The sequence below is a fragment of the Scyliorhinus torazame genome, unplaced genomic scaffold (genome assembly GCF_047496885.1).
Source record: "Scyliorhinus torazame isolate Kashiwa2021f unplaced genomic scaffold, sScyTor2.1 scaffold_927, whole genome shotgun sequence".
NCBI lineage: Eukaryota > Metazoa > Chordata > Chondrichthyes > Carcharhiniformes > Scyliorhinidae > Scyliorhinus > Scyliorhinus torazame.
In genome coordinates this window covers 6,502-78,590 of record NW_027308654.1, presented here as the reverse complement: position 1 = coordinate 78,590, position 72,089 = coordinate 6,502, and the positions used below count along the sequence as shown (strand labels likewise).

At 46.4% G+C, this 72,089-nt stretch overlaps 1 long non-coding RNA gene across 1 annotated transcript; it reads left to right on the top strand.

The window, feature by feature from the left end:
* Window positions 1-43,031: 43,031 nt before the first annotated feature.
* LOC140406847 (uncharacterized) lies at window positions 43,032-65,276 on the top strand. The gene is made up of 3 exons (XR_011939341.1): window positions 43,032-43,122; window positions 43,845-43,931; window positions 65,168-65,276. It is a non-coding gene; the product is annotated as an uncharacterized lncRNA (long non-coding RNA).
* The last annotated feature ends 6,813 nt before the right edge of the window (window positions 65,277-72,089 follow it).

Genomic DNA, 72,089 nt, shown 5'->3' with positions numbered 1-72,089 from the left:
TCCTCAGCCCTCCTGTACTCGCCAGAATGGGTGTCTTGATTGGGGTGGGCTCACTGCAGTATTCTCCAGTATTTGGTGCCATCATGAGGGCATAACATTTGCCACCAGGGATACAGAGGGAAACTTTGAAGCAGGAGGAGGAAAATATGTAGAAGGTAGAGGAGGAGCATGAGGAAGAGGAAAATATGGAGAGACAAGAGGACCAGGATGAAAGGAGGCAATCCTTATGATCATCTTTCCGGACAGACTGTTTGCGATTGCTTCATTCAACTTTGGTTCCTCTGACCACAGCCCAGAGTTATACAGCAGTCAACTTTACCAGCTCTCTATTACAGATCATCACAGTGTCTTCTTGGTCAAAATGCTGCAATAAAAACCGCTACATAGCAGCCATTGGAAACCAGGGGCTGGATTCTCCGATCGCCGACGTCAAAATTGTGTTCAGCGATTGGACGGAGAATCAACGTTCTCGACCAAATCGGGGGCGGCGCCGCCTTCGTGATGGTCCGCCCCCTCCAAAGCGGCGTACAGCTCCATGTATCGACCGTCCCTCCGATGCTCCGCCCCCGGCCAGCCGAGTTCCCGACGGCGCGGGACATGGTGTGTGGTCTCATCCGTCGGGAACTTGGCGTGGCGGCTGCGGACTCAGTCCAGCGCTGTCACAGTCAATGGAGGACTGATCCGCGGGCAGGGGAGGACTTCATCAGGGGCTGGGAGCACTGTGGGGGGGTGGTCCGGGGCATGCGAGCAGGGCGAAGGGGGGGACTATTTCACGGGCTGGTTCCGCGAGCGGCCGCCGCCGTGTGCATGCGTGGCCACGGACCTGACAATTCTCTGGGCTGTATCGGCAGCTCGAGCCGGCTGCTCTATACTGCGTTCCTGCTAGCCCCCAGCAAAACGGGAAATCGGTGGCTGTTTTACGCCAGTTTTTCTGGCGTGAAACGCCACCGTTCCCATGCCGGCGTGGGGACATAGCTCCAGAATCGGAGGATCCAGCCCGATATCAGTTTTTAGAAAAGTCAGCTAATCAGCTTTGAGCATTCCTTTAATGCCTGCCTTGCATGTGCCTTTGTCTGGCCTTTTGCTCCTGTGTGGTGCAACACAGTGTCTGCGGCATGGCTGATGGAAGGCTGTTGGCTTTCAGTGGGGGACACAGGTTTTTCTTATTGGAAGACCATGAGCAGCTCTGGATCTAGAAGACAAATCTTGAAACTGCGCCACCCTGACTTGACGACAACAGCCTGTCCTGTTTGGTTGACTCAGAGCATTGACAGCGTTGCAGTGGCGAGAGACAAATGTTATCATCCTGAGAGAACACCCACAATTTGTGCTCCTCGGAGCCACTGTCATTGCCCTAGGGTTGTGCCTCAGCAATCCTTGTAACCTGCTCAGACACAGATTGCTGGACTGTCTTGAGAGCCTGAAAGGCTCCTTGACCACTGGTATTCACAGCCATGGTCATCCTCCTCTATCTCTCCAGCTCCACCACTAGCCATGGTCCCTTTCACGGCTGTTGCCATGATGGCCAGCACTATCTTCTCCATAGAGGTGGGGACATGCAGTCATGCTGGCCATCATGGCAACAAATTCTCTGCTGCCTCAAATTCTGGACCACCTTGTCCTGCAAGAGAAAGGTATGTGAGTAGGTGAGTGTGATGTTGTGAGCTTGGGTGATATGCCTGTCGTAGCTGAATACTGGAAGTGTGTGTAAGGTGTGACTTGTAATTGTGAGGCTATTGGACTTGAACTCCGAATCATGTCGAACTGACACTGTTCATAGGTAAGTGAATAGAATGTGGTCGAGTGAGCAGTATGTGAGGCTGTGATTTTTTGGAAGGTATGGAGTTTGAAGATGCATTCACTCGCTGACCTTGACAACCCCTACAAGATCATTGAACATTTTACCCCACTGCAGCTAGGTTCTCAGGACTAGAATGCCAAAATTGCCAGTGGCGATCTGTTCCCACTGCCTTTGTGATGCCTACCTGGAGGCCTCCTGTGGGGAGAGGACTCCCCTCCTCCTATCTACCTCCTGCACTACACCAGTGATCGTTAGAGCCTGCAATCTGGTCAGTTGCACCATTTACACCCATCTTTCTGCTTAGAAACTTTTTCATAACCAGTCTGAGCTCCTTTTGAGGCGAGAATGTACTTTATAGAAATCATAGAATCCCTGCAGTGCAGAAGGAGGCTATTTGGCCCATCGAGTCTGCTCCGCCTTATCCCCATAACCCCGCACCCCACCTAACATTTTGGACACTAAGGTGCACATTTAGCATGCGCCAATCCACCTAACCTGCACCTCTGTGGAAACCAGACCACCCAGAGGAAACCCAAGGAGACACCGGGAGAACATACAAACTACACACAGACAGTCACCCAAAGTCGGAATCGAACCCGGATCCCTGGCACTGTGAGGCAGCAGTGCTATCCAGTGCACCTATGAGTGGGCCTGGGTGAGTAACGTATCAGGATCCCTGAGCCCTTATTACCCTTTGTCGCCTGACATTCAATTAATGTTGTAAATCTACTCTGCTTCTTCTTTAAACTTACCTCACTTTTATCTAGGTAGTGTTTAGAAAGATCCATAAAATGTTGACAGTTTTTAACAATACAACAAGTCAATAAGATCTGTTGAGCAGAAGCGAACAAAGCTAAAATTAGAAATCAGACATTAGCTTCAGTGCAGAGCTGATAATGTTGATAAACTAGTGTAGCCACTTAAAATGGCTAACTCCCGATTTAAAATGGCGAACGGCAAAGGCTGATGGGAAAGTCAGCCAACAGGACACAAACGAGCAGCTGCAAGTTGACTGTGTACTTACCTCTGGAAAGGCCAGACAAGATCGATACCAGCAACCATCAGCATAACAAAACACCAGCCATCTGCATACTAATGAGCAATCCCTGGGAACAATGAGCAACATTTAGACGTACAAAGCAAAACCAGACTCTTCGGCGCCAGCAGAAGCCTACACAAAAGGAGGTGAACGACCACCTCAGGACCGCCCATCGATCAGGGAACCGCTCCAGCATTGGAGAAAATCGAACCAAATGATTGGGGACAAAGTCCAATCACTTGGAACCAGGTACAGGGTCCGCCCCGAAAGGCAGGAAGCCCCTGGGGACTATAAGAATTAAGCTCCAAGTTCAAATTGTTCTTCTTGACCGGGTCACTCAGCAACGCAAACCAACCCTTGACAGTGACCGGTTCAGCCGCCGCCGATATCCAGTAAGTCTTACTTCAACGCTCGCTACGAGATAGGCGCTCCTAGCTACCAATCTGTACCAACTTCGAATCCCGCAGACTCAGAACCCGAACGAAAGGCCATTTGTTCCCCTGACCTGGTGGGCCAGTTCCAAGTTAAGTATAGGCCTGTTAGCTGTAGAAGTAGCTGAGATGTTGAATTTTTACATGAGTAGTGATTACTGTGTATAATAAATGTGCTATGATTTAAATCTTACTAAGCGGTGTATTGGATTATTGATCATTACTGGGACTTGAACCACGTGGCGGTATCATAAAGATACCTGGCGACTCGAGAGCAAAGGTGATAAAACAGAGCAATTAAACTAAGGCAAAAGTTAGCAACACTAGCTTTAACAGAAACGCTGCTTATGGTCACATCCAGTAATTCCAAAAACCTGAAGAGTACAGATATAGTATTCCATACATCTTTCTTCCCCTCATTTTCACAGGCACATTGCAATGTATTATTTCCTGTATGCTGCGAGAAGAGATGTATGAGTGCAAAGTTTGTTGACAGAAATGCTTGCAGTTCTTAACTGCAGCTAGCTTCAGGAACCTGTGAGTTGATTAATGATAAAAGATTTATGCATTGTACAATAACCAAGATCAACAAGACAAGAATGAAGAAATGTCTCTCCTGTATTAATTAGACTTCATTTACAAATACATTATGGACTTTCGACTATTATTCAAGACTGGCAAGTTTTAATTTCATGGACGGTAAAGGGCATTAAGCTACCAAGAATAAATATTCAAAGATTATGTTAATTCAGTTCAATTTCTGCATGGATATCACATCAATCATTAATTAGTCATTCAAAAGTGCAGTCGCCTACCTTTACGCAGCTTAGAAGATGCATCTGATGCACACTTCAGAATAATATACTATTCTAATTTACCCCTCCAGAATATAGGTTCCTCTCCTTTAGCCAGCAGCACAATTAGTTTTGTCAAAATGAAACAATCCTATTTGAATATGTACTCGAAATGCAAAGAGCCACGATAGTCCTGAAATTGTAGCAAGTAATCCACCTGGTTATCTCCCATATTATAAAAAAGAAAACCCGTGCTCAGGGAAAATGGGGAGACAATGGGCTGTGTCGAGCCCATTTCTCAGATGGTACACGGCTTCCCCATGCATGAAAATGGAGGCTGAGAGGCTTGCACATGGTGCTGATGCTCAGTGCACCAGATGCTCAGTGCACCAAGCATGCACTTAAAATCCACCAGCGGAATACAGCATATTCACTTTTGGAGATGTTGACAGGGATGTGACCATTGAAGAGGATGATGGAAAAACTCTCTCCATTTCTTGAATATTGACTAACTTTTGCACGCTCAAGAACAGGAAGGCAGGCTCAGTTCATTGCCATACTGGAAAGACAGAAGCCTAGAAATCTTTGGAGCTGCACCCATTTTTCAGGTGTAAACATCCAATATGGCGGCAAGGGCATTGGAAGTGTTGTGTCAGCCATGTCAGGGCCTGAACCGCAAACAGTTGTTAGATCTTCCTGTCCGTAGATCTTTCTGTATGTTTGCTGATGACATGAACTTACTGGGTCAGATCTCAACAACAATGAGTCAGATTACAGTCGGGAGATAGAAAACCTCATGACGGGGTGTAACAAAACAATCTCTTGTGGGCAGCATGGTAGCACAAGTGGATAGCACTGTGGCTTCACAGCGCCAGGGTCCCAGGTTCGATTCCCCCGCTGGGTCACTGTCTGTGCGGAGTCTGCATGTTCTCCCCATGTCTGCGTGGGTTTCCTCCAGGTGCTCCGGTTTCCTCCCACAGTCCAAAGACGTGCAGGTTAGGTGGATTGGCCATGATAAATTGCCCTTCGTGAGCAAAAAGGTTAGGAGGGGTTATTGGGTTACGGGGATAGGGTGAAAGCGAGGGCTTGGGTGGGTTGGTGCAGACTCGATGGGCCGAATGGCCTTCTTCTGCACTGTATGTTCTATGTTCTTCCTCAATGTCAACAAAACTAAGGAGCTGGTCATTGACTTCAGAAAGCAAAGCATCGTACACATCCCTGTCTGCATCAATGGTGCTGAGGTGGCGATGGGTTGACAGCTTCAAATTCCTAGGCGTGCACATTACCAACAATCTGTCCTGGTCCACCTACGTTGACACTACGACCAAGAAAGCACAACAGCTCCTTAGGAAACTAAGGAAATTCGGCATGTCCACATTTACTCTTCGCAATTTTTACAGGTGCACCATAGAAAGCATTCCTTTCAGCTTGGTATGTTAACTGCTTGACCCAGACTGTAAGAAACTACAGAGAGCTGTGAACACAACCCAGTCTATCAAGCGAACCCATCGCCCATCCATTGACACTGTCTACAACTCCCGCTGCCTTGGGAAAGCAGGCAGCATAATCAAAGACTCCTCCCACCTGGGTTAATCTCTCTGCCAACCCCTACCAGCGGACAGGAGATACAAAAGTTTGAGAACACGCACTAACAGATTCAAAAACAGCTTCTTCCCAGCTGTTACCAGACTCCTGAACGACCCTCTTATGGACCAAACTGATCTCTCCACACATCTCTACTGAGTGGTGCCACACTCCGTATGCTTCACTCGATGTATGTGTATATGTTTTTATATTGTAAACTTATCGTTTGTCCTATGGTTTTTTTCATGTATGGAACGATCTGTCTGGACTGGACGCAGAACAATATTTTTCACCGCAGCTCGGTGACAATAAATCAACTCAAATCAAATCCAAATTGAAGGCACAGTGCTTTCTTGAAGCTCCCTTTGTAATATTGCACTACCTTGACTACAGCTGGCTAAGGATCAAACGTTGGGTGAAATAATGTCAGGAACAGTCATATTTGTTTCAATGAAATGCTTTTCCTGTGTTTGAGATGGGCATGGAAAGGCACTCCCCAAACTCATGCAAGGAGAGTAACAGATATCCACACTAGTTCCAATGCTCTGTCCTTGGGAAACATGCTTCCTGGGTGCAAACTGCAAGAAAATTGACCCCACTATATCTGACGTAAGACCTGCAATACAGCACAAACATGTAGTACCTAGGTGGACCTCCACTACTGTAATGATCAAAATCAAAATACTTGAGTTTTTTCTCAATTACTTCCTATCCTTTTTCCGTATCTCCACTTGCGTATTACAAATATTATAATGTTCCAACAGCCAAGGATGAGCAGCTCTAAATTTTAACCTTGATAGCATCCAACATCCACTGGGAACACTTTACTGCCTGGCCTGTCACCTAACCTCGCACACTGTGAATCAACAAAGGTTTAATTATTTTGTTAGGAATGCTGCTGTGATGTCAGCATCAACTTCATTACTGAAACACGCTCCAATATTAGCAGCTATTTTGATATCTGTAACATGCTGGAGACATCCTGCATTCAGTAAGTACTTTGTGCTGCATTTTCAGCACATTTAGATGTGAGGCTTCAGCAGATCTGAATCATCATAATGTACACCACAGAAGGTGTTATTTCTTATTGTAAGTCTTGCATCTCGTGGGCGCATATGTCACACCTCAATTGTCGCACTGGTTATGCAAAGAAAACATCACACTGATACCCAATTGACTCAAATTTGCAAGTTGCAAGATGATTGAAATTTACAACTGAATTCTTCAGAAGTGCACCAATGATGAAGAAGCAACCAGCTTTCACAAAATACCAATTGTTAAGTTCAAAGACTATCAAACAAAAAGGTCAAAGTTCAGGCAGTGAAGAAAGACAAGGAGCAGAGGTCAACCAGTGAAAATGCTACAAATAATATTTTTGAAAATCCGGTCAACCACATTCTTGATTTTTAATTAGGCAAAGAACTTCCAATTGCAACTAAGGTTATTTAATGTAACAGAGCTAACTAAAATGCCCCGTGTGTGTTGATTGGGTTTAATAACACAGTACAATTGACAGTGATCTGCATTTTAAGAGTCGGAAACTGGTGGGTTGAGATTGCGTCGGTTGTTAAAGTTTTGACTTCAACTGATGTCTAACCCGTTCACCTTTTGGTTTAATGGGGGTGAGACAAGCAGGAGAAAGCCTATCCACTCTCGAACCGGCATCTAACGGAGGGGGTGGGATTCATGCCCACTGGCAGAGGAGCAGACGAAAGCCCTGCGTCATCTCCTTTGGAAGGGCCCGCCAGTATTAAGCACCTCTCAGGTAATTAAATGACCGGCAGAGGGCCTTCCTCTTGATTAAGGACCGTTGTCACTGGGTTACACCCCTTTAACTTTGAAAATATGGTTTTCAACCTTTCAACTCATTGGAAATTTTGCAATTTAAATGAAACTACTTAAAAATGTACGGTCACCTTTCAAAGTGAAGGTGAAAAACAAATAAACTTGAGATCTATTGAAACTTATCACTGACGGAGGAAGATAAATTAAAATGCAAAGTGTTGGATATTGAAACAATGGCTGCCACAGGCAGAGCCACCCAAAACCCCTTGGAAATACACAATGGGCCAAGTATAAAAGCCCAAGCTGCAGTCACTGAGGAGATGAGGCATGTTTTCAGACATTCAAAGATTGAAAAACGTCTTGTCCATGCATTTGGTCACCAAATTTAAATTTTCCACACCTCTTTAAATTTCCCTGAGACACAATTTTCTGCTCCGAGTCCTTATGGCCAAGATTTTCCAGTCCCGTCCATGGTGGCCGCGTAGCGAGCAGGATGGAGCATTCGGAGAGGCAGCCAGAAGTTTGTCGGCTTTAGGTGTGGCGGGACCATTGGTATCTGGATCAATGAATAATTGGACCAGTTCAATCCACGTGGTTTGATTGTGATTCCCACATTATTGCTCGAACGAAATGTGTACGGTGATGATTTTGTCATATTACTTGTGCCTCTGTATGCAAACCTGAGGCCTTAAGCTTGTGGAGATCAACAGAGAAATCAATTCACCGTTTGAATCACGACAGATAATTGCGTAACATTAAACAGTGGGTAGGTTGTCCAGTCCCGCACCCCCCCAGATCCAGACATTTTCGCCCGAGGTCAACAGACCTTTGGCTTGTCCGTCATATTTACCTTTGATTCCCGTAGTAGGAGGGACTGGATGTCAACACTGTGGGGGAGAAATTTAATAAACGTTCATGCCCAATCTGCACAGGGATTAAGGCCTCGACCTAATTTATCAGGGTTTTGGTCAGGGCCCTGGCAGCAGCCTAATACAATTGATGGCTTCGAATAATTTTCCAACATTTAAAGATGCTCAGCCAGCAGTGCTTCACTGGATTGGAGCAGGCTGTGGACGAAACTGTCAGCTAAGTTCGTTACACTGCTCTCAGTGTGGAGCCACAGGAGAAGCAGTGGTATTTATCTATGGTTCTCGATATTTACCGATGGACCTCCACCGGTGAAGAAGTGGGCTTTAATTGGAGCAAAGCAGCGAGTTGTCTCTGGAGGAATGAGGTATTTGGGTTTTGAAATGCAATCATTACTATATATTCCATCAGTTGTATATGGCACTTGCAGAGTAAAAGAATGGAAATGGTGAAGCATGTGGGCTGAACGCAATAATCAACAGAGGTATATTAGATGGTTGTGAGCTGTACAAAGGCTTCATCTATGTGCATTCAAAGCCTGCGAAGTAGCCAATGATGTCACGGATTATCACGTGTCTAAACTCTTAAAAGTGACCATGCAACAGCACAACAATAACAACTCATGTGTATAACATCCCTCCCCCTTTGCTTCTAGGGTCGAACACAACAAATAACTACAGTATTTTTACATAGCCATTAAAACATATATACAAGGACAGACATTAAATCATTATATAGCGGTAATACAGTCAATGGGAAAGTGACGATCTGGTGGGTGTCTATTCCACAGTGGTTGCCTTTGCGCTTCAGGTATTTGGTTGTAGTTGGCCTTAGAGATTATCAGTTTCTTCTATGGATGTCTTTACCCAGGAAGGCGTTACAGCCTTTTTTGCAGAGGGACGACTAGTAGCAGCAGAGGATTCTTCGGCATTCGGCAATCTCTGCTTCAGCTTGAGACAATTCACACCTCTTTAACCTGGGGTTACCCCATCTCTGGATCTGTAAAGATTTAATCACCTGCTAATGCTCGCATTCCTAGCATTGTTTGGCATCTTTGAATTTGTCTATATATGTGTTTCTGGAACAGACCTCTTCATTCACCTGAGGAAGGAGCAGCGCTCCGAAAGCTAGTGACATCGAAACAAACCTGTTGGACTCTAACCTGGTGTTGTAAGACTTCGTACTGTGCTCACCCCAGTCCAACGCCGGCATCTCCACATCATCTGCTTCAGCGGATTGATCAGAAGCCACAGTCACGCAATCTGGTTGTATAGATGGTGTTTTCACGAGGTATTTCTGGCATACATGGGGGCCAGTTAAGATCAGTTGGCTGGACAGCTATTTCGTAATGCAGAGCAAGGCCAACGGCGTGGGTTCAATTCCCGTACGGGCTGAGATTATTGATGAAGGCCCTGCCTCTCAACCTGCCTCCTTGCCTGAGATATGGTGATCCTCAGGTTTAATCACCACCAGCCAGCTCTCCCCTTCAACGGGAAAGCAGCCTACGGTTATCTGGGACTATGGCGACTTACTTACTCTGGAATACATCATGGCACTGACACATCGATACGTGTAGATAATGACTGATCTTTGTGTCGTCTCTACACTATCTGTACTGTATAGGAGTTTGAGCCAATACAGTTGCAGGAACCCACGTCTCGATAGCGGTATAGCTGTGCACCAACACTTGCCCTCCTTCTTTAAACAAGCGTCTTCTCGAATTATCTCTCTTCTCATGATCTTGGAAGTCTCCTGTGGTAAGAGTGAATCAAATGTAGCACTCAGCTTCCTCTTTATTAGTAGTAAAGCTGGGGAACTCTGTGTAGTCGCATGTGTGGTTTTGTGATACGTCACCAAGAAACTTTTAAAGCGACGAGGTGATGAACCTTGGTCCTTGGAGACTTTCAGTTCATCCTTCAAGGACTGGACAAACCTTTTGGATAAACCATTTGTGGAAGGGTGGTAAGGTGCTGATTTTTTATGTGTTGGATACCACTCATCTTTGAATAGCCCTCAAACCCCTGAGCTGTAAACTGCGGACTGTTGTCACTCACAATTTGTTCTGAATGCCCAAATCTGGCAGAAATCTCATTGAGTTTTTCGATAGTTTGTTCTGCAGCTGTTGACTTCACTAGGACCACCTCAGGCTACTTGGAGTGTGCCGTTACTATGATTTGAACATGTGCGTCTTGTTTGTAGCAGCAAAGTCAATATGTAGATGTTGTTAAGGAATTTTAGGCCACTACCATGGATGCAATGGGGACATTGGCGGTGTTTTTCATATCTGTGTACATGACTGGTACAGTCCTGCTTTTTACTCCATCTGACATCAATTCCGGGCCACCAAAAGTAGCTTTGTGCGGGTCCCTTCATTCGCACGATACCTGGATGTCCTTCATGTACTGATTTCAGTACTCTTTTTCACAAATTTGGAGAAATTATTACTCTCAACCCCCTCAACACACATCCGCCCTGCACTGTCAATCCGGGTTTCCTGAAAATTTGTGGCTTTAATTCTGGATGCGTTTCCTTTAATACCATTTGCAATACCTTTCCCATCTTCTCTGGTAGGTCGTTAGACCTGAGCGACATTTACTGGAACGTGTTCTCTCTCATTGTTGACAGATCACTGGCCCTTAACAGCTTATTTTTGGGCCAGCGTATTTCTTCATTGGCAGTAAGTGGACTCCAACAATGGTCTTTAATGTCATCCGTACAGTCATACGAGATCCAATACGGTCAATCAGAAAGCCATGCCAAATGCTGATGCATTGTCAATTTCCCTTTACCTGTTGGTCAGACGACACTCGGTAATGAAAATATCTTCTATTGTTTGGCGATAAACCTAGCCAAAAGTGAATTTGAAAAAGCCTAAGTCACTTCCCTTGGCCATACAATCGGACATACAATCATACATGGTCCCACGGGATGTGAAAACAAAGGTTATTGGGGAGTTTCCGATACCCTCGAGACAAAGGGAAATAATACAATTTCTTGGCATGAGTGGATTTGATCAAACATTTGTGCAGACATTTTGTAGCGTGATTGCTCCACTGATGGACTTGCTAAAGAAACGTCGAAAATTTCAATGGATAGCGGACTTTCAACTGAAAGCTGTGATAACCAATGCCCCTGTGTTGGAGAATTGCAAGGGACTCTGTGATCGGATTGAACTAAAGTATCTGACATTAAAGAGAAATGCCGAGGTGTAGAGAAATAGATGGATTGTGCAGAGACCTTCTTGTTCAAAGAGACTGTCAATCGAGAAGGATTTCAGTTGGAGGAAGAAAAACAAAAAAAAAATGGACTACATTATTATAGCTGTTTGGGTGTGTTGGTTTTTGAAACAAAAAAGTATATTTACTGTGTGCATTTCTTAAAGGATAGTGTCCAGGTGAAAAATGAAATCATGTTTTTTTCTTGGGGGGAGGTGTCATGTGAGAGTGCCTTTAAGAAATAGGTGTTTATAAATGGGTTCCTTTATAAATATCTGCAGTGAGAATACCTTTAAGAAATGGGTGTTTATTACTGCAGTGATATCAGAGAGTGGGTGGAGCTGGGCTGTTTGTCAGCTTTTTACTTTCATTTTAGGCTGCAGGGTGTGTTTTAGTTACGTTTTCAGTGTTGGAGCTGAAGCCAGACCAAGCAGGTGTACTGCTGTTCTCGCTGCCATCAAAATACTATCTCTTGATAATTTAGTGAATTCAGAATTCTAAATGTTTTCAGTATTGACTTTAACCTGATGTGCTTCTGGTAAAAGGTGTTTTAAGTCTGATGGATGTTAAAAGGAAAGCTCAAATGCTTACTTAATATTGTATTCTTTGGGGGTTCTATTTGAATTAATGATTGCTAAGATGTTCACTGTATGTTTTAAAAAGGTTAACTTGAGTTCATAGAATAAACATTGTTTTGCTTTTAAAAAATACTTTTCCATTTCTGCTGTACCACACCTGTAGAGTGGGCAGTGTGCCCCCCATACCACAGTCTATTAAAAGTTGTGGGTCAGGTGAACTCCATGATACACGTTGGGGTTCTCTAAACCCTGGTCCGTAACAGTGTGAATCATTACGTGTGCTCTCTGTCAAGAATGTGCAGTGGTATAAGGGACAGAACAAGAAGCAGCATTCACTTATATCAAACAACTAGAGATGGCAACGCCCATCCCGCTGCCGGGGAACCCACCGTGGGGGGATCGTCTTCGGTGGGACCAGAGATCCCGCCAGCGGGTAGGGCCGAAAAATCTGCCCTTTGTTTTCTGTTTTATTTTTCTACATTTATTTTTGCATCTATCATATTTTAACGGTCTTTCTTCTAATACACGTAAATAAACTGGTTAATTGTTGGTCACATCCGAGGCTCTACTTCCAACTCATTATTGTCTCCCTCCCCCATGTGTCATTGCCGCTAACAACAAATCCCTTGCCCAGTAAATTATCCATGACGTGGAGATGCTGGCGTTGGGCTGGAGTGGGCACAGTAAGAAGTCAAGTGAAGGACCTATGCTCAGAAATCTAGTGATTCCAAACAAACATGTTTGACTTTAACCTGGTGCAGTAAATTATCATCAAACCACTTTAACAGCTTTGATCTTAAAGATGGCAAATAGACTGAGTTAACCATGGGAAAATACTCTCAGTCACGATTTTAACACACTCCTCTCTCAAAATATTCAGAACCCAGCCTTCCTTTAATGTGTTGACCATCATGATTATGGTTAGTCTTGTGGTTCAGTTGGTAGCACTTCCGCCCCTGGGTGGGGGAAGACCTCGGTTCAATACCCACTCCTGGACTTGATGGCCATTGACTGGTTGTTCACGACAGATTGTTATTTAGCCTGCTAATCCTTCCAACACTCCGCACCATTCTACGAGGGAAGAAAAGAGTGTGACTATTTGCAAAGCCCAAACAAACCACCAGCTCTCCATTACCAACAGTACTAGGCCATAGTGTTCTATGGAGATGCTTATCAGAGAAGCTTTCTCCCAATTCACTAAACTCTCAATGGCCATAACCTTGGAATCCTGCATTCCTAGATCAGCAGAATCCTGCCCCACTATTCCCAGATCCGAGAAGGTATTATTTTTGAACATTGTAAACAAAATTTGTCCAATGGAAAAAGCCGTCAAGATTTTGTTATAACAAAAATCTGTGATGTGTTTCATCATCCATGAGATGATCTATTCAAAATAAAGAATGATGATTTTGTAATTAATTAGTAGAATACTGATGCTTCAATCCTATTATTAATCCTTTTCAGCAACGATTCATTAAAACATCTAAATGCACAGCTGTATAAAATTAAAAGCCATTGGTTTAATGTTGATAAACACCTTCACCAAAATGACAGAGAAGAATTTCAGAAAAATGCTTTAGATTTGGTGGAATCACATACAATTTACAGAGCAAAAACAAGCCTTTCACCTCTATTAATTAGTTGTTGGAGTTCATCCTTTTTAAAAGCAGTTTACCAAATCCTGCTCCTATTTCCATACCCTAGCAGTTCAACCATCCAGTCTATTCTTTAAAGTTGATGCATCCATACGTTATTAACCTGGGCAGTAATTTCAGGCACAAAGATTCCAGAAGACATAAATTCCTACCCAAAGGACCTTCGTTGAAAATACATAGAGAAGGGACAGATGAGGAATGTTTTAAAATTAGACTCCAAAGATTATTCCCTGCTGACAAAAATACAACAAAGGTATTTAACTAAAATGAAGCTAAAAATGATTCATTTGGAATCATATTTTACTCTGATCAGGCAGTGATTTACCTGTGGTTGTGGCTGCTGGTCCTCTCAGGCAGGATATCCAGTGGTTTCTGCGACAGCAGCCATCGAGGAGACTCCGAGCGCAGCCTGTCGAGACTCACCAGGGCCAATCAGCCTGACAAAGGGGAAGAGTGTGCAGGTAGGGATGGTCAATCTGGAGGGTAGAGGATCTTGCAGAGGGGGCTGCACTTGAAACTGGGCCATGGTGTGCCCAATAACGAGGATCTGCAGGGACGTCACCAGGTTTTACTCGGCATGGTACTTAACTATTGCTGAATGCTGGTAAAATGCCAGCAGCAGCTGAAAGAGGCCATTACGCGACCACTGATTGGCCATCTAGCGGACGGTGAGGAGAATGGCATGCCGGCCAGCCCATCTGATTTTATACCATCCCCTACATCCCCATCCCCTATTTTATACCATCCCCTAAACCCCCGCTTTACCAAGTTTTAAAAAATAAATTTAGTGTACCCAATTCATTAGTGGTAGCGGGGGTGGAGGGGGACATAATGTACAAACCATTGAATTGATTTTTGCACATGGCTAGCCTCCAAAAATGCAATGTCATCACAAGCTTTTAATTGTACAAAAAAGTAAAAGCAAATGCAGTGGATGCTGGAAATCTGAAATAAGAATAGAAAATGCTGAAAAAACATGGCAGCATCTGTGAAGGGAGGCGTTAACAATTTTGAGTGCATATGGCTCTTCTTCAGGGCTCTTCAAAATAAAGTACTTCAGCACCTATCAATAAGTCACTCCCTGTCGACGATTTAAACTTTTGGCAAAGTCGAGGAAAGTTCCAAGAGTACATAAAATTTCACCAGCAGCCAGAAGAAAAGACCCAGCATCTAATCCATCAGTAGTTCATGGTCCTTTCAAGTAGAATTGGCGGGGGGCGCCCTACATTTCATTTAAGTATTGTGTTCTGCCATGCAAGGTTCAGACAGGACGCTCGCTGGATTGTAACATTTGAAGATGGCTGTGCTGGTTTCAAATCAGGTTTGCACGCAAATTAATGCCACAATCTAACTGCTCCGCATGCTGCTGTCACTCATCTTGGGCGAAATTCTCCTACCCGCCCCGCCACATTTCTGCGCCGACCGGCCGGCGGGAGTCTCCGTAACACCGGCCGGTCAATGGGGTTTCCCATTGTGGGGCACCCCCACGCCGTCGGGAAACCCCCGAGCGCCGGCAGAACGGAGACTCCCGCCGGCGGAGAATGACGCCCCAGATGTGTATCCTAAACCCGCTTTACCAAGTTTTGTTTTACAAATTTAGTGTACCCAATTTATTTTTTCCAATTAAGGGGCAATTTAGCGTGGCCAATCCACCTACCCTGCACATCTTTAGGTTGTGGGGGCGAAACCCACGCAAACATGGGGAGAATGTGCAAACTTCACAAGGACAGTGACCCAGAGCCGGGATCGAACCTGGGACCTCGGCGCCATGAGGCAGCAATGATAACCACTGCGCCACCACACTGCCCCGCCTCTTTACCAAGTTGGCATTTGGCACATCCCTCATCAGAACTATGTGTGCGAATCTTGGATGCCATTTTTTTTTTCAAACCAGGAAGCAGCATAGTACCGAAAAGGATTACTGCTAAAGAGTCTGATGCACGATCAATGACTACTAAAGCGAGGTTGTAGTCCAACTGAAGGCTTTAATAAGCTAGATGTTTCCCCCAGCGGCTCAGGTACAGAATGAAGGCTGCTGGGGCGGTACAGGCTCTTATACCCCGCCTTACAGGGCTGAGCTACCATACAGCTTGACCAATAGGAAACATACAATATCTACCAATGGTGTTCCGGCATTACCAGGTACCTTAATACCTCTACACAGACTACCACAGAGTCCAATTTATCTCTCTGCTGCCATTGTGATTCTCTTTTCCCGCTGGTAGTGCGCCCCCGCCTGTGGGTTTCCCGGCAGCTTGGGGTGGCTTCGATGGAAAATCCCATTGATAAGTGACGGGAATAGAGAATCCTGTTGCCAGCGAATGGCTCGCTGCCGTGAAACACACGTCTTGGGCATTGGAGAATCCCACCCATTGTGTGCCAGGAAGTATCTTTAGATTCCTTGTTTGAAGTGATTGCTTGCTCTGCTCACACAGGCTCCAGATCCCCTGCAGAGGACCCCACATTGAAATGGCTCCTTAATTAATGAGAGAGTAATTTGACACTCAAGAGCTCACTAAAAGCTCATTACTGACCTCAGAAACCAGGCCAGCATGAAGCACTCCCACAGCCATTAGGGCTTTTGGTAATTGTCCATTTTGTTTTTTATGAATTCAGAACATTGCCGATAAAGTCAATTTTAAACCAGAGGCAATAAGACTCTTTAAAAATGTGATCACATTCATGTGAAATACTGTGTAGTCTTTATTGTATGTTCGCTGTTAGAGCTTCAATTACATTTTTGGATACAGTAAGCCTCCATCTGAAAGCCAAGCTCTGGGCGGAGTCAAAATGATCAACGATGTGCCAATCACTCAGAAGGAAACAAATAACTTGCTGCAATATTTATTTTCACGTTCGTAAACTGTACAATAAAGTTGCACCAAATTAGGCTCACAATTAATTTGGATCAGAATTTGCTGAAGTGGGTTATCTCTCAGCATGAACCATTTGTCCTCATCTCTCAGCTTGAATGTTTATTTCCCCAGCGAATTCTGGGTCACTCGCGCTCTCTACGTTTGGAAGATTCAATCTCATGTTGAAGGTCCAAGCAAATGTAGTGCGAAATGTTTGCTCTTCGTATCACATTCCTCACCAAAATCAACATCTAGTTCAAACATGCTTCCTTGCAACAGATATCAGTGCAAACCCAGACATGGGAAACCCATTCCAGCCTGAGTGTACTCAATGAGCGATGACACAAACTCAGGGCGCAATTGGGACTGTATTATTGATTCATGGAAGGTTCTGAACGAGTTTATTCGACAGTAGGGGATCATGACTAGAATCATAGAATCAGAGAATTTACAGTGGAGAAGGAGGCCATTAGGCCCATCGAGTCTGCACCGGCCTTTAAGCGCACCCTACTTAAGCCCACACCTCCACCCTATCGCCATAACCCAGAAACCCCACCGAACCTTTTTGGACACTAAGGGCAATTTAGCATGGCCAATCCACCTAACCTGTACATCTTTGGACTGTTTGCAAGTTAGGGTTGACAGACGGTGCTAAATCCCCACACTGCTAATTGTACCGATATACTTTACGTTACGGCTGGAATTCTCTGATCATTGCGATTCAATTTTCCCGCTGGCTTTGCAGCCCCAACAGTGGGTTTTGTGGTGGCGTGGGGTGTTGCAATGGGAAGTCCCATTGACAATCGGCGGGAAGATAGAATCTCACCGCCAGCGAAGGGCGCGCGGTCGAGAAATACGCAGCTGGCGGACCGGAGAATCCTAACCAACATATGGAGAAAAGCCAATGGAACATGAATCATGAGCTGAATTCTCTGGTGGGGCGGCACGGTGGCACAGTGGCTAGCTCTGCCACCTCACAGCGCCAGGGACTTGGGTTCAATTCGGCCTTGGGTGACTGTGTGGTGTTTGCACTTCCTCCTCTTGTCTGTGTGGGTTTCCTCCGGGTGCTCCGGTTTCCTCCCAGTCCAAAGATGTGCAGGTTAGGTGGATTGGCCATGATCAATTGCCCCTTAGTGTCCATAAAGCTGCGTAGGTTAGATTAAGGGGTTTATGGGATAAGGCAGGGGAGTGTGTTTGGGTGAAGTACTCTTTCAGAGGGCTGGTACAGACTCGATGGGCTGAATGGCCCCTTTGTGCACTGGAGGAATTCTGTGATAAACTGCTTCAAATGCTCAACAGCCACCATACACATCAATAAAATAAAAGTAAATCATGAATTAATACAGGGACAAATAATATTATATCGCTAATCAACAAATTAAATCAATAATTTAAAAGCCCAAAATTAATATTTTGGGGGCTTATCTGGTGGATTTATGGGTAATTACGCCACTCAAAAAAGCCAGTTGCGAGAGGTGCTGCGACCTGGGGAGAACAACGGCATCAGCCTTCAGGAAGTGGAGGAACAGGGAAAGAACCTTGGAAGGAAAAATGTCTTCTGGTGAAAGAAAATCGGTACTTTTATGTGGAACGCAATTCATTTACTTCCCCTGCCTATAAATTTTGCTCACCCTGGTTGACTGGCTACTGCACACTGACACACAAATCCATCTTGCAGATCTCTTCTTTCTCTTATTTTTAAACTCGCCTTGATTTATTTTTTTAAGGAACATTTGTGTTTCCTTTCTTCGTGCTTCAAATGAATTTTGAAAACCCGATAGTACGCCACAGAAAATCACCCTTTCAGAGTTATGTCACCTTAGGCCAAATTCAGTCATCGTATTCTTTGTGATCTTGCTGGGGTTTTTTTTCATAAAACATGGCATTTTTACTCTTTTTCTTTTTCCTCACTGTTGCTGATTTATCCAAAATGAACAAAGCAAATCACAAGTTAAATACAGATGCAGGTACGGGCCTTTATAAATTAAAGGCAAATTATGCTCTGACATATTAAATTATACCTCATTCAGATCCAAGATTTGACAACTTCTGGCTATAGTGGCGAGAAAACGTTCCTGCGTTTCCCTTGCTCTCATCATGGATTGTGCATCGTTGGAGATGAGAATGGAGATGTTCATGGAGTGTCCTCTTCTCATGTGTTGCTTGGTTGTCCACCACCAGTCTAGACTGGGCAGGAGCTGCAGCACGTTCCTTTAATCCATTGGAAGTGGGATAGTATAGGTGGGCTTCTCCGTTCAGCGACGCCGGAAGCGTGAAAGGCAATTGGGCGGAGAATTGTGTGTGAGACGAAAATCATAGCAGGCGCCAGGCGCCCGTCAGAATGCGATGCTCCAATCCCTCAACAGTGGCGTCAATGCGTTCCTTTCCACACGTACAGTAAACGCCGTTGGCATATATTTAACAGGCCTGACCTGGTATTCTCCAGGGCTCCCGCAATGCTCCTCCTCCGCCAGGAGGAACCACCAATGCTGAGTTTCACTTGTGGTTTTAAAAACCAGGAAACAGGCACCGTGGCCGCTGAGGAAGAGAGAGGAGTACAATAAGTGTCCAACACTATTTCATGTGTTGGCAGTTGTGCCCCAGGCTGGGGGCCTCTGCCAGATCTGGGAGGAGTAGCGGGGCGGCAGGAGATGGGCCGTGGGGTCTGCGTTGACAGGCACGTAACACCATTGTTGCAGCCTGCAAGGCAGCCATGTGGCTGGACGCACCACCAACTGCCCACTATGAACTTACTGCCACGGGTCATGTGGATATCTCCCCTGGCCACCCTCCTAGGTACCCTTTGGCCTCAGCCGACCTATCTACAGGATGGGCTCAATCAGTGCCACCTTTTTGGCTGGGATGAGTGTGTGTGGGGAGTGGAATGCTAATATGCGGCTGCAGCTTGTCAACCTCTCCAGTGCCAAACCCGACGCCGGAGAATCCGACACCGTTTTTCATTGGAATCAATCGTGTTCTACGTGGCGCCGATGCTAGCCCATTAACGATTGATGAATTGCTCCGGGACCAGCACCAATTTTGTTGCCGTGGAAGTCCACCAATTCAGTCCCGGCGTCAACACTTTGAGCTGGATTCTCCGATTTTAAGGCTATGTCCGGAAGAAGTGTCTGGTTTTACGACGAAAAAAATCGATGAAGCCGCAGCACCAATCCTCCGACCGATGGGGGGGCAGCAGCCGCGCCACATAGAACCACTCGAAGCGGTCGTACCGTACAACATGGCGCCGGCCGCACGCGGACCCAACCTGCCAGATGGTGCGCCCCGGACACCAACTCGCAACTCCCCACCAGTCCCCCTAGACCTCGCCGAATCACCCCCCCCGGCCAGCAGCATAGCTCTCCTTCCCCCGACTGTGGTGGTGCTGGACACAGTCTGCAGTAGCCACGCCGGGTTCACGCAAACTGAGAACGCATATGTCCCGCGCCATCGGGAACTCCGCCCATCGGGGGCGGAGCATCGGGGGAAGGCCTTCAGGTAACATCCTGAGGCTTTCCCAATGGCGTGCGGCATACCCCTCGGTGACGCCGTTTTGGAGGGGGCGGGGCATCCGAAAACCCGATCGCCGATTACGATATCGGCGTCGGCAACGGGGATTCCCGCCCTCAGTGTCTGAATCAAAGAATCCCACCCAATGCATTGACAGGATTTGGGCATCACTGGCTCAGCCAGCATTTATTACCCATCCCTGTCTAAAGATGATGATGATCAAGCTTTTTTTCTTAATCTGTTGCACAGACGTCGTGTCAGAACTACTCAAATGCACTCCCACTCGTCATTAAAAAAAGCGGTAACCCATCATTTTTGACCAACTTCAAAGCCAAATCCCAACTGTAAAATTCTGATGCTTTAAACCATGAGGCTATAAGTGCCCCAGATGAAATAATTTTCTAAATACAAAGTCATCTTTTTTGTTCAACAAGCGTATTCAGGGTTACAGAAGCAGAGTCAATAGATAAGACATAAGATATAGATCTGACTGGTGGAACATGCTTCAGGGGCTAAGTGGCCTGCTTCTATATTCCGATGCTGTCACATCGAGAAGGGCAGCAGAGTCCCAAACCAACATGTTTTGAACTTAAGCCTGCTGAAAATGCCAGGAGTGATCTCACAGTGCATTTTATTCCATTGGAGGTTCCTCGAGTGTTTTGGACTTTAACATTTAAGTATAATAATCAGATTAAAGCCTTATGAGGGAATATTGCTATTTGGTTTTAGATGCTGTTAGTAGATTTCCCTGGCATGCTGGCATTTAGCATTAAGTACAACAGCCAGATTAAATTTTAACCTTTTGAGCGGAGTTGTCTGTGCTTCTTAGCCACTGTGAAACATTTCCCATTAGCAGTTGAATCTGATTATGAGACTCAATATGTTCCAAGTGACAAAACTCTGTGGGACTGCATCAACTCCACATGCACACTAAACAGAGCCTACAACACTTAACATTCCTTCTTGCAAGATAATCCTCGCTGATGTTCCTGTTCTATCTTCTTGAGGGATTGGATCAGCTAGCTTGTGATGCACCCTTGTGCAGCAAGCAATCTGGTAGCAAACTTCTGTTTATTTAACCAGCGTAAATGAACCAGATAAGAAATTATAACACTCTATGACGCTATTTATTTCTCATCATCAATGCATTGAGTGCTAAAAGTTTATGTGTTACATTTTTGACGAAGGGGTAACATCAAGTGTTACATTGTTACATGCAGCAAAGCTGTTCTCATACACAGGCCACTTCCACTTTCCAGCTGCATGTTGAGTGGTGTATTTTCCCCAGCCGAGGCACATTTTATGTTTGTTCTCCCAGTGAGCCAGAGAAGACACAGCCAGAGTGAAACACAACCAAGAGTGAGTTTGGGAATTTGAATCTAGGTGGGAATTGAATCCAATCCAATCGGTAAGACTGTTCCTTTTAAATTTCAGGAGTTTAAATTCATTTAAATTAATCTAGAATTGTGCAGTATAGATTAACAAGGGCTGCCCCACCCACTCACATAACTGGTTGGCAGTTAAGTGTCAGTCACTTTAATCTACCTTGATCTAAAAGCAGGTGGGGGAGGGGAGTCAGCACAGGCCAATTTAAAAAGAGCAACTTGTAACTCACTCCCAGTGAGTTCTCCTAGTGAGCCAGAGAAGACATAGCCAGAGTGAGACACAACCAAGAGTGAGTTTGGGAATTTGAATCTCGGTGAGAATTCGAAGCTTGGGGGGGTGCTTTCTATCCCTGGTAAGTGACTGGTAAGTAGTTTTTCCTTTCATTGTCTAATTTATTTATTTTTTCTTTCGTTTTTTGGAATTGTAGTTGTATAAGTTTACCTAAGGTTTAAGACATGGCAGGAGATCCCATACCCATGTCATGCTCCTCGTGTGCAATGTGGGAGCTCAGGGACACGTCCACTGTCCCTGGCACCTTCACGTGCAAGAAGTGTGTCTAGTTGCAGCTCCTGTTAGACCACTTGACGGCTCTGGAGCTGTGGGTGGACTCACTTTGAAGCATCCGCGATGCTGAGGACATTGTGGATAGCACGTTTAGCGAGTTGGTCACACCGCAGGTGAAAATTACTGAGGGAGCTAGAAAATGGGTGACCAAAAGACAGAGCAAGAGTAGGAAGGCAGTGCAGGTGACCCCTGCGGTCATCTCCCTGCAAAACAGATATACCGCTTTGGATACTGTTGAGGGAGATGGCTCACCAGGGGAAAGCAACAGCAGCCAGGTTCATGGCACCGTGGCTGGCTCTGCTGTGCAGCTGGGCAGGAAGAAGAATGGCAGGGCTATAGTGATAGGGGACTCAATCGTAAGGGGAAGAGACAGGCGGTTCTGCGGACGCAATCGAGACTCCAGGATGGTATGTTGCCTCCCTGGTGCAAGGGTCAAGGATGTCTCGGAGCGGCTGCAGGACATTTTGGTGGGGAAGGGTGAACAGCCAGCTGTTGTGGTGCACATAGGCACCAACGATATAGGTAAAAAGCGGGACGAGGTCCAACAAGCTGAATTCAGGGAGTTAGGAGTTAAACTAAAAGTAGGACCTCAAAGGTGGTAATCTCATGATTGCTACCAGTGCCATGAGCTAGTCAGAATAGGAATGTCAGGATAGATAGGATGAATGCGTGGCTCGAGAGATGGTGCAAGAGGGAGGAATTCAAATTCCTGGGGCATTGGAACCGGTTCTGGGGGAGGTGGGACCAGTACAAACCGGATGGTCTGCACCTGGGCAAGACTGGAACAGATGTCCTAGGGGAGGTGTTTGCTAGAGCTGTTGGGGAGGGTTTAAACTAGTGCGGCAGGGGGATGGGAACTGATGCATGAAGTTGGAAGAAGATATGGGTTTAACGTCAAAGAAAATTAGGAGAAAAGTTAAGAGGAAATATAACTTAGGAGAGGTTACTGATCGAGGTGTTAAGATTCAGAACAGAGTAAAAAAGCCAACATAAATGTACTTTACCAGAATGCTCGTAGTTTTCGGAATAAGGTAAATGAGTTGATGGTGCAAATCATCGTGAATGACTATGATTTAGTGGCCTTAACTGAAACATGGTTAAAGGATGGTCACGACTGGGAGTTAAATATCTGAGGGTATCAAACTATTCGGAAGGACAGAGAGGATGGTAAGGGAGGTGGTGTAGCTCTGTTATTTAAGGATGACATCCGGGCAATAGTAAGCGATGACATCGGTGCTATGGAGGATAAGGTTGAATCCATTTGGGTGGAAATCAGGAATAGTAAGGCAAAAAAGTTACTGATAGGAGTAGTCTATAAGCCACCAAATAGTAACATTATGGTGGGGCAGGCAATAAACAAAGAAATCATGGATGCATGTAGAAATGGCACAGCAGTTATCATGGGGGATTTTAATCTACATGTCGGTTGGTTGAACCAGGTCGGTCAAGGCAGCCTTGAGGAGGAGTTTATAGAATGTATCCGTGATAGTTCCCTAGAACAATATGTATTGGAACCTATGAGGGAACAAGCGGTCCTAGATCTGGTCATGTGTAATGAGGCAGGATTGATTCATGATCTCATAGTTAGGGATCCTCTTGGAAGGAGCGATCACAATATGGTGGAATTTAAAATACAGATGGAGGGTGAGAAGGTAAAATCAAACACTAGTGTTTTGTGCTTAAATAAAGGTTATTACAATGAGATGAGAGAAGAACTAGCTAAGGTAGACTGGGAGCAAAGACATTATGGTGAAACAGTTGAGAAACAGTGGAGAACATTCCAAGCAATTTTTCACAGTGCTCAGCAAAGGTTTATACCAACAAAAAGGAAGGACAGTAGAAAGAGGGAAAATCGATCGTGGATATCTAAGGAAATAAGAGTATCAGATTGAATGAAAAAGCATACAAAGTGCCAAGGATTAGTGGGAGACCAGAGGACTGGGAAATCTTTCGGCGGCAACAGAAAGCTACCAAAAAAACTGCAAGGAAGAGTAAGATAGATTATGAGAGTAAACTTGCTCAGAATATAAAAACAGATAGTAAAAGTTTCTACAAATATATAAAATGAAATGAAAATCGCTTATTGTCACAAAAAAGAGTGGCTAAGGTAAATATTGGTCCTTTAGAGGATGAGAAGGGGGATTTAATAATGGGAGATGAGGAACTGGCTGAGGAACTGAACAGGTTTTTTGGGTCGGTCTTCACAATGGAAGACACAAATAACATGCCAGTGACTGATAGAAATGAGGCTATGACAGGTGAGGACCTTGAGAGGATTGTTATCACTAAGGAGGTAGTGATGGACAAGCTAATGGGGGTAAAGGTAGACAAGTCTCATGGCCCTGATGGCATGCATCCCAGAGTGCTAAAAGAGATGGATAGGGAAATTGCAAATGCACTAGTGATAATTTACCAAAATTCGCTAGACTCTGGGGTGGTCCCGGCAGATTGGAAATTAGCAAACGTGACACCACTGTTCAAAAAAGAAGGTAGGCAGAAAGCGGGTAATTATAGGCCAGTGAGCTTAACTTCGGTAGTAGGGAAGATGCTGGAATCTATCATCAAGGAAGAAATAGCGAGGCATCTGGATGGAAATTGTCCCATTGGGCAGACGCAGCATGGGTTCATAAAGGGCAGGTCGTGCCTAACTAATTTAGTGGAATTTTGTGAGGACATTACCTGTGCGGTAGATAATGGGGAGCCAATGGATGTGCTATATCTGGATTTCCAGAAAGCCTTTGACAAGGTGCCACACAAAAGGCTGCTGCATAAGATAAAGATGCATGGCATTAAGGGGACAGTAGTAGCATGGATAGAGGATTGGTTAATTAATAGAAAGCAAAGAGTGGGGATTAATGGGTGTTTCTCTGGTTGGCAAACAGTAGCTAGTGTTGGGCCCACAATTGTGCACAATTTACGGAGATGATTTGGAGTGTCCAAGTTTGCAGACGACACGAAGATGAGTGGTCAAGCAAAAAGTGCAGAGGATACTGGAAGTCTGCAGCGGGATTTGGATAGGCTAAGTGAATGGGCTAGGGTCTGGCAGATGGAATACAATGTTGACAAATGTGAGGTTATCCATTTCGGTAGGAATAACAGCAAAAGGGATTATTATTTAAATTATAAAATATTAAAACATGCTGCTGTGCAGAGAGTCCTGGGTGTGCTAGTGCATGAGTCACAAAAAGTTGGGTTACAGGTGCAACAGGTGATTAAGAAAGCGAATGGAATTTTGTCCTTCATTGCTAGAGGGATGGCGTTTAAGACTAGGGAGGTTATGCTGAAATTGTATAAGGTGTTAGTGAGGCCACACCTGGAGTATTGTGTTCAGTTTTGCTCTCCTTACTTGAGAAAGGACGTACTGGCACTGGACGTTGTGCAGAGGAGATTCACTAGGTTAATCCCAGAGCTGAAGGGGTTGGATTACGAGGAGAGGTTGAGCAGACTGGGACTGTACTCGTTGGAATTTAGAAGGATGAGGGGGGATCTTATAGAAACATATAAAATTATGAAGGGAATAGATAGGATAGATGCGGGCAGGTTGTTTCCACTGGCGGGTGAAAGCAGAACTAGGGGACATAGCCTCAAAATAAGGGGAAGCAGATTTAGGAATGAGTTTAGGAGGAACGTCTTCACACAAAGGGTTGTGAATCTATGGAATTCCTTGCCCAGTGAAGCAGTAGAGGCTCCTTCATTAAATGTTTTTGAGATAAAGAGAGATAGTTTTTTGAGGAATAAAGGGATTAAGGGTTATGGTGTTCGGGCCGGAAAGTGGAGCTGAGTCCACAAAAGATCAGCCATGATCAGATTGAATGGCGGAGCAGGCTCAAGGGGCCAGATGGCCTACTCCTGCTCCTAGTTCTTATCTTCATATGTTCTTATATACAACCAAGACATTAGGCACAGTGGTCACTGTCATAATATACACCAGTACATCATGGTGCAGACACACACACTGATGGACACACAAGGGGCTGTTTAGCACAGGGCTAAATCGCTGGCTTTGAAAGGAGACCAAGGCAGGCCAGCAGCACGGTTCAATTCCCGTAACAGCCTCCCCGAACAGGCGCCGGAATGTGGCGACTAGGGGCTTTTCACAGTAACTTCATTTGAAGCCTACTTGTGACAATAAGCGATTTTCATTTTCATTCAACAAGACCAATCAACACACACAACACCGCAGCCAATCACCAGTTAGAGCACACTCACTATAAAGACCGAGGGCATCACTTTTCCCGCTCATTCGGGATGCAGCCTCTCAGAAAGACAGAGTTTACCGCTTACAGCACAGATCTTCACCATGTGCTGAGTGCATAGACTGGTTAGGACAGGCATAGGTCTTTAGTTTAATCTAACATTGTGTTAACCCACAGTGAAAGTATGTTCAACAGTTTCTAGCTTAATAAAATAGTGTTGTACTATTTTAATGATGGTGGCCTGTATGTGTCCCATGGATCCAGCGCACCCAACACATCATGGTACCAGGAGTTGAGGTATGTTAGAACTTCTTAGACCCACCTGCAAGTGATCTGCCTTCCACCAGCATACAGTCATCCTGCAAAATGGGCAGCGTCCGCCCGCCGCCGCCGCTCCGCATCACTGGTAACCTAGGAGCCAACTGGAAGATATTCAAACAACGCTTCCAGCTCTACCTTGAAGCCACAGACCGGGAAGCTGCCTCAGACACCAGGATGATCGGTCTCTTCCTATCCACGGCCGGGGAACATGCCATCCACATTTTCAATTCTCTCATCTTTGCTGATGGTGAAGATAAATCAAAATTCAAGACGGTCCTCCTTACGTTTGACACTCACTGCGACATCAAGGTGAATGAATGTTTTAAGTGCTATGTATTCCAACAGCGTTTGCAGGGTAAGGATGAACCTTTCCAGTCCTTTCTCACCCACCTCCGCATCCTTGCGCAGTCCTGCAATTACGGGTCCATCTCCGATTCCATGATATGCGACCAGATCGTTTTCAGTGTTCAGTCGGACCCCCTACACCAGCAGCTCCTCAAGGTAATGCAGCTCACCCTACCGATTGCCATCGAGACTTGCGTGCTACATGAACACGCCACTCGTCGGTATTCCCACATCCAAATGGCAGAAAACGGCGCGGCAAGGTCCCCACGAGGCGGAACGGGTCCAAGCAATTGAGCAACTCCAGGGCCTCAGCCTGGATGAGGGCGGCCATTTTGCGCGCTTTTCACGGACTCCCGCGCTTGTGCGTACCGAACGAGGGGACGTCGACGTCGCTGAATGTACCGGGCAGGCGTGCACCACGTACGACCGCACCACACGTGCGAGGTGGCGCTGTGAATGTACTGACGCTACAATGTGCGGCAACTGTGGCTCCGCCCACTTAAAGCGGCAATGTCCTGCCAAATCCCGACGATGCCTGTGATGTGGCAAGCTTGGCCACAATGCTGCTTTATGCAGATCAGCTCAGCCTGCCAACTCTCGCCTCGCAGGAATGTCCGGGCCATTCAACCCACGGTCACCGAGCCCGATTCGGACCTGCTACCCGATATTGACGCCAAGGACCTGAAGGCGCCTTTTCGAGTTGGTATCATTACAAAAAACAGGGTGTCCCCGAAGCAACGAATCCAGCCTCTATTAGTACACAGCATTGATCCGGACGATGAGTGGTGTGCCACCCTTACGGTCAACTGGTCCCAAATACGATTCCGCCTGGACACTGGCGGAGATTGGCCTCCGCCAATCTGACCTCCAAAGCCTTTGTGTCAAACCAGCCATCCTGCCATCAGCCTGCCAGCTATTAAATTATAATGGCAATGCCATTGCTGCCAGCGGCTCATGTCAACTTGAAGTGACGCACAGGTCACGCAAAGCCATCCTTCCCTTTGAAATCGTGGGCTCCTCGAAAGCCTCCCTGCTTGGCGCGCAGGCATGCAAGCTTCAGAGAGTTCACTCTCTCTCTCTCCTGCTGACGCGTCTGCCTTTCAGGACACTGATTTCAGGGCGCAGCTCGACGCCATTATCAACCAGTACCACGACATCTTCGAGGGCATGGGCAAGCTCCCGTACGCCTACAAGATTTTATTAAAACTGAATGCCATGCCTGTGGTGCACGCACCTCGCAGGGTCCCAGCACCCCTTAAGGACCGTCTCAAGCAGCAGCTGCAGGACCTCCAGAACCAAGGAGTGATTTCCAAAATCACGGAACCGACCGACTGGGTCAGTTCCATGGTATGTGTAAAAAAGCCTTCCGGCGAATTGAGAATTTGCATTGATCCCAAGGATCTAAATCGCAATATCATGAGGGAGCACTATCCAATTCCCAAGCGCGAAGAGCTCACATGTGAAATGGCTCGCGCCAAGCTCTTTACCAAACTCAACGCCTCAAAAGGATTCTGGTAAATCCAGCTCGATAAATCCAGCAGGGAACTCTGCACATTTAACACCCTCTTTGGAAGATATTGTTACAACAGGATGCCGTTTGGGATAATCTCTGCATCAGAAGTGTTCCATAGGGTTATGGAACAAATGATGGAAGGTATTGAAGGTGTTTGCGTCTAGGTCGATGACATAATCATTTGGTCCACCAACCCGCAGGAGCATGTTAGTCGCCTCCAGCGCGTATTCAGACATATACATGAGCATGGCCTCTGCCTCAACAGAGCCAAATGCTCTTTTGGTCAGATAGAACTTAGGTTCCTCGGGGACCACGGGCGGGATTCTCCGACCCCCTGCCAGGTCGGAGAATCGCCGGGGGCTGGCGTGAATCCCGCCCCCGCCTGTTGCCGAATTCTCCGGCAACGGATATTCGGCAGGGGCGGAAATCACGTCGCGCCGGTTGGCGGCCCCCCCCCCCCCCGGCGATTCTCCGGCCCGGATGGGCCGAAGTCCCGCTGCTGGAATGCCTGTCCCGCCGGAGTGGATTAAACCACCTCTCTTACCGGCGGGACAAGGCGGCGCGGGCGGGCTCCGGGGTCCTGGGGGGGGCGTGGGGCAATCTGGCCCCGGGGAATGCCCCCACAGTGGCCTGGCCCGCGATCGGGGCCCACCGATCCGCGGGCGGGCCTGTGCCGTGGGGGCACTCTTTTCCTTCCGCCTTCGCCATGGTCTCCACCATGGCGGAAGCGGAAGAGACCCCCTCCACTGCGCATGTGCGGGGATGCCGTGAGCGGCCGCTGACGCTCTCGCACATGCGCCGCCCGGCAAAGTCAGTTTTGCGCCAGCTGGCGGGGCACCAAAGGCCTTTCCCGCCAGCATAGGTGCGGAAATCAGTACGGCGCGGGCCTAGCCCCTCAAGGTTAGGGCTCGGCCCCTCAAGATGCGGAGACTTCCGCACCTTTGGGGCGGCGCGATGCCGGACTGATTCGTGCCGGTTTTGGCGCCGGTCGGCGGACATCGCGCCAATTGCGGAGAATTCCGCCCCACATCTCCCAATTGGGTGTGCAGCCGGATGCGGACAAGGTAGCTGCCATCACAGCTGTGAAAACACCAAAGGACAATAAGGCGGTCCTCCGATTTCTAGGCATGGTCAATGTTTTAGGGAAATTCATCCCTAACCTCGCCTCTCATACCACGGCTCTCAGGAACCTGGTCAGGAAGACGACAGACTTCCAATGGCTCCCTGCCCACGAGCGCGAATGGAGGGAACTCAAGGCAAAACTGACCACGGCCCCGGTCTTAGCCTTCTTTGATCCAGCAAAGGAGACCCAAAATTTCAACCAATGCCAGTCAATCCAGCATTGGGGCAGTGCTCCTTCAACGTGATGAGGCCTCATCATGGGCCCCCGGAGCATATGCGTCACGTGCGATGACCCCCATGGAGCAGCTCTACGCGCAGATAGAAAAGGAGTGCCTGGGCCTTCTGACCGGTGTTGTTAAGTTTCACGATTATGTCTACGGACTTCCTCAGTTCACCGTCGAGACCGACCATCGCCCGCTGCTCAATATAATACAGAAAGGCTTGAACGATATGACGCCTCGCCTCCAGCGTATTTTTCTCAAGCTCCGGCGATACGACTTCCAGCTGGTATACACTCCAAGCAAGGACCTCATCACTGCTGACGCTCTCTCCAGGGCAGTCAACACTCCATGTGACCCAGCGGGATTTGTCTGCCAGGTTGACGCCCATGTGGCATTCGCGGCCTCCAATCTACCTGCCTCGGATGAATGCCTCGTCCAAATTCGCCGCGAGACGGCGGCTGACTCCTTGCTACAGCGTGTCATGCGCCACTTAATGGACGGGTGGCTTAAGGGCCAATGCCCTCAATTCTATAATGTCAGAGATGATCTGGCAGTAGTAGACAGGGTCCTTCTAAAACTGGACCGCATTGTCATCCTGCATAGCATGCGCCAGCTTGTCCTGGAACAACGACATGAGGGCCACCTTGGCATGGAAAAGTGCCGCTGATGGGCCCAAGAGCCAGTGTACTGGCCCGGCATTAATGAGGACATAGCCAACACAGTGCTCAACTGCCCCACTTGTCAGCGCTTCCAGCCGGCCCAACCACGTGAGACCCTGCAGCCCCAAGAGTTGGTCACATCACCATGGACCAAGGTGGACATCGATCTGTTCCATGCGCTGGGTAGAGACTATGTCCTGAGCGTGGACTACTTTTCGAATTACCTGGAGGTGATACGGTTGCACAACCTCACCTCTCCTGCAGTCATTCGTGCATGGAAAGAAACCTTTGCTCGACACGGCATCCCGCTCACAGTTATGTCGGACAATGGCCCCTGCTTCGCCAGCCAAGAATGGTCCAACTTTGCCAGGCAGTACAATTTTGCCCATGTGATGTCCAGTCCCCTGTACCCCCAATCCAACGGCAAAGCAGAGAAAGGAGTACATATCGTCAAACGGCTCCTATGCAAGGCTGACGATGCTGGGTCTGATTTCTACCTTGCCTTGCTGGCTTTTCGCTCCGCCCCACTGTCCACTGGCCTGTCGCCAGCCCAATTACTCATGAGTCACACCCTGAGGACGACGGCGCCGTCCATCCATGTCCCAGACCTCGACCACGTTCCGGTCCTTCGCCGGATGCAGCTGTCTCGTGCACAGCACAAGGCGGCTCATGACTCCCGTGCAGCTGATCTCCCTGCTCTGGCTCCAGATGACAACGTCCGCGTCCATCTTCCGGATGGTGGCTGGTCTGCAACCGCTGTTGTCCTTCGGCAGGTGGCCCCCCGCTCGTTCCTGGTTCATCTACCGGATGGCTCTATTCTGCGCCGCAATCGACACGCCCTTCGTCTCGTTCCACACTCATCATGTGATCCTCCAGTGTCGCCTCGCCCTCCTGCTGACCCTGCCACGGACAAAGCAGAGCCCCCTGTCACTCTGCCTCCCCCTGACTTTGATGCAGTCCAGCCCGCTCCTGAACCGGCGGCTCTCAACCCACCATTGAGGCGGTCAACCAGAACTCGACGCCCACCTAAGAGACTACATTTATGAACTTTTCAAATTTATGGACTCTTTGAATTGTTTCATTGCTTTGTTTGATCGTTTTCCTGGTTTGTATATAGTGTTGGTCTCGTTACTCTTGTTGCATACTGCTTCTCTACACCAGGCACCTTCCCATGTAAATAGCTTAGTTCTCATGTACGTAGTCCTGTAAATATGTCTTCGCACCCACACGTAGTTAGGAACATTCTCACCACACATTATTTATTGCCACACACATACATTTTTTATAAAAGGGGGGATGTCATAATATACACCAGTATATCATGGTGCAGACACACACACTGATGGACCCACAGCAAGACCAATCAACACACACAACACCACAGCCAATCTCACCAGTTAGAGCACACTCACTATCAAGACAGATGGCATAACTTTTCCCACTCATTCGGGATGCAGCCCCTCAGAAGGACAGAGCTTACAGCTTACAGCACAGATCTTCACCATGTGCTGAGTGCATAGACTGGTTAGGACAGGCATAGGTCTTTAGTTTACTCTAACATCGTGTTAATCCACAGTGAAAGTATGTTCAACAGTTTCTAGCTTAATAAAATAGTGTTGTACTATTTTAAGTGTTGGTGGCCTGTATGTGTTCCACCCAACACATCAGTTACTTTACAAATGTATAATTTAGTATGATTCAAGTGTGCCTCGAAGATGCAACGCTTGCATTCTTGGTATTTCACAAAGGTCACTCTGCGCTTGAATGTGTCAAATCATTAACTTGAGGTAGTGGGCATGTCGGAAATATGATTTTGCAAGAATCAACAACTGCACTTGAGGCGAAAGGCATGAGGGTTTGTGCAGTACAATTGTGGAACTTCGGATTTGTGAGACAGATTAGCGACATAGATCATCTCGTCATTGTTTCAAACCTCATTGTGCATTCCGTGGGCAGGAAAGCAATTGCACAGTGCGGATCCTTTTAAATTGCCGCGCAAAAAAGCCATGGGTGGGGGGGAGCTGTATTAACAACTGCTGACAAACCTGTTGCTTGGTCCAGTGTTTATTAGCTTTTCATACTAGGTGAGACCAGAGTGCCAACACTGCCTGAGTTTTCTATAGAAATGGCTCATCTTGAATTAATTCCACATGAGATGCACGCTGATCCTTTTGGCAGTCTGTCAAGCGAAAAAGAAAATACACACACACACACAAAAGCTAAAGAGCATGAACAACCTTTCTTTGTCTTGGATGCTGCAACGAGAGCTGAAAAGTAGCAGCCTGATAGTTCATTTTGCAGCATTGCCGATATGCACTTGGTTAAATTTGGCCCTGCCTTCGTTCTGCTCTCTGTCTTCTGAATTTCCACGTGTGCACCTTTTCCCTCACGGATACATCCTTTCTGTTCTCGGGAAGTCCTGCTTTCAGACTGAAGTCATTTGCATCCATTGCTGGCTACTCAGCACAAAACCAGAATTCCACATCCCTCCAACTGTCCGTTCACCGGAAATGTGTGGCTGGAGGAAACAAGGCCTCACACAAGGTACCACAGCCCCATGCGTTCCTTACATAAGGGCCACATAATCAAAACACCACTTTCTGTCAAGTGTGTCACGAAACGGGGGAAAAAAAGCAGCAACAGGATTATTATGTTGCGAAATACACCAGCCTAACTATTACCCAAATCTGCCGTGTGAAGAAACATAACAGGAGGCATGCCTGTGTCAGAGAAAACTATCAAGTGGCTGGATGCCAACCTTATGGAAGTAAAGCTGTCCTCAGATTCAACCAGTACATTTATGCTGATCTCATTATTTCCCAAGAGAAGAGAGCAGAATCTTAAGTTCTTTAAAATCAATCACGACTCAGAATCACTTGCAGATTGTGACCCCGGCACTTGCTGTGATCTCCTGAACTCCGTGTCCGCTGTTCCAGAAAAGATGGTAGGTGGGTTCCCATCCAGCCAGCAGAGGTGGGTGCTGTAGGAGCTGGACTGTGAGGGCACGTCCATCTTAAGGCATCTTCCGAAGACCGTAACATTGGACTGTGGCCACCGCTGCTAGACCACCACCGTGTGAGGGGAAACCGCCTCAGAGGATGGTCACCACACACTGCTGTAGCCCGCTCATCCCTGCCGCTTCAATGGAAGGAAGGGGCAGGGGGTGTATGTGACTGTAGAGGCAACTCATGCCCCCCCCCGCCCCCTCCGCTCCCCCGACTTGCTGCCAGCAAACAAACTCCAGGCACATGCTTGGTTTTGACCTCAACCAAAGACCCATTAACCGCCTGGAAGATTCTGATGGCTGTAGGGTGTTTCGGAAGAGCAAGGGTTAATGTGGGACCAGAAAATAATACCACCCACATAGTGATGTAGAGACTCACATGATAGTATACTGTAGTAGAGTCGGTAAGGAGCCAGCATGGAGCCAGCACCCATGGCAGTATCTTAGATATGTATATAGTTATGGCTGGACAGATGGTGTGTGATGTAGAGCGAGGCCAGCACAGCAGGTTTAATTTCCATATCGGCTGGGGTTATTCATGAAGGCTCAGCCTTCTCAACCTTGCCCCTTGCCGGAGGTGCGGCGATCCTCAGTTTAAATCACCACCAGTCAGCTCTCCTCATCAAAGGAGAAAGCAGCATACGGTCATCTGGGACTATGGTGACTTTGCCTTTAATAAGGGTGGCACGTTGGCAAAATTGCAAAATTGCCCATAGGTGGGGTTACGGGGATAGGGTGGGGTTTGGGCCTGGGTAGGGTGCTCTTTCTGAGGGTCGGTACAGACATGATGGGCCAAATGGCCTCCTTCTGCATTGTAAGGCTTCTATGAATAAACAGTTTATGTTTAACCATCGGGGCAGCACGGTGGCGCAGTGGTTAGCACTGCTGCCTCTCGGCGCCGAGGTCCCAGGTATGATCCCGGCTCTGGATCACTATCCGTGTGGAGTTTGCACATTCTCCCCGTGTTTGCGTGGATTTCGTCCCCACAACCCAAAGATGTACAGGGTAGGTGGATTGGCCACGCTCAATTGCCCCTTAATTGGAAAAAATTAATTGCGTACTCTAAATTTATATTAAAAAAAGTTTAACCATACAAGCATCCAGATCTCTCAGTGAGACATCAAACAAACTTCAACATGGTGGCAGCTTGTGGAAAAATAATAAACCTTGCAGAGAATGCAGAGAGAAACTAAAAAGAGAACAAAATTCAGCTAATTATTCTGACCTGAAAAGTAGAGGTGTGGAGGAAATATTGCCAAGAAGAAGCTTCAAAGAAAAGCTTGGATGCTGAAATCAATAATTTAAATTCCTTACTACAGTTGAAGACTCAATTGCATATCCTTTGGAAGTTCAGCGTCAAACCCCAGAGCACAGAGTCAGAAAACCTAGTAAAGTAGAGCTAAATCTTTTAAAGTCCCAGGCTGCAGTAAGTCCCAAGATACCTTAAAATCTCAGAGTCAAAACAACAGTTTGAAACATGCTAAAAACACCCCGGCTGGCATTCTCCAACCCCGCGCCTGGTCGGAGAATTGCCGTTGACAGTGAAAATTCCCGCCACGCCGCTTCGACACCGGGATGCAGTCGACGCGGCGCCGGTCGGGGGCCATTGGAAGAGGCTCCCGCGGCGATTCTCCATGGTCGACCGGCCGAGTTCTCGCCGAGTTCCACCAGCGTGGCTCACATATGGTACCACCCAGCGGAAGTTCGGACCCGCGGCCACGGTGGCCAGCCTGGTGTGGGGATCAGACATCGGGGGGGGCCTCCACGATGGCCAGGCCTGTGATCGGGGGCTACCGATCGGCGGGCGCGCGTGATCTGGGGGGGGCCTACCTTCTACCGCGTGGGCCCGCTGTGTCGCTACGCCATGTTGTGCGGCGCCAGCGCAGAAACGACCACCACGTGCATGCGCCAGTGCAGTAATGGCCACCACATGCATGCACCACCGTGGAAACTGACGCCACACGCATGCGCAACCAGCGCGGCATTGCAGGGCTGCGTATCTGCGCCGGAGCTGCGTGGAGAGCTAGTGTTTTAGTCTCTGCGAGGTCGCGCGTGGCCCCTTCTCGGAGTCGCTGCCTGATAACATCGGGCCCAATCCCAGTTACAAAAGCGTCCCTCATAAGGAGATCTGAGTGCTCCTTAGCTGTAACGTCCTGGCAGTCACAGTCCCGAACTAGTGGGATCAGGGCCCTCCAGAAGTCCTCGATTGACTCACCAGGTAGTTGAGTACGCGTTGCGGGCGCGTGTCTGGCGAAGAGCATGTTCATCTTCTGCTCATAACTCTCTTTGAGTCGAGTCATAGCACCAGCATAATTGGGCGCATCCTGGATCAGCTGGAAGATTTTAGAGTTGTGTCTGGAGTATAAGATTTGAATCTACTGAGCCTCTGGAACAGGGGTCGGCGCCGCGTTGATATACGCTTCAAAACAAGCTAGCCAGTGCTGGAAGTCCTTTCTGGCGTCGCTTGCGTGTGGATCCAGCTGCAGTCGATCTGGTTTAATCCGGAAGTCCATCTTCTGAATCAGATACTAATAAATTGAGGCACGATCAATTTGGCTGGAGACGAAGTTGAATTCAAACTGAGGCTTTATTAGTATCTGAAGTGTGGCCTCCTACAGCAGCTGACGAAATGGCTGCGAGCTGAAGGCCACGCATATTTAGAACCCGGCTCCTGGGCGGAGCTAGCATGCAGGGGCCCAGGTGAACCTGTAGTGCAGGTTCTACCGTACAACCCTTAATATAGGAACACAGTGGTTTACCACAATCAGCACTACACCAATCAAGATCTAACTGCTCTGCATGACGTGCATGGTCATGAAGTGTGCGCAAAAGCACTTACCAAGATAGCATCCTGCCGACTCCACATCGGAAATGCATATGCATTTCTAGGAAACCGTTTTCACTATTTTAAGGCAGGGTAGAATTTAAGAGAAAGATGCTCTGCAGCTCAGTTCAGCCCCTGATGGTTTTAAATGGTTCGATGTTGAATTTTTTATGGTAAAACCTGGGGTTGTTAAGAATGGAGAAAGGTAAGTGGAAAAGAGATTCATAGTGAACAGAAATAACAAAGGAACTCGGCTTTCTACAGCAACATTTATGACATTAGTTTGTCCCAAAGCATTTTACAGCCAATGATGTACTTTTGAAGTGACGCCATTGTTCTAACATAGGAAAAGCAGCTGCAAATTTACACAAGGCACATTCCCATGAAAAGGAATGTAATAATAATCAGGTAATCTGTTTTAGCGATACTGCTTGAAGGACAAAGACTGAGCAGGACACAGGAAAACCTCCTCTGCACTTCTTCAAATTGTGTCATGGGACCTTTTACATACCTCAGTGGACCTCAGTTTAACTTCTCATCCAAAAGGCACGATAACGTAGTTCTACCTCACGCCTGAAATGTCAGCCTAGATTTTGTGGTCAAGCCTTTGGACTGGTACTTTAATCCACAATCTCCTGACTCAAAGTGAATGGGAGAAGATGGCAGGAAAATGGAAAAGAGCTCTAGTTTTAAAGTTACCATGTGTGTACGCCGCCTCAGTGCATTGGCATAGAGGGCTAAATTTTCCCCCAAATGGCAAGGTGTAAGGGCGAAATGTTCTGGGCCCATTCACCTTGGGCACAAATCCCATTATAGCTGGTATCTCTCATGAACTCTGATGGATCAGGCGGGGAGAAGGTGGGGTTGGGACGGAGGTTTGAGGTGGAGGGGGGTGCGCTGCACATTCACTCAGAGATAATGTAATGGCTGCCCAGGAATCTTCAGCATTAAGGCATGACAGCAATTAGTTCACGAGATGGCAAAACCTGAGTATGAACTGCGCCCATTAGTGTTGTCTTTCTCTGCCTCAGAGAGGAGCTGTCTCCTTCAACATTCCTCAGAATCTTGCTCATCCAACTATTGGCCATTATCATTTAACCCTCATCAATTTCAGTTGCCCACAGTCTCAAGGTTGAGGAGAGGAGTTGTGACAAAGGATGAAGGTTGGGTGCAGGACATTGGGAGGAAATGTGTTGAACCTCGCAGATGCAACCACGTGTATGTCCTGGGTATCCAAAGCCCACAAGGGCCAAATGGGCATTCAATTGGCCTTGAACATGATAGAATGGCGGCCATAGAAACCGCCTGCCGGAGGTTTGATATCTTCTAGGACCAGGAGGACAAGGGATGTTGAGAGGATTTGAGGGTAACGGGATGGAACACCTGCTTGACAGTATTCCTCTTTCTCTTATCTGTCCCAGATTTTCGATTTGTGGAGCCTGTCGAATTGGTCATTATACTCAGAACAGCACTGGAGAATTTCTGGACTCCAGCAATTACAAGATGCCCAATCCAGGAGGACACAGTGCCAGGAGACCAGGGGGACAAGTTCAAGGTCCGACCGGCCGTCAGGTCAAAGAGGGGCTTGAAGGAATAGGAGAAGGAGATCATGGGTTTACAGGACCCCGGTGTCATTCATGGAGCTGCCAGACACCAGGTGCTGCAGGAGACTGCACGTCAATAAGGAGAAAGTACCGCACCTCTGCCACATTCTAGCAAGCCTCACGCCATGTTGAGGAGGAGGCTACAGTGGTCTTCACGGTCACGGCAGCCCTCAACCTACATGCCATCGGTTCAACCGGTGACCTATGTGGGCTATCTCAGTCATTAGCCCACAAATACACCCACAAGGTTATGGAGGCTCTGCATGCCCAGACCTCGAATTATGTCAACTTTGAACTCTGCAAGGCCCGTCAGGATGTGAGGGCTGCAGATTTTGCAGCCCTTTTAATGGACTCGCGCAGGTCAAGGGAGTCATCGATGGAAATCAAGGGGTTTTGAGAGCACTGTATCATCACGGCGTCCTCATCATCAATTGAAAAGGGTTCCACTCCCTTAATGTTCAGCTCCTGTGCGATGACCGAATGAACATTATATGCCTGTCCATGATTCCCTGGGAACCTACATGACAGCTTCGTCCCAGGACAATCGCAGATCGTGCAGTCTTCGATGACCACTCCAAGCTGCTGAGATGGCTTGTGGGACAAAAGTGGTAACCATTGACATCTTGGCTGATGACACCAGCACGGTGGCCCGGGACCGAGAGATCCAACAGTTGATGGTACTTATCTCTTTGAGGTATGAGATAAATGGCTGCCACCTCAGGTAGATTCCCTCCACCGATCCCCTGACAAAGTACTTGACCCTTTCCAGGTATAAAAAGTCTATAAAATCACCCAACCAGGCTAAGGCACAGGGCAGAGTGAAAGCTCTCCATCACAGCAGAACTCGCCTTCGGACTATCAGCAAAACAAAGGCGAGAGCATCTGCTTTCACCCCTGCCCACAGACCCGGTGAGTCCGATACCCAGAAAATGGCCACCAACAGACAAGGATCCACATCGATGCTAAGAACCACTGACATGGTCTTAAAGAATCACCATCTTTGGACATGACCAGAACATGTGGGTACGATTGGCGGGCACACGAGAGCATGGCTCACACCTGTCCTCCATTTCAGCAAAAAGCCCACTCATCCTAGTTTTGGTCAGATGAGCACTGAGTACCACCTTGTGTAAGAACAGGCTGAGCTGTGCACAAGAGGAGGTAGAACTTACCCTATAAAGGGCCTAATTCCGCACATCTTCATCGACGACGGGTCTCAACCCCTCCTCCCATTTCGCCTTCACCCGATCAAGTTTCGCGGATTCCGATGAAATGGTCCGCTCATAGATATTCTTTCCCCCCCCCCACCCCCCCACCGCCTCACAATCCTCGCCAATACGTAAAAGTTCCTCCTAAAGGGAGGCTTGCCGTGCGAAGGGGAAAGCAGGACACTCTACACAAAATCGCATAATAGAAAGTATCGGAACAGTTGTGCCCTTGATAGTCGGATTTTCGCTGAAAACCCCTCCCATTTGGTGAACTGTCCCTCCATAAATGGTCCCCTACAGCACTCTAGCCTCTTCCATTCCCATACCTTAAAAGTCGAACCCAAACCCAATGGTGCAAACACATGGCTACCGCATAAAGGAGTCAATAATGACAAGGCACTAAGCTTGTAATGTTGTCTGTAACTTGCACCATCCTGCTCATCCATCAACCTTATGCTCACTGATCGTTACTGATTCCTGGTAGAGGTACACTTGGCTTTGAAAATTCTCATCCTTGTTTCAAATCTTTGCTCCACCATTCGTGGCAAGCCATGCCTTCAGCTTCCTTGAGTCAACTTATGTTTTGTACTGTTCCTGTGAAGTATCTGAGGTTATTTCACCACATTAAAAGGGCTGTACAAGTTATTATCCATCAAGTTGCAAACTTTTCGATGTTGGCTTAATTTCCACTGCATGTACTGTCTTAAAAAAAAAGGACCACAGGCTCTTCGTCTCGAGGAGAAGATCAAAATACCAGAGTTAGTTTCAATGGCAGGAGCTGTTTCTGAATTAATTTCATTTTAGTTTGTGATAGATCGAAGCATGTAAATAATACAAATGTGAACATGAATGATTATGCTCGTTGCCTCAACCTTTATTAGCCTTCAGTGGAACATGTTAGAATTCATAGATTAAAGTGAGAAAATGATATAATAGACGTTAATGTCTGGAATTTGCAGTAGAATTGCGATGGGGTGACATGTCACTTTAAGGTGCTTTGAATGGTTTCTTCATGAGTGAAACGTGTGCCAGACATCAGAGAACAGCATCTCAGAGTGTTAGATTGAAGGTGCCTTATGTCAAAATAAAAACATTAATGTTAATTCAGACTTAATAGGGAATGAAGAATTGACTTGCTCTCTAATTAGCCTGATAAATGTTCAGTCCGGGTGATAATTTAAATGAGTGAATCTGGTATTCGAAGGGAGCTCTGACTTCCATCTAGTGAAATAATCACAACATGCTGGGAATGCACAACAGGGCAGGCGGCAACCATGGAGAGAGGAAAGCTGAGTCAATGTATCAGGTCAGTGACTTTAATCAGAACCAGCATCTCAATTTACAATGATAACTCCATGTTTTGCTTTTCACGGAATGTTGCCAGTGCTATTGAATGTTTCCAACGTTTTCTGTTTTTATGCCAAATTTCATATTTGACCCCGAAGTGTCATATTTTCATAAAGGAAGACGTATTGCAACTGAAGTGTCGTGGTTTTCTTTGTTGTACACCAGTTGACTCAGTGATTCTCACTTTCCTTCACTTCTAGTTCTGTCTCGTTCCTCATTTCTCTTGTTCATTTCCATCCATCACATTTTTTCGTCCGGGGCGATTTTTCACCCCCATTCACCATCAGCCACAATGGGGGCCTGGGTGCAAAATCTTATCAGAGTTGGGAAACGTGATTCTGGCCGCCGGGATCACGATTTTCTCTGCCCCTCAACTGGAAGCCCATAAAAGACGAGAATCACATTGTAATACAGTTAAATAAATGTTAATATAATTAATGAGCCCCCCCTCACTTAATATTCATAACTCGCCAGCGTGGCATCAAGTCGGTGAGGTTTGGAACAGGTATATAAAGGTGTGACTTAGTCAAGGGCATTCCCCAGGAACACAAAGGTAGGTTTAGCCCCCCGGGAGGGAGAGAGAAATGCCCAAGCACTGCTCATGCACTGTTGCTAGCACAAGTTGGCACTGTCCCTGGGCACAGGTTGGCACTGTAATTGTCAACCTGTGCCAGGGCAGTGCCAGGAACCAACCCTCTGGGAGCCTCATTGAGGGGGAGCGTTCCCATAATCTTTGCTGGGTGGAGGGATAGCTCTAGTGCAGGGAGGGGAGAGCTCCTGTGTTTCTGGGGGGATGTCCTCCCTTCCTGTGGTGGGGGATCTGTGTGGAGCTTATTTTTAGTGCAGATGAGGGCACCCTTTAAAGATGGTGGCCCGATCTTTGTGGAGCCAGCCTTGCCTGCCTATCTGGTCACAGTGACGGCGTAAATCACCCTCCCTGAGTGTCAGAAGACCTGGTCTGAAAACCCTGCTGCGCATCTGGAGAGATGCATGCCGGTTTTCAGTCAGAGCCTGACACTCTTACATGTTATAGTAACATTTCATCCTCCATCGCTCACTCTCTATCTTTATTTATCCATTCAATACTATCTTTATCTCTTTTGATTTAATTCAGCAAACTTACTGTAAGCTTAGCTTGTGTTAAGAAAGAGAGATATGAGGAAATTGGGTCCAGAAATGGGATCAAAGATGTAGCAGGCATTTTCAGGTTAACAGACTGAGGGAAAAACTGCTAGCATGGAGTCAGAAGGATACGCCCACACCTGGCCTGAGTTGCAGAGTCTCATTCAGACTTATTGTGGTTAATGGGAATACACTGTGTGCCCCTTTTCAGCCGGGGTGATTCACTCGAGATCTATTGTCCTTTGGGACATTCTTGTTTGACGGGCCCATTACAGGGTCTGATGGCAACTTTTGTCTGCAAATGGGAAGTTAGCTGCATATCAGTAGCATGGCTCTGATCTTTTGTATATCCGGAAGTGGGAAATCAAACAGCCAAAATAACGATAGTGTGTTCAAGTCTGGACACCTCAGGGGAGAACGTTTGTTTGAGGGTCTGGGCGGAACTCAGAGAGATATAGAAAGAATCCTGTTTTATCACGGAGAGAGAATGATGTGAAAAGCCACTTAAAGGGGTCATGGAAAGTTGCCCCAGAGAGAGGCTTTCAAAATGGATTCAGAAGCACGGTAGCACAGTGGATAGCACTGTTGCTTCACAGCTCCAGGGTCCCAGGTTCTATTCCCGGCTTGGGTCACTGTCTGTTTGGAGTCTGCACGTTCTCCCTGTGTCTGCATGGGTTTCCTCCGGATGCTCCGGTTTCCTCCCACAAGTTCCGAAATACATGCTGTTAGGTGAATTGGATATTCTGAATCCTCCCTCTGTGTACCCGAACAGGTGCCGGAATGTGGCGACTAGCGGCTGTTCACTATAACGTAATTGCAATGTTAATGTAAGCCTATTTGTGACAATAAAGATTACAATTATTGTTGTAGAAAGAACTTCAGTCATAGCAGAACATTGCTTCATAGGTTCAAGGATAACCATTTCCTTCCTGTGTAAGTGGAAAGAAAGCCAAATGTTCATTTGAAATGCTGTTTAATGGGAACTTGTGTGTTAGGGTTAAGAAACTGCATGTAATCTGTTATTGTTAGGGCTGATGTTTAAAAGTTTAAATATATTTCTCTTTTGTTTTACTAAAGTTTGTTTATAAAATAACCAAGCCTTATTTCTTATGTTATCACCCCTGGAACGAATCGATCTTTTCGCACCACCATAAAACTTAGCAATGTTATGCTTCGGGTACAGTATCTTAGCCACTGCTGAGAGCTGACCAGGTGGCGGCAACACTTGGACAATGCTAGTGGTATCCTTTTCTATTTTATGCAGTTTTTTAACTCATATTTTGGTGACTGGTTGGTGTCCTGTGGGAAGCCACTGACATCTTCCACACAAGAAGCCAGCCTTTGGTACACAACTGGCTGCTGTGGGGAAGGCAAATTTGGTGAAGATTGTTTTGGTGACAGGAATTACCATGGATTAAACTGGAAAATTGTATTTGATGTGTTATCCAGGAAATTGTTCTTCCAGGCCATTGTCCGTGATGAGATTGTAGGAAGACCAGCAGACATCCTCTATAGATGTATTATTTGGATTTCTGCTCACCTTACACTGACTCTGCAGCAGTGCATCAGGAAGAAGTGAGTCCACACTATAAAATTGCATTACTTGTTGCAAAATAAACAATTTAACTAAGCAAAGTTGCAGGATGTCTTGGATTGGGAAATGGAAAGAAAGCATGGTTGTACAGTTTGGGATGTTGATTAACATTGGAACTGAGTTACATTGCAGAGGTAGAGCAAAAGGAAATTTACTTTGCAGCTAATGGTGCTGTGCCTGCTCAGGGAGTGCTTGATGCTGATAGGGGTGGGAAGCAGGAGGAAATGAAATTAGACTTCAACTGAGCTACAGGATGGGTGGAATGAGATCAGCAACCTATTATACACCTCACCCGCCTTTACATTGCAATCATTGAGAGGTAGATTGGGCGTGATTCATTTTGGATGGCTGATCTGGTATTGCGAGAAGTTGCTGTGGAAGTTGAATTTCACCCCTCCAGGGTGTCTGAAATGAAACGTTTCCTAATCCACTGCACCAACCTCCACCCGATCACCTTGATGAGCACAAATTTAAAAATGTTGTGAGTTTTTGTCGCTATTTCTTACATCAGTTCTCCAGCTGCAATTTGTTAAACTATGCCAGGATAGAAGCCTCCAGCTCCTGGGTACACAACACCTAGTATTAGATGCTTAAAACATGCGACTATATTTGCAATATGTTCGAGGACCTGGAGGCTTTTATTGTGGCGATATTTTCAAAAGGGAGAGCAGGACATTGCTACTCTGCATTTGCTCTTTTGCAGCTAATCTGACATCAGGAATTGGGTGCGAGGACAACTCAAGCATTTGAGACTGAAAAAGAATGATTTTAGTTGGATAACAATGTCAAGGTATGTGGAACCACGGTAGGCAAAAGGAATTTAGTTGCAAATTAGCCATGATCTAATGGAATAATGGATCAGGATGGGATTAATGGCCTCTTCCAGTTCCTGATGTCCCCATGTACCTAAACAAATGTGCCCATTGGCTACAATATTAAAGCAATTGCAAATTGAGTAGTATTGAAGATATGGTTGCCTGACATACACACTGCTAATTCTCAATTAATTTCTAAGATCCGCCTAATTATAACAAGAGAAAACCTCCAGCCATGAAACACGCTTCTTTTGGGACCTTGCCACACATTGCTACAGGAATTAAAGTCCCACTGGAGCTCAAAAGAACAGGCTTTCATTGTGCTGAATAGTAGCAAGCCCACAGCTAAAACTATCGATGAGAACAGAAGGCTGTAGAAAAGCCTGGTTGACGAATACAGGCCATCAAGATTCTTTTAGATTGAGAGATCAGAGGTGGAGTTCCCTCATGTACGGTGCTGACTGGAGGCTCCCAAGAGGATCAAGGCAACGGTGTGGGCATGGGTCATCTCTGTCACGAGCACCAGTTCAACGATACCTCCTTGCACTTGGAAGTTCAGGCAAAAGTTTAATTGACCGTCCCAGGTCAGCTGAGATACAACAATCCATAATCATCCTATATTAACTTAATTTAATTAAATTAATTTAAGTATGCTTGGTACTTACAATTACTGCTGCCCGCACATGTTTAAGTTATGTACCAGCTTTGCAGTTAATGCTCATGAGGCATTAATAGGTCCTTTGCAGCTCAAGTGTTTGTTGCCTAAATCTAACCCTAAAGTACTTTTTTTTTGTCTAATGCAACTGAATATTGCAGAAACCGATCCTCATACTATGTTGACATTTGCCTATTACTCCATATCATCTTAACAATTGTCAAAAATGTTTTTAACTCTGTAACAGCAGTGAAGATCATTTAAAGGTGGAAGCTCTGACTTCAGCCCTCCTACCCCATTTGAGGAGGGAAGCCTCTAAATCATTGGAATGGTTGACACATAGTCTGGAGATATGGAAGTTGGGGAAAAGAGCAATCAGTTTAGGTTTCAGAAATAGCTTCTGTTGCTCCTCCAGCTCTTTGTATTCTCTCATTCACTGTTAACAACCTATATATGCAAGCCATCTATAATTCCACTCCTTCTGGTAGCTGTGTATGGCTCCCCATCACAGTGCCATTCCTTTCTCATCTCCTTCTCTACATTTTCGAGTTAATAGCAAGGCCCGAAATAGTGCCGCCAGCCACAGCATAATTCTTTCCCTCACAAACACTGTATAAGATGTCTCCATGTTGAGAGTGAGCTGCAGAAGGGTGCGCTGAATGCAATGATAAGCAGGAACAGTTGGTGATAGCAGCTGAGGAGGGGGAACCTGCTCGGCAGTGGGCCATGCTGAGTCATACTTTGGCTGGTCATTCGGGGATCTAGATCTTGTTGTTTTTAGCAGAAGGACGCTTTCAGAGCATCAAGCTGTAGTGCTAAGGAGTATTCCACAATTCACATGGGATGTACCATGCTAAACGGCTTTGCAAAACTACAATCCACCATGTAGCAACTCCAGTGACATCTGCACTGATGTCCCATGACAGAAGCCTGCGGGAAAATCAAGGGTTCTTCCATGGACGCCAAGACCACTGCACCCGGAGTGTAGAATGGAATACATTGTGGCCTTGATAGACTTGGAAATTAGTTTGAGAAATCAGCAGGGACTCTCTGACCTTGTTGGGTCCAGTATGTTTGTTGTTGTGCCATGGTGAGGAAGTAGCCAGTAACAGGGGTACGGCCAGAGAGGCAGGGATGATGTTAGAGTGTCCCAGAATGCTGAAATAAATCTCCCAAAGCCGACAAAGAAGTGTTTGGACAGCGGAAAGCACACAGGCATCGGCTGTCCATGCAGTAAGTGAAGTGTCTCAGTTCGATTTCAGCAGTCAGCCTCTGTGAGGCGAGGGACGCCTCAGTCCCGAGAAATTCTTGTTGGCACACAATAGCCAGTCACATCACACAAACCTTGCTACTGATGTGACAATTAGACAAAGCAGCAGATTAGGATCACAGAGCATACTTCACTCACTGCCCCCTAATAGAAACAGCGTTGGGAGGTTCAGACCCCTGAGGACAGGTGGATTGGAGACAGATGGATGAAAACCATTTTAAAAACCTCGAACACCATGCCAACTGCTTCTAACTGTTTGGGGTTGAGTGGAGGTGGGTCTTTGCGAGCTGCAAACTGTGCAGTGCAGAGCAGCAATACTAAACACTCTTGCCATTCTGTACTGAACGGTGATCCCAATTCAATCGAGGTATCTGAAGTTCTGCCTCAGCCTGCTATTGGCATGACCTTTGTTGAACTGCTGTGCTGGGAAACAGAAGAGGTGACATGACCTTTGACTGCAGAGGAGAGCCTTAGTGGAAAGGCTGCGCTGAGATTTCCTTTGCCAGTCCAAATAATGTTACTTTAGAAAAGGGACGTTGTGACAGGTGTCAAGAAACCGAGAAGCCCCTTTACTTACACCATAAGATGCCAGTAGTTACGGTTAAGCTTGGCTTCAAAACATACTTTGATTCCTACAGGATTGGTGTTGTTTAATGAAATAGTTGGGTTAAAAAGGTGCAATGGATAACATGCGACATCTTTGGAAATCCTGTCACTCTCTGAAACTAGACAGCCCTTTATGCCGCTGTCAGTTGTCTATGAGGAAGGATGCTCAAATGCACAATTCATCTGTCACTTGCTTCACATACACATTTGATTCATGGGTATCTGCAATATCTCCGGTGGTAAATGTCTTTGGCGCATCAAGGTTATTAGCAAAGGTAACTTAAGATTGCAGTAGCAGAGCATGATGGCAGTAGCAGTTTTAGCCAAGTATCAAGAATGAGGCTGCAAAGCAAAGACTGTTGGGATACCTGGCATAAATTAGCTCAGACAAAGGGCACAGCGAAAATTAAATCAGTCCAGCTTGAAGCAGGTACGAATCTAGCAATTGCAGGTAACTAGTCAGTGATTAGAGATAACTAGGTGTCAGTCGGCGGAATGATGAGATATACAGGAAACTGGACAGGTGATCTGAAAAGCTTTGCGCCTATTATGAGTCTTTGTGACCAAGAATACATGCTTGGCATGTGCACATTGACTCTTACTAACTTTTACAGATGCATCACAGAAAGCATCCTATCTGGCTGCATCACAGCCTGGTATGGCAACTGCTTGGCCCATGACCATAAGAAACTATAGAGAGTCGTGACCACAGCCGAGTCCATCACACAAACCCGCCTCCCATCCATTGACTCTGTCCGCACCTCCTGCTGCCTTGGGAAGGCGGGCAGCATAATCAAAGAACCCTCCCACCCAGTTTATTCTTTCTGCCAACACCTTCCATCAGGCAGGAGATACAAAATTCTGAGAGCACGCACGAAGAGGGTCAAAAACAGCTTCTTCCCCACTGTTACCAGACTCCTAAATGACCCTCTTATGGACTGAACTGATCTCTTCACCCAACTTCACGACTGAATAGTATTATATTCCATATGATTCACCTAATGCCTGTGTCTATGTATTTACATTGTGCATAAAGGTCCTATGTTTTTTCATATATGCAATGATCTGCCTGGACTGTAGGCAGAACAATGCTTTTCACGGTACCTCCAGACACGTGACAATAAATCAAATCCTTAGTCACAAATGGACAGGGACTAAATATATAAAAGACAATGGGGTATATTTTCTGGTCCCACCAGCCGCAGGAATCATTGCGTCCGGGAAAGAAACTTCGAGGGACCATTTAAAGGGCCATTGTGGACAGGAATTTCTAATCTTGGGGTGGGCACAACCGGAAAATTCTGCCCATTGTAACAACTCAGAGGGCAGATTGGATTGGCTAAGACTGGGGGCTGGATTGTCCAGGGCACTGGGAACTCCGCCACAGGAGGCGGACAGCGGAGAATCCAGCATCGGGCAGAGAACAGGATCCAATGCTCCGGTCCCCCGCTGGCGTCGTGATCAAGGTGTGCGCTCTGCGTCAGGGGAAGGATGAAAATGGGTCATTAAGACCCATTTGAATCCTATTGATGGGCCTTGTACAATATTCTCTGGCCCTCATGATTCTCCTCCAGTCCTCTATGCCGGGAATCCCGAGAGTGAGGTTTGGTGCAGGTCCTGTCAAGCATGTAATTGATACAATGAACCTCACAGTGTTCCAAGGGGTAACTCTTTAAGTGAGTTGCCCCCAATGTCCATCTGAGGGCAACCCCCCCCTCCCGACAATGCCCACTAGACCCTCACCACCATGACCCCCAATTAAAGAAACCCCTATTTGAGACTCCCTAATTAAATAGCCCCCCACCAGAGACCCCCTAAATAAAGAGACCTCCTAAATAAAGAGACCCCCACCAGACACCTCCCATAAGAGAGACTCCTGCCTTGAAGCCCACCGTAAGAGAAACCAATGTCTGGAAGCGCCCCTGAGAAGAGAGATCCCAGTCTGGAAGCCCCCAGAAGAGAGAGCCTTGTCTGTGAGTGAAAAGAAAATCACTGCTTTAAAATTCAAATGTGCAATATACCTGTGGGCTCAGGCAAACGAAGCAGGACCTGTCAATTCCTGGAAAGAGAAAACCAGTCAGCTGGGTTCAAACCACCTCAGATCTTTGATCTGCAAGCCTTTCATTCTTTTCTCTGTGATGTTGATTTTATCAGGCTGTGATTGACAGCTTCCAAATGCACCCAGCTGTCTACATTGATTCATTCATCTCCCTTCATGCATGAGAGGCTTTGAAGTAGTGAGTTGTGAAACTAACAGAAAGCACTTAGCTCTCTTTGATGTGATCCAGGAGATGTCATTCACAGTTTGATGTTTACAAAGATTTCTGTCAGTTTCACAGCTGACTACTTTAAAGCCACTCAAGCGTGAAGGGAATTTCCCACAGTCCGCACTGTGCATAGATTTGCATGGCTAAGGATTAGGAATCACTTCCTGATTTACGGTCCCAGCATGAGCACAAATCAAGTACGATTCAGCTCCAGCAGGAGAACATAGTCTCCTAAACGGAGAATCCCGGCCAGGTTCTTCCTGTGATCGCTTGAATAAACATTCAAAAACCATACTTCAGTCTCTGATGTGTTTGTCAAGCTCACCGCAACCTTGTCTCAACGTGTACATTTAAAAAAATATAAATTTAGAACACCCAATTCATTTTTTCCAATTAAGGGGCAATTTAGCATGGCCAATCCACCTACCCTGCATATCTTTGGGTTGTGAGGGCGAAACCCACGCAGACACTGGGACGGGGAAGTGCAAACTCCACACGGACAGTGACCCAAGGCAGGTATTGAACCTGGGACCTCGGCGCCGTGAGGCAACAGGGCTAACCCACTGTGCCACCATGCTGCCGTACCTGTACATCTTTTAGTGGTGGAATCAGCAAATAGCTGCCAGTCACCTCACGTGCATTCTAACCTGCTTTACATCTTTGTCCCTTTCTCCATTTTCCCCCATGGAAGGGAACATCCGGTCTGTGGCAGCAATGGCTTCAAAAAGAAAGGATGTTCACCTCCCAACTTAGTGGAAATACGACAAAAGCAAGACACGGGAAGAAACTCCAGTAAAAATCTAACAATGTTTTGAGGCACAATAATAGAAATTCTAAACACACCTAGCTGTAATTTACAAGTCAGTTCTCCGGCATGGGCAGTGGAACAACTGCAAAACTGGAACAACAAGCTCAAAAGAAAGTCCACCAACGCAGTTTCTTCAGGAGCTTTCCTGAATTCCTGACAAAGTTAAGGTAGAAGATCTGGAGGATGCCACAGAAATCCATGGTCCATGTTGCTATATTAAACAGTTAAATACGTGGAAATTATATGAGGTTTAACCAGCGAATGTCGGGAACTACTTGGGCCAGCTTAAAACATAACCAGAGAGTAGAAATAGGGACAATTTGGGAGCAGGTTGAGTAGGTTACTATACATCTTCCTATCAGAAAAACCATTCCATGGTATTTTGAAATAGGTCAAGTCCAAAATGTTTTTTGTATATAATGATCAAATTATAGATTGTGGCTCAGGAATTCATGGGATCTCATATGCTATGGAAATTCATTGACTCCGAATGAACTGAATATTGAGCAAAACATATACATGAAGCTGACGCTTTTCCACCCAAGTCATATTTCTGCCCTGGTCCTGGCTAAGTTGCAGAATCTGGGTACCTCGTTTGTACTTGGTTACTGGGCACAAGCAATATTTGGCATGTATCATTGTGATGTAACTACCAAGGCGTAGATAACTGATCAATACCTCTTTGTGTTAGGCCATTTTATTTTAAACACCATCTTTTGATGATGTTCAATGAAATGCCCATTAGTTTTGATGGAATGTGTCGGAGCAATATTAATTCCGTCCATTACTGCAGGGTCAGTGCATGCAGACTTTTGCTTCAGCTCTTTACAGTATTTAGTGAGCAGTGACGTGCTTGGCAATCAGGCACTCCTTGTTATTGTCAGGGATAAAGGATACAATAATTGAGCCATTTAAATTTCAAAATAATCAGGTTCTGTTTTAATGAGGCACACTTTGAGGCACGGGCCTCATTTGAATAGAAAGCAGCAAGCGACAAAGCTCACTGGATTTCGGCTGACATTATATTGGGTGACACCCAGTCCATTCAGCTGGCAGAAAGGTAATTCCAGAACTGGGGTGGGGATGAAAATGTTAGACTTGAGGTGGGGGAGGGGAAACTGCGGTGGTAGCCAGGTATGGCTGCAGTCCACCATGTGGTGGCTGCCACCCACTAGGTAGTTGCTCGATCCTGTATTTCCTCGCTCCTGAGCAAGGGGACCGAACCTGGGAGGTTTTTAAAAAAAATCTTGTTTGAGGGTGTAAGTTGCTTACCAGGCTTGAACCCCATCAATTGGGTTCGCTGTTGTGGAGGCTGGTATGCTACTTTGCTCTTGACTTGCCAGCCAAAACTGCAACTTCCCTCATTAGTCTCGATAATGTTAATTCTCGCTGAGGAAGTACCTGGCTCCAGGTCTGTTCATATCTGTTGCTTTCCTTATAAAAATAGATGAAAATCCTTCATCTTGGAAGGCAATCAGGAAAGTTTGTGAAGCAACACCAGTAGGTTGATCTCCCCATATTAGTCAGTTATTCCATCTATCTCTCCTGAAGTTATAGTGGGAGATCTGAAGAAAATCATAGGCATTTTGAGGCCTTAATATTTAACTGAAGTAAATAAGAGTAATAATGATGGTGGCCAAACGTGTGGAGTAAATATTCCAATGAATTGCTGATGATAGGTATGAATCTTTGACCATAGTTGAATAGAGGATCATTCTATCTGTAGAGTTTCTTGGTATTAGGCCCCACGAGATAAGCTGCTGGAAATCACTCTCAACATTTGAGTTAAAAACAACAAAAACACATCGACATACAGACCCTGTTTTCCCTTTTGCTTTTGATTACACTTTTGTAAAATACTCTTGGCAAAAGCTAGAGAGCTGAAATAAATCCAGCATAGATAATTCTAAGTAAAAGAAAATGCAGGAAAGTATATCAGTTGGCATGGAATACTAATATGTGTGTTGGTGTACAACAAATGTGGCTACCTTGCAATGTTGGTACATGCCGGTCTTTGTATTTTATTTAGTTAAGTATTTTCCTTTCAACCACAAGGGATAATGTGTCTATGTATACAATGAAATGATATTGGTCGATCCTCTGCTCTCCGTGAATTGTATCTGATCGCCATGCGACAATTCTGTCAATTTGTGCATTTTGCATTTAATGGCGATCTATAGGGTCATGGTTTGCCGTTTAATAAAACCCATCCCTTGGTAAGATGAGACTAAGGACTTTTTGACCGTGGATGCTAAGAGCTCTCTTTGGAGCGTTGTACTGTATGTTTTTGATCATAATGGCATCACTCTATCTTGAAGCTGTTTACAGCATTCTATTGTGTGGCTATCATTTCCAGGTCCTCAATCACTGCTTCCACTGCAAAAAGCATAGGTAATTGGGTAATGCCTCTTTGTGTTAGGCCATTCTATTTAAATGCAGACTTTTAGTGATGTGCAGTGAACTGCCCATTAGTTTTGATGGAATCTGTAGGAGCATTATTAATTCTCTCCATTACCACAGGGTTAGTGCTCGCAGGCATCAGCTCTTTTCGGCATCTAACCTGCTTAGCAATCAGGCGCTCCGTGTTATTGTCAGGAATAAAAGGCACAATAATGGAGCCATTTTAATTTAGAAATAATCAGGTTCTGCTTTAATGCTCTGTCATTTTGTGGCACAGGCCCCATTTGAATAGAAGCAGCAAGCAACGCAGCTCATTGGATTTTGGCTGACATTATAGTGGGTGGCACACTATAACCCCTGAAGTGGGGTATAAATTAAACACTTGTACACGGAGCAACAGACTAACTACTAACTCCTCAAGGGCCCAGAAAATTAAATATAAACTTACATTTTCAGCGCATTAGTGACTGTGTCACCAGTAAAGCCTTTTGGATGAATATCCAGAGTGATCCAGCCAGTCTTTGCCAGAATGTCAGCTGGAGTCCTATGTTTACTTTGAATTCATTCAAGAGTTGTCAATGCCGCTAGGTAGGGCAGCATTTATTGCCCATCCTCAATTGCCATTGAGAAGGTTCTGGTAAGCTGTCTCCTTGATTTACTTTAGGCCAAGTTGTGTAGGTGCACCCATGGTGCTGTTCCGGATAGAGGTGCCAGGATCTTGACCCAGTGACAATGAAGAACAGTGGGGCGGGATTCTCCGAAATGGAGGCAGAGTGTCCGCGCGAAACGGGCGCGGGCACTACCGATTCGGGGGCCAGCACGGCGCTGGAGCGGTTCACACTGCTCCAGCCTCCCTTCCCGGCGCCAACTGGGTGCCGCGCCAACCCGCGCATGCGCAGTGGCGCCGTGCCAATCTGTGCATGTGTGGGGGACTTCCTCACGCGCTGGCCCCGATGCAATATGGTGCGGGTGTTGAGGGGCCGGCCGCGTAACAAAATAGGGCCGGGGCTGGAGAGGCTGGCCCGCCGATCGGTGGGCCCCGATCGTGGGCCAGACCCCATCGGAGGCCCCCCCCGGTGAAGCAGCCCCCCCTCCCCCAACAGGCCGCCCCCCGACCCTGCCGCAGAGTTCCCGCCAGCTGCAAGCAGGTGTGGACAGCGCCGGCGGGACTCTGCCGTTTCCGCGCGGCCACTCGGCCCATGAAGGCCGGAGAATCAGCGGCCCGCGACCGCCGCCACGCCAAACGCGCCAGCGCAAATGGTGCCAATTCTCCGCTCCTCGGAGAATCGCATGCCGGCATCGGGGCGGCGTGCCGCGGTTGCGGCAATTCTCCGGCCCGCCGCGGGGCTTGGAGAATCCAGCGCAGCGGTATATTTCCATGTCAGGAAGGTGAATGACCTGGCGGGGAATTTCCAGGTGGTGGGGTTCCCAAGTATCTACTGCGCTTGTCCTTCCAGATGGTAGTGGTCGCAGAATTGGAAGGTGCTGCTTAAGGGGCCTTTGTGAATTCCGTAGTTCAGCAATTTTTAAACCTAGGGCTATGACCTGCAGGTGGGTCATGGGTGGGTGTCCGGAGGGTCGCGGGGTCATCCACGCGGAATTCCCAATCATGAGGCCATGCACCACAGGGTTCCCGATTGCGGAAAGTAGTGTTCAACGGTGTGACCACTTAAAAAAATATCTACCGCAACTGACTTTCAGAATGCCGGCCATTCCAAGCGTGCATGGCCCCTCAGCAGTGCGCAGGCCCACAGCCCAGCTGGGGAGAATGCCTCCTCCTGAAGTCAGCGCAATGACCCAGGAGCAGATTTCTTTTTATTAATTGCTGGAGTCCTCCTGCCTGGTTTATTAATTGTACAGGGAAACACTGGCAAATGAAAGTTTAAAAAAAAACAAATTTCAAAGGCATTTGAAGATTAAGCATGGCAAGTTCGAGGACAAACCTCTACTTTTTTTCAACGGACGCAGCGAGATCTTAACTCATCAGCTGAGCTCATTATCAGAAATGTAACATTGAATAACAAAGCAAGTGAGATCGTGAGGAACGAGCAGGCTTACCTGTCACATTAAAGGTAAGTGAAAATGGTGGACCTTGAAGATCGGCCGCTTTGGGTCGCGAAGGTTCGTCGATATGGGTCGCGATTGTCGGCCAGCGGGGTCGTGAAGGTTAGCTGGTGTGGGTCCCGAAGGATGGCCGGTTGGTAAAAATGGGTCCTGGGCATAAAAGCTTGAAAAACACTGCTGTAAATGGTACACACTGCTTCTACTGTGCGTCGGTGGTGGAGGGAATGGATGTTTATGGAAGGGATGCCAATCAACTGGGCTGATTCGTCCTGGATGGTGTCAAGCTTCTTGAGTATTGTCGCAGCTGCACTCATCCATGCAAGTGGAGAGTTTTCCATTGCACTCCTGACTTGTGCCTTATAAATTGTGGAACGGTTTGGGGAGTCAGGAGATGATGTACTCGCTACCTATTGTTATAACTTACCTGTTAACTGTGGCCGACATATAAATTCTCACAAGGGACCTACGGGGTGGGGATTTTTATCTTCCCCATGCTCCTTGCAGAGTATGAGCTCCCCCACTAGGTGCAGGGTATCTCAATTAACCAATGTACAAAAGGTTGGCTAGTAAGGTATTGACTAGAAAAGGAACCCGGTGGGATCTACCGGATAGTGTACATATCGTTTGTGCAAATAAAACTTAATTTCTTGTTTTACTTCGTGTGGACTACCCCTGCCCTTATTAAACTGGCGACGAGGAGTAAACTGGTTTGCTGTCGACACTGTGACCTATTCAGCTAGGCCGCCTCCCCGATTCCCTGAACTTGGGTTTGGATTTCTTAGCTTTGCCCTGACTCTGTTTGGGTGGTTAGATGCATTTGAAGATTGGAACCAATATGCTGAATGAATGCGTTCTTTCTTCTGGGCCAACAATATCACAGAGAGCAAGCGGCAGATGATCATACAGTTGACGGCCTGTCGACCGCATACATTCGGGGTTATCTGGAGTCTCATGTACCTGGCAATGGTTCAATGAGGGGGAGAGATCCGCCGGTGAGTCCGTCTTCAAGTTCATATCTCAGCTAAGGAAAACAGCTGAGGTATTTGAGTATGGGAATGTTCTGATATGCTCCACAATCATTTGGTCTGTGGTATTAACAATATGGAAACCAGAAAAAACTTTTGGCGAAATTTCCTTAACTTTTCAGCAGGCAGTACAGATCTCCCTGGCTCCAGAAAAAGCGGAACGTGGCATCCAAGAGATAAAAGGGATGGAAGTCAACGTTTGGGGTGTGGCGCCTCATGTGGTACCCTCGCGGCCCATACCGAACGCCGCAGCGACTCTGGTCTCTGGGCGAAGAGCTGCCCGCCGAGACGTGCAACGTCCCCGGCATCAGCTGAGTGATTAGGGCCTGCGTGTGATGTGTGGACACCGCTCTAGGCATGCCCGCAGGCAGCAGAAGGGCTAGCGCTCCAAGCACCTCGGTCAAGGTAGTCATCAGCTCCGGGGCCAGCCTTACATCTGGATGACCCAGAAGAGACAGAGGATGAGGCTGAGATGCAGCTGAACTGTTTGGCAGTGCCCCGTGTGGCTCCGATTCATGTTCAAATACAAGTGAATAGTCACAGGCTCCAAATGATACAGGAGGGGCTGTTTCTGTGGTGGCGCAGAGCACTTTTGATCTGATCGAGTGAGGAATGCATAATTTGCCTTTGGCTGACACGATGGCTCATTTGGCCACTGATGCAGGGGAAAGACTATGCGTTCCACACTCACCCTGGTGATTTATAGGTGCCAGTCACTGTGCCTTCCCCTCATTGTTGTGCAGGGAAATTGCCCTCGCCTGTTGGGCTGTGATTGGCTACAGTTGGATTCACAGCATTTCTTCCAAGTTGGGTCTGTGTACGGTGCTGGGAAAATTCCCGGGAGTATCCAGCCTGGTTTTGATACATAAAAGGGGCCTTAGCCAAACTCCAGGTGGCCCCGGAAGCCCAGTCCCAATATTTTTGTGCCCGCCCGGTTCCCTACACTGTAGTGGAGAAGGTTGAGACCGGACTTTGGTGTTTAGAAAATGTGGGCACCATTCGGCCTGTGCGCTTCATTAATTGGGTGGCACCAATGGTCCCCGTAATGAAGCCAGATGAGACAGTCCACCTCTGTGGAGATAATAAATTGATGGTGAACGCGGCTTTGAGATTGGACCGTTACCTTTCACCGTGCATTGAGGATTTGTATGCAACATTGGCCGGTGGCTGTACGCTCACGAACTTGGACATGTGCAAAGCTTATCTACAGCTGGGGCTCCATAAATCCTCACGGAAGTACATCATGATTAATATGCACTAGAGACTCTATGAGTACACCTGGCTCCCATTCAGAGTATCCAAGGCACGCACAGTATTCCAGCGCATCATGGAGAACATCCTGCATAATTTGCCGGGCGTAGCGGTTTGCTCAGACATCGTGTTAGTCACAGGGACCACAGACCAAGAACATTTGCAAAACATTGAGGCGGTGTTGAAGTGGTTTTCCGAATATGGTGTCCACCTGTGCCACGTGGAGTGCGTGTCTCATGCGAAAGAAGTGCTATATTTGGGATATCGGGTGGACTGAGATGACCGAGAAGATATGGGCAATTAAAATGGCCCCCACTCCATGAGATGCCACAGAACTTTGCTCTTTTCTTGGACTAGTAAATTACTATGTCAATGTCTTTCAAATTTGGCTACCATCCTAGCCCCCCTCTACTTGCTCTTGAAGAAGCACCAGCCTTGGGCTTGGGGCAAGGCCCAGGATGTGGTGCTTAAAATGGTAAAGTGGTGGTTGCCCTCTTCGGGGGTGTTGACACATCTTGATAGACTGGCAGTTTGGTGTTCTCAATCAGGTTGCCATTATTCCACACTCTCTTACTCAGCTTGGACATTACAACTACAGATTTTGAGATGTGTGTGTTGATTTCAGCATTAGGTGACAGAGTGCTGGTGATTTTGGCACCTAGATATGTAAAAGTATTAACAACCTCCAATGTCCCACTGTCAATGCTGATGGATGGCGGTATGGCAACGTCCTGGATGATGACACTTGTCTTCCAGATGCTGATATTCAAAACAAATTATTTACCAGCATAGATGTGTTCATCTGGGTTCTGCAGTCTCACAAGGTCGATCACAGGTAAATAAATTTCCCATGATGCACAGCAGGAAGATGTCTCGATAGTTGTTGCAATCACTGTCACCCTTGTTTTTGACGTGGAGATGTCGGCGTTGGAGTGGGGTGAGCACAGTAAGACGTCTTACAACACCAGGTTAAAGTCTAATAGGTTTGTTTCAAATCACTAGCTTTCGGAGCACTGCTCCTTCCTCAGGTGAATGAAGAGGTATGTTCCAGAAACATATATGCAGACAAAGTCAAAGATGCCAGACAATGCTTTGAATGTGAGCATTTACAGGTAATTAAATCTTTACAGATCCAGAGATCGGGGTAACCCCAGGTTAAAGTGGTGTGAATTGTCTCAAGCCAGGACAGTTGGTATGATTTCGCAAGCCCAGCCCAGGATGGGGGATGAATGTAATGCAACATGAATCCAAGGACCCGGTTGAGGCCGTAATCATGCGTGCGGAATTTGGCTATAAATTTCTGCTCGGCGATTTCGCGTTGTTGCGCATCCTGAAGGCCGCCTTGGAGAAAGCTTACCCGGAGATCAGAGGCTGAATGCCTTTGACTGCTGAAGTGTTCCCCGATCTGCCCGGTCTGTGCGGAGTGCAAACCGCACTTCTACCAGCCAGACCATGCGTGCCTGGTGAAGGCCTCCCGCCCCTTTGAACGCCTCAGTGTGGACTTCAAAGGGCCCCACCCCTCCACCGACCGTAACACATACTTCCTCAGCTTGGTCGATGAGTACTCCAGACTCCCCTTTGCCATCCCATGCCCCGACATGATGTCTGCCACAGTCATCAAAGCCCTCAACACCATCTTTGCTCTGTTCGGCTTCCCCGCCTACGTCTACAGCGACGGGATCCTCATTCACGAGCGATGAGCTGCATCAATTCCTGCTCAACAAGTGTATCGCCTCGAGCAGGACGACCAGCTATAACTCCCGGGGAAACGGGCAGGTGGGGAGGGAGAATGGGATGGTCTGGGGGGCCGTCCAGCTGGCCCTATGGTCCAGAAATCTCCCGGTGGCAGGAGGTCCTCCCCGACGCACTGCACTCCATTCGGTCGCTCCTATGCACTGCGACTAATGACACACCCCATGAACGTCTCTTCGCCTTCCCCAGGAAGTCCACCTCCAGGGTGTCACTCCCGACTTGGCTCGCAGCTCCAGGACCCATACTCCTCCATAGGTACGTCTGACTCCACAAGGTGGACCCGTTGGTTGAAAGGGTACAGCGACTCCACGCCAACCCACAGTATGCCTACGTAGCGTACCCCAACGGCCGCCAAGATACTGTCTCCCTCAGGGACCTGGCACCAGCAGGTTCCACCCACACACACCCCTCCGGCCCGACGCCACCCTCCCCTCCCCTGGCACACCCAGCCGCAACCTCTGCCCCAGGACAATCCGTCCTCACCCTGCCCACGCCCGAGGATGAAGAGGATTTCGACACGCTCCCGGAGTCACCGAGGACCAGACTGGCACCAGAATCACCGCCACCACTGCAGCGCTCCCAACGGCAGATCAAGGCTCCGGACCGACTGAACCTGTAACTTGATCTGGACTCTTAAAACATGAAAAAAAATTTCTCTGTATTTTAAAACATGTACTTGTATATAGTTCTCCACCACCCCTGCCGAACTCAATTTTAACAGGGGGTGAATGTGGTAGTCACCACTGATGTATATATTAGGTGATTTGTGTTAAGGCCCTGTACTACAGGTACGGGGGTAGTTCCCTGCCTGCTGGCTCCGCCCAGTAGGCGGAGTATAAATATGTGTGCTCCCCATACAGCAGCCATTTCACCAGCTGCTGTAGGAGGCCACACATCTTAATGTAATAAAGCCTCAGTTGCATTCAACTCTCGTCTTTGTGTAATTGATCATGCGTCAGGGGGCAAGGTTGAGAATAGCTTCAGCCGATACGGGAATTGAACCCGCGCTGCTGACCTCGCTCTGCATCACAAACCAACTGTCTAGTCAACTGACTTAAACCTGACCCTCATGCATAGTATGAACATTACCCCTTTTCTCCGGCATAGATGGAGAAGTTTGTACAGATACTGCAGGAGTGCTGGTTTCCCATGCTAGATAAGCTCATGTGTAAGTGAGTCAATCGCTTTGTTTCTCCACTGTGGATTTACTGTCCAGCTGTCCCATGGCAGGTAGGCTCTCTGTCGTGTCTTGAGCTTCCTGGATAACAGTGGTCTCCCCAGAGTGCAATTCAAGCTTGTGTCCCACCCATCTCTCCAACATTTTACTATAGTTGGTGATGACCCCCCACCCCCACCCCCTGCCTTTGTTTTCAATCGAACCATTTTCTTCGTCGATGGATCTGTTGCCTCTTTCATTCCTTCCTGCATGCCCCTGACATTCCGTGTGTTGAAGGACATCTGGATATTCTGACCAAATTGTCACCAGCAGTCACTGTGCACCATTTAGCAACCTGTTAGACTTTACTTTGAGAGGCTTTTAGTACATTCAGAGCCTACTCACTCGGATCTATCTTATAATCAATCAGAGGCGATGGCTTGGCTTCAATGACACGTTCCATCAAAGTGATGTTAGCCTTGAATCAATCAGCATTTTTCTCTCTTGCTTCCAATATGTTAAAAATGTGGTATTGTTGGGGTGTCTCAAAGTATGTTTCAGTTTGCTACTGCACTCTGTGGGAATGTCAGAGAGTGCCTATTCAATTGACTTGAGGTACTGTTGTATTTGTATCTGGGCACGGCTAAATGAAAAATATTCAAGGGCTGCATCCTAACCCAGCTGCACACCAGGGAGTGACCTGTATCACAGTCAGCACTGTGGTAGCTGCTGTGACGAGAATGCTGTTCAGAGAGTCACGTTCAGTGATGGTTAGAACTAGCTGGTGCCAATGCCCTGATCTTGGGTGTCTCCAGAACACCTTGTGGCATGGTTTGTTCACCTCACAAGCTGGGGGGTTCAGGTGGGAAGTGGCTATGCAGTGGGTCACAATAGTCTCTCCCCACCATCAAAGGCAACATGTAGCACAGTTCTCTATACAAATTGAGTTGGGGTCATCAATCGTAACTGCTGTTTCCCATGTTGTATTAAAGCTCTGCAGTGAAATTGGAGTGGAATTGCTCTCTCCAGGGCTCAAGTCCTGGGCTGCCCTAACGTCAGAATCCCCCTCTTGACCTCCCCAGTTAAGTCAAAGGGATGTGAAGCAGGTTGTAGGTGATGCCAAAAGGTTGCAGGAGATGCCAAACAAAAGACATCCGTCTGCCTTTGGCCTCCACTCCAGCCATTTATTCAGGGTTTACTCTCTTTGCCTTTCCCTCTTCCTAGGCATCCAAAAGGCAGTGCAGCTCGGAGTTTGACTCATCAGTCCAGTGTGTGTCCTCATGTGAGTTGACCTGCATATCTTTAGGCCAAACCTCCTCCAGATTCATCTGCAGCTTTGGTCTGGTTCCGTGAGGGACCAGTTTCTTTGTGTCATCATGAGGAGGCATAACTGAGGACTTGCTGATGGAGAGGGCATGTGTAGACAGGGATAAATTTGCTTCGCTTTTTTTGTATTGCTGGTAACAACCCTATAAGCTGAAAATGAGAAGCAAACTTTCAAACTAAAGCGGAAAGCGTGCAAACTCTCTTCACCTAAAAAACAGACGCACCACATCAACCTGTTAGACAAACAGCCAATGAAAGGCCCTGGAAAATTGGCAGCAAACAGAACATCAACATCACTGGGCTGGTAAACCTACCCACTTCGTTTGTGGCTGTTGCCTTCCAGGAACACTGGTTCCAGTGAGGTAAGTTTAACGCTTGTGTTTTTATCTTCCTCTTTTTGTAAATGTAGTTTGTGATCTCATTTTATCAATTGTTGATTCTCAATTAATTCTCAGTACCATTCTACACTTGAAAGAACAATCAGACAACCTGCTAACAGCCCTTTAAGTGAGCAATACAGTCAGGAACCTTTATTGATGGGGAAGGGTGTTGGGGGGATTGGTTACCTAAGGACGCAATAGGTGCCGCAATTGGTTCCAGACCAATTGGCTAATGGTCATGAATACAGTGGGAAAATGGTATCTGATTGTTTAAGGGGGTAATGGCATCTGGGTCATCTCCTGGACCATCATCATGAGGTTTCTGGGCTTTACTCCCCTGCAATACTTACAGAATCCAGCTACTGCCACCACCTCCACAATGCTTCAAAAATCCCTGATCAATCTTGTTGAAAGCCAGAGGGCTCTCTTCAGAATTTCCCTCTCTTACTCCTCTATTTTGCGTCTCACCTCAGCTCACAAAGCCCAGAAACTGCATCACTGAAACGTCTGATGTCAGGCCTGCCCCAAATGCCCCCATAGTCTCTGACCTCCTTCCCAAATTCCCCAGATCCCAGGGCTGCTTCCACCGCAATCCAAATTCTCGGTCCTGACCCAGCATCCTGAGAACCTCTCTTCTCCCATCCCCGGCATCTTCTCCCAGTTCTCTTGGACCCTGGGTCTTGGAAAACTTCTGTTTATATTTTACAATCCTTCCATGATGGTTGTTGCTGCATATTAAACCCTTGAGTTGCAGAGAAAGGTCTCAACCTAAATCACACTGAAAATCAATTAATTGTAAGAAGAACTACGGAGGAGAAAAAAAGGAAATTGCAATCTCCATTTTTAAATGTGCCTTTTCGTGAAATATGTTTCTAATCAGAGGTTTCTCCGGTGAAAAGCCTTCACAGATACTGAGCCACTTTGACAAAACGTCGAGCCTGAAAACAAGGTGCAGGCTGCCAATTAAAAGACTGCATTTATTACACGCTTGACTGCTATTTCTTATTGGAGCTGATGTGAGTTGGAAGCAGCATATTCAAATCATACTTTATTCGTGTGGATGTGACAAGCGTACATGCATTTGTTTTCTTCCGATTGGCTTTTATCTTTCCTGTAAGCAACAAGACTTTGATATCGCACCCATTCATCTGTGCAAGATTTTAACGGTGGTGGAGCACTAATGAATTGCATTAAAAAATTGCATTTTCAAGTTTGCTAAACAGGACATACTTTCTGAGGTGTGTTTCTGCATAACCAAATTAGCATTTGAAAACCAAGCTGCTTTTGCTTTAGCTTTACGAAATGAAGTACTGCACGGTGGCAGTAGCCTTGGGCTGCTACGACATTTATTAATGTCCATGAGCTTCTGCACTTCTTAATGTTGTGGTAGAAATTGACAATCTCAAAAAGCTGTGATTTACTGACAGAGCCCGCTAGCTGGAAGGAAATCTGAGTGTATTGAATGGAATCCAGATCCTGTTTAAGCAACAGTATGTTTGATGTGTCTTTGTTGCGTTTACACTGGGGTTGCCTCACAAGAGACACCAGTTCTGTTCAGACTAGAATTAAGCCATAATTTATCAGGCATTATTTAATCATTTAAGAGTGGCAAAATCAGCGACGATGCCAGCAGTCGAGAATAGCAGTTACTTCTTGTTTTGAAGATCAAGTGACAAAGATACAGATATCCATTTGCTTTGCTCATGGTCGGCCAGAGAATTTGTTGTCTTGTGATAACGGGAATGATAGAGGGAGGGATTTTTAAGTTTTGAGCCTGTGGGAGGGAGAGTTTTGGGAGGTGGGAGGGGAAGCAAAGGTGGCAGTAACACGCGGGAAATCTGGAATTCAGGAAATCCCCCGCACGCTATCTAGTTTTAGCTCAACAACTCAACAGGTTCCTCACCAAGAGGTCAGCCCGATTGTCGGACTTGGCTTGCATCAGGGCTCGGAGAACTGGGGAAGTGACTGCAGAACAAAGTAAGGCGGAGCCTCAACCAAGATGGGGGTGATTGGGGGCCTAATCTTGAGGAGGGTTGGCTTCGAGTGGAGACAGGGAGGCGTGGTTGGATGTCTCAGGGGAATGGAGTTTGGAGGCCTTGGACGAGTAGTGTAGGCCACAGGTGGCAGGGGTGGGGTACACGGATCAAAGACATCAGTGGCAGAATGATGGCATTCTTGAATTTTGCATGACAAAAATCGTCAGCACTATGGCTCTCTTTACATGATCTGGCGTTGGAGTCACCACTCTTTGCCAAAAAACTGGATGAAGGTATCAAGAAGAATGTATTCAAGTTCATAGGTGATACAAGGAAATTGGTCAGCATAGGGACCCTAAGTGGGAAAAAATAGACTGCAGACACATATGGATACGGTGAGGAACGCAGTTGTATCTGTCAGTTGCTTTCAAGATAGGTAAATGTAACGTAACACACTTAGTTTGGACAATTCCAAAAAAATGCATGTTACAAAAGGTTATGTGGTCAAGGTTTCTGAGTGGAAGGAAGGCCTGAATGCTATATTGTGTGAGTTGTTGAAGCTCTGTAACTAGTGACGCTCAGCTCGTGCAGATGTAAATAGAGTGTAATAGCAGGGCGATTAAATATAAAACAAGAAATGTAATTTCTGTTTCTATATATTGGGCTTTGTTTGGGCCTCATCCTGAACATTGGGAATGGACTTCTATAAAGCCAGTTTTCAATGGACAAATGCATTGAGTGATTGGAACTGAACAGGTGGGTCTGAGTTGATTTTGATGCTTTTGCTTCATTTGGTTATATAGCAAGCACGTTGCAGGATTACGCACATTGCTGACTGGTAATTTGCCTATGTTTCTTTTTGAATGTAGAGGGGCAGAAAATTAAATCTACCTTACAGAATTTAAATACAATTTGAACCTTTTAAAGGGAAGGTGGCCTTTGAACCTTTTAAAGGGAAGCAGGTCGCCTGAATTTACTTGAATTTGTTTTGGAACATTGGCAGAAAGAGGTGATGTTGCCAAGGCCCCTAGATTCTCTAATGTTGCACTGGAGGTCCTGGTGGGGGGTAATTGGAGGAGAGAGATTTTCATCACACTAACACATTGAGCAGGCTCCCACAAAGTATCCAGTAGCAGTCGGAAAGAGGTTGTAGAGAAGGTCAATGTGAGGACCTGGTTGCAATGGCAGAAAAGGTTTAATGACCTGACCAGGACTATTAAGCTAAGATTCCCAACTCTCATCATTGTTTCTCTCGCTAAGCCATAGACCATGTGTAGCCACATCACCGATAGGAATTCCCACCTCTCCCCAGTTTCCTGCACCTTCCTCAAATCACAGCACAATTCCATCATTCCACCCTCTACTACCACTGCTGCCTTACTCAGCACCGGTTAATGTTTGTACACCTCAGCTATCTTTGACCTAATTTCCCATTTTTCGACCATGACATGCACATCCTCAAGACATCTCACTTGGTTATTATGACATTGCCCCTTTCTTGCAAGAGCAGTTAGCACACAATGCACATTAGCAAACAAGCACAGGAGGCCATACTGGCATTTCCTTTGCAACTTGAGTAGGAAGTGCTCAACATCACAATCAGGCGATGTGTTAGATCTACTGTGACTGATGAGGCTAGGAGGAGTAGTCTGTCACAATGAAGTCTGTAACTTGTGCGTGTGTGATATTAACCTTTAATTTCATCAGCCGGTCAAATATATATTGAACTGCTTATAAAGGACTTTTTAAAAAACAAGCACAGGCACTGCCTTAAGATAGCTGCCACAGGTCACCTGGTCTTACAAGTTGGTCAGTTTCTGGAAAAAGCAAATGTGGGTTACAATTAAGACATGCCAAGACAACCTTGCATGGAATTTCACACAGGATGATGTCAAGAATGGCTTCAAGAAATGAACAGAAACTGCTGGATCCATTTATATTTCTATAAAGCTATCCTGTCAGGCAGAAACAGAAAGTCTACCAGAACAATGGATAGATAGAAAGTTTTCTTCCTATCTTATCACAGGGAAGAATGGCCCATTCAGAAGTAACAAAGAAACCAATCACCTGGACTATACAATAATAGCCACAGTCTGTCCAGACATGAGCTAATCAATTAACATCTGAAATCATTATAGGGATATTGGTCATGTGACCAGAATAAACATTTTGAGATGTATTTTAGTACAACACCCAAGCTGCCTAAAAGGACAGCCAGCAGAAAATATTTGCCAATGGAGCAGTAACACCATCTCTCTTTCTCTTCTCTCTCAAGCTCAAGACCAAATTCTTTGGAAGCCGCAACAGACATAGAGAATTTCCATTGAACAGAACCTCAGGTACTATCACATCAACTTTTGGAAAAGTAGGCTCAGCCACAGATACCAGCGAAGGTAAACAATGAACTTTTAAAAAAATCTTTAAACATTGAATCTTAATTTGGCCACAGTGTGTGTGCATGTGAAAGTTGGGGTGTACCTTTTTAAGTAGCGTTATATTTTCACCTGGGTATGCGTTTAGGAGAATAAATACTAGTGCCTTTGTGTTAACGTTCACAAAAACCTGCCGGACTGTATTTTTGTAATCAGCACATAAATGGTTAAGCACAGATATTGCATTAATACCTTCACCTTATAAATTACAAAATATCCTGCTATGAGCAATCAAGAAGTGGGAAAGAAAGGACAAATCCTGACATGTGTCCTCCCTGGTCCTAACAAGCTCGACAGTGTTTCTGCACATTTTCCCTTTTCTCTTCTCTCTGCAATTTCACACTATTCACTTTGCTTTACAAAGTGAAGACACCTTGTACCTCCGTTCCTCTAGTCCTGTTTGTCCTTGCCACTAACTATGAAAACTTTTGCTCTGTTATACTCCAGGTTTATAGCTCAACATGGAAAGAGCCATGCACATGGTGATGAAGCATCATCTGACCTTAGAGGTGCAAGTACCAGCTCTGAGGCTACTTTACGAAGTACAGTAAGTCAGAAGAGTGTGCATTCTGCAAAGCACAGAGCATTTGTATGCAAGACCAAGACAAGGATGGTTCAGAAAGTAGCTTGCAGGAGCAAAAGTTTACAGCCTAAGACTACTACAGAAGCACAGTTGAAGTTCTTTGAGAGACCAGTCTGTAAAAGAAAACGTGTGTATTCATCCAGTCCTTCTAAGTGCACTCGGCTGCCTGAGCAAGCCTGGAGACAATGTCAAAGAGAATTGAAGAGCCTATCTTCATCGTGTGCCGATCTGTGTGCAGAGCATCAAAACAATGCAGTCAGCAGTGGAGCAAATGGTCAGCTCTATGACTACAGCAGTGATGGAGCCCCACATGGACATACTAACAGCTTCTCTAGGGTTCGCACTGCTTCAAACTTAGTTCAAGCATTTTCAATGGCTTTCAAAGCCTGAAGAAGAGCACAGGGAGAGGCTTCAACAGCATTATGTCACTCCAGAATTTTGCTATCGCAGAGGGCAGCTGAAATGCTGATGCTGTGGCTCATGAGAGGGGCAGTGGTTCCATAGGAGAGGCAAATGCTGCCTTCCCTCAGCATAAACAGCATGTCTGCTCCTTTGCCACACTCTCAACCAGTGCCCTTATTGGTTTTACAATTGGCAGCTGGGCCAAAACTGTCCTTGTTACTATGGAGATGGAGCAGTCTATAGTGTCTGTGGTGGCAGCTCCTCCACATCATCCACCACTGCCATTTTAACTAAAGGCTCAGCAACTTCCCACCTCCCAAGATGTAACCACTGGACATCTGCTTCATAATTATACCAGGATAGGCAAAAGATCACAGAGGTTAGGCAGTGGGCTTCACACAAGGGTGATTTTGAGTTATTTTTAAAAAAAATTATGGGACGTGGGTGTCACTAGCTAGGCCATCATTTATTGCCCACCCCTAATTTTCCTTGAGAACGGGGTAGTGAGTTGCCTTTTTGAACCGCTGCAGTCCATGTGGTGTAGGTACACCCACAGTGCTGTTGGGGAGGGAGTTCCAGGATTTCAACTCAGTGACAATGAAGGAACAGTGATATATTCCAAGTTAGGATGGTGAGTGAACCTCCAGGTGGTGGTGTTCCAATGTGTGTGCTGCCTTTATAGATAGTAGCAGTCGTGGGTTTGGAAGGTGCTGGCTGAGGAGCCTTGGTGAGTTCCTGCGGTGCATTTTGCAGATGCTACACACGGCTGCTATTGTTCGTCAGTGTTGGAGGGAGTGAATTTTTTCAAATTCTTTCAAGTGATGTGGGCTTCTATGGCTGGACCAGCATTCATTTCCCATCACTAGTTTGTGAAATGTTTGTGGAAGGGTTGCCAATCAAGCGGCCTGATTTCCTGCATGCTGCAGATCATCTTGAGTGTTGTTGGAGCTTCACTCATCTAGACAAGTGGAGAGTATTCCATCACACCTTATCATGTGCTTTGTAGGTGGTGGACTGACTTTGGGGAATCAGGAAGTGAGTTACGCCACAGCATTGCTATCCTATGACTTGCATTTGTAGCCATAGTATTTTTATGGTTAGTTTAGTTCACTTTCTGGAGAATGGGAAGCTCCAGGATGTTGATAGAGGGGTATTCAGTGATGGTAATGCTATTGAATGTCAAGCGGTGATGGTTAGATCCTCTCTTGTAGGAGATGGTCATTGCCTGGCATTTGTATGGTGCAAATGTTACTTGCCACTTGTCATCCCAAACCTGGATATTGTCCAGGTTTTGTTGCATTTGGACATGGGCTGCTTCATTATCTGAGGAGTCGTAATGGTACTGAAAATTGTGCAATCATCTGCAAACATCCATCTGCAAACAATCCCACTTCTGACTTTATGATGGAAGGGAGGTCATTGATGAAGCAGCTGAAGATGGCTGGGTCAAGGACACTACACTGAGGAACTCTTGCTGTGATGTCCTGGAACTGGGACGATTGACCTCCAACCACCACAACCATCTTCTTTTGTGCCAGGTTTGATTCCAAACATAGAATTCCTACAGTGCAGAAGGAGGCCATTTCGCTCAACGAGTCTGCACCGACTCTCTGAGCGACCACGCTACCAGGCCCACTCCCTCACCCTATTCCCATATACCCACCTAACCTGCACATCTTTGATCCATAAGGGGCAATTAGCATGGCCAATACACCTAACCTGTACATCTTTAAACTTTGGAAGGAAATCGGAGCACCCAGAGGAAATCCACACAGACAAGGGAAAAAGTGCAAACTCCACACAGTCACCCAAGGTCGGAATCGATCCTGGTCCCTGGCGCTGTGAGGCAGCAGTGCTAACCACTGTGCTACCATGCTGCCCTAGTTTGGGAGTGGAAAGTTTCCCCCCTGATTCACATTGACTCCAGTTTAGCTAGGGATCCTTAATGCCATTCTCAGTCAAATGCTGCCTTGATGTCAAGGGCATATATACTCTTACCGTATATCTTGAGTTCAGCTCTTTATCTCTGTTTGGACCATGACTTTAATGAGGTCAGGAGATGAGTGGTCCTGGTGGAATCCAAACTGAATGTCAGTGAGTAGGTTATTGCTGAGTAAGTACCGCTTGATTGCACTGTCCATGACATCTTCTATCACTTTACTGATGATCGAGGGTAGACTGCTGTGGTGTTATTGGACTTGTCTTGTTTTTTGTGTTCAGGACACACTTGGGCAACATTCCAATGTTTTAGCTGTACTGGAACAGCTTGGCTCAGGGCATGGCTTTTTCTGGAGCATAAGTCTTCAGTATTATTGATGGGATATTTTCAGGACCCATAGTCTTCGCAGTATCCAGTGCCTTCAGCCGTTTCTTGATATCATGTGGAGTGAATTGAATTAGGCAAAGACTTGCATCTGTGATGTTGGAGACCTCAGAAGGAGATCAAGGTGGAACATCCACTTGGCACTTCTGGTTGGAGATTGTTGCGAATGCTTCAGACTTATTCTTTGCACTGATGTGCTGGGCTCCTCCATCATTGAGGATGGGGATATTTGTGGAGCCTCCTCCTCCAGTGAGTTGTTTAATTATTCACTACCATTCATGTGGCAGGACTGTGGACCTTAGATCTGATGTGTTGATTGTGGAATTGCTTCACAATATCTTTTACTAGCTGCTTTATCCTTCATGTTTTGGAACAATGAAATTGAGAATGATAAATAATCTTGGCAATTTTGATCTGTTCTTGACCTAGCTGTTGACCCTTGTATTAATTGGCATGTGATTGAAGCACTAAAGCAGGAGTATGCCTTGAGAATATTTGTGTGGTGTGTGTCTGGTTCTTAGATGGGAAGAAAGCACTCTTGTTGCATTGGGGAAAGGAGGGAAAGTAAGCTTATATTGGATAATGTGCTGCTTCAAAGCTTTTGATGCTGACAGGCGTGGTGGCCCAATCTCTTCATCCACATCCTTACCTTTTTGTTTATTGCCCTCCTTCCTCTCCCAGTGCTGTGCGCTTGCCCTTTTACAGGGCAAAGTTATGGAAGATGCAGCAGATGACGACAAATGAGGAGAATCTGTTGGGACTGTACTGACGAAGGACTGGATATTCTTGGTGTGAGCATTGTTGACTGCATGGTGATCCTAAGTAACAAATCTCTGTCCATTTTGTGCACCAGACATATTTCTGGCATTGAATTAAGAGTGGGTAGGAGGCTGTGGTCTCTAAAAATCTTAGCAGTTTTATTGTAATATTTCAACATAAATGCTGCAACGGCCCTTCGACACACATCATTTTATGAGATCATGGCTCAAATCCCCACTGACCTGAGCATATTATCAAGGGTAGCACTTCAGTGTAATACTAAGAGAATGCCGCCCTGTCGGATGATCCATTAAACTGAGGACCTGCCTCCCCTCTTATGTGGATGTAGGAAATTCAACTCTTCAACAAAAAGCAGTTCTCCTGGTTCCTGATTCGCCATCATTGCCGGATGAAATTAATCCTACTCCAGCGGTCTCTTCACATATATTGACTCTTATAAAGTTAATAGTCTGACTGGCTGTGATAGCTGATGTGTTTGTTTGCAGCTATTTATGTGTTTCTTTGATATTTACTTGTTATTATTTAAATCCGTACAGCTGCTTTTCAAGCTTCTTAAAGCTGAGCTCCATCTGTCTCTGTGCCTTGCCTCTGACCTTTTGTATTGTTTCCTTTGGATGATAAGCATTGCTTTAAGAGCTACTGGAGATGGCTATCTCATGCATTGTGCACTTCTTGTAGCTCATGTTCAGAGCATTGTGCTCACACCTAAATAAGCTGACCTCACATTTTAGTGTAAAGTCAAATTAGCTCAATGCTGGCACTCACCGTACCCATGGAGTAGTCATCCAATTGCCACAGTTGCATTATCAACCTTGTAGTGTCCTGATATGCTCTTTACAGCTGAATAGATTGCAGTTTTATGTGTGACAAGCAGGGGAAACAGTTCAAAAAGGAAGGCAAGTTGAATTAGTAGAAAACCATCTTGAGGAATTATTGTAAAGAGGCTTTGGTTGTTAATGGGAAAATAAATTGAAGGTGCCTGTGCCGTTGTATAACAATGACTATATAAATATAGTGGCTACAAGGCTACAAACCCAGAGTGATGGAACAGTCATTAACTGTAAAGGATTATTTTCTTTATGTCTTTCTTTCCTCAAGAGCCCTCTTCCCTTCGAGATCCATCTCAAAATTCATTCAAATAATCATTTGGTAGTTCAAAACTTGAGGATTTCTTAAAAGAAAAGACATGCTGCCGAAGCTTTTCCATTTGCACTCATCAGATTCATCAGAAAAGCTACACAAGGCAAACCAATAGCAAAGGGGACAACAATGTATACTGCATAAGAAGTGTGATGATTGGTCAGCAAATGGACTTCAATTAGTAGAGGCATTGCCATAGAGACCAGAGTGGAGAACAGTCAACTGTTAGCTGCCAAGCCTTTGTTTCAAATTCAACTCAAGCTAGTTGACTCTGATTGGTCAAGGGAACGGCCATCTCCCAAGCTTTTGTTTAGTTGGGAAAATTGTAATGCATGGACATGGTCCATCTGTTTACAAAGAACAGGACTCTGTGTGTGATCACCGATGGCTTCTATGAAATTAATGTGCTCCTATGCAGTAGCAACATGAGTGGTGTTCTCCAGCTGCCATCCAGCTAAAAAGACATCCTGTCTATCATATAAATGAGTAATGTGGTATATCAATTTCAATGCCAGTGTGTAAGTAACAGCTGGTGGATCATATCAAAACCTATACCTATGGCCATTCGCAGCAGGAAAAAAACTGACCATGCCGAACCAGCCCGTGTTTGCAAAGCTCAAAAGTATGCCCAGAACTTTCCAGACACCCATGGAATAAAAGGAATAGCAATTATTCAAGGTTGGGTGAGTGACAGGAAACAGAGAATAATAGTGAATGATTGTTTCTTGGACCAGAGGAAGGTACAGAAAGGTTATCCACGGATCTGCATTGGGCCACTCCTCTTCTTAATGACTTAGACTTTGGTGTACAAGGCACAATTTTAAAATTAGCAAATGATACAAAATTTGGAAGTGTTGTGAACTGTGCGCAGGATAATGTTAGACTTCAAGAGGACGTAGACAGGCTGGTGCCTAAATTGTCATCCCCACGCAGCGATGGAATGGACAGGAAGACCATAAGGTCAAATGAAATAGGAGCAGATATTGGCTCTGCATTTCAATATGGCCATGGCTAATCTGATTGTGGCCAGCTTACCATCACTTTCCTGCCTCTCCCCCATATCCTTTGACTCCCTAGTCATCAAAAATATGTCTAATCTCTCAATTATCCAGCCTCCAGTGCTCTAAGTGTAAGAGAATTCTGAAGGCTAATGACCCTCTGCTACAGCAAACAGCCCCTCAGCATCTATCCTATCAAGTCCCCTCAGAATTGTATATGTTTCAATTAGATCACCTCTCATTCTTCTAAACTCCAATGAGTAAATGCACAACCTGCTCACCCTTTCCTCACAAGGCAACCCCTTCATCATAGGAATCAGTTTAGTGAATCTTTGCTGAACTGCTTTCAATGCAAGTATATCACTCCTTAAGTCAGGAGACCAAATTGTACCTAGTATTCCATGTGTGGTCTCACCAATGCTCTGTCCAATTGTAGCAAGATTTCTCTACTTGTACATTCCATCCCCCTTGCAATTAAGCTCGATATTTCATTTGTTTACTTAATTACTTGCGGAATCTGCATGCTAACATTTTATGAT